Here is a 55,398-nt window from a genome sequence, read left to right as displayed (position 1 = left end):
AAGGAAGAGCATCTCAGAAAGTTCTGAGAACTGTTCTGTCCATTAGAGGTCTAGGTATAGTTGTGGAAGTTTTTAGAAAGAAGGCTGTACATCAAATGACATATTTATTGACAGTGTACATAATCCATATCTAAGCATCATCGTGCTGGGTCATGGAACCCCTAACAAGGTCAAGATAGAATGCTCTCTTTTAAGGAACTGTCTTACTGATGCTGGGAGAATGTTGCTTTTTATGGTTGAGCAGGTCTTCCCTCTGATGGGGGAGGTCTGATCCATGCGTCATACAGACACATAACTCACAGTGAGGAGAGAGGAGTGCAAAGGGCAGAGAAGAATTTTTTGTTGCTGAAGTTTATCTTCTTTTCACAAAATATGTAATTTATTTCACACTTTCGTAATTTTCCTTTCCAACTGTGTGTGCATTCGTGCTAAGTCACTTTAGTCGCGTCTGACTCTTGGTCACCTTATGGACTAAAGCCTGTGAGGCTCTTCTGTCCATGGCATTGTCCAGGCAAGAATACTGGAATGGGTTGCCATGCCCTCTTCCAGGGGTCCTTCCCAATCAAGAAATTGAACCTGCGTCTCCTGCATTGGCAGGCAGGTTCTTTACCACTGGTCCCACCTTGTGTATTTATTTATAAATTGAAATAATATTCAGCACACAGATTGCATACTTATTTTTTACTTGGCTTAAGTATCTTGGTAAGCTATGACATAGTATTTTAAAATTCCAGTATTATATTTTGCCTATTGTAAAGCAGTGCATCATATCAAATTATCCAATTTTAAGTCATCTGCCCATGCTCAGCATTTTTTTAAATTAATTAATTTTTTTATTGAAGGATAATTGCTTTACAGAATTTTGCTGTTTTCCGTCAAACCTCAACATGAATCAGCCATGACAGTGAAAGTGAAGTTGCTCAGTCATGTCCGACTCTTTGTGACCCCGTGGACTGTAGCCCACCAGGCTCCTCCATCCATGGGATTCTCCAGGCAAGAATACTGGAGTGGGTTGCCATTTCCTTCTCCAGGGGATCTTTCCGACCCAGGGATCGAACCCAGGTCTCCTGCATTGCAGGCAGACACTTTAACCTCTGAGCCACCAGGAAGCCCAAAAAATATACATATATCCCCTCCCTTTTGAAACTACCTCCCATCTTCTTCCCCATCCCACCCCTCTAGGTTGATACAGAGCCCCTGTTTGAGTTTTCTGAACCATACAGCAAATTCCCATTGGCTATCTACTTTACATATGGTAATGTAAGTTTCTATGTTACTCTTTCCATACATCTCACCCTCTCCTCCCCTCTCCCCATGTCCATAAGTCTATTCTGTATGTCTGTTTCTCCATTGTTGCCCTGTAAATAAATTCTTCAGTACCATTTTTCTAGATTTTGTACATATGTGTTAGATTATGGTATTTATCTTTCTCTTTCTGACTCTCTTCACTCTGTATAATAGGTTCTAGGTTCATCTACCTCATTAGAACTGACTCAAATGTGTTCCTTTTTATGGCTGAGTAATATTCCATTGTGTGTATATACCACAACTTCTTTATCCATTCATCTGTCGATGGACATCTAGGTTGCTTCCATGTTCTAGCTATTGTAAATAGTGCTGCAGTGAACAATGGGATATATGTGTCTCTTCCAATTTTCGATTCCTCAGGGTATATGACTAGGAGTAGGATTGCTGGGTCATATGGTGCTTTTATTCCTAGTTTTTTAAGGAATTTCCATACCATCTTCCATAGTGGCTGTAACAGTGCAAGAGTGTTCCCTTTTCTCCACACCCTTTCCAGCATTTATTGTTTCTAGACTTTTTGAGGGGGCTATTCTGACTGGTGTGAGGTGGTATTTCATTGTAGTTTTGATTTGCATTTCTCTAATAATGAGCAATGTTGAGCATCTTTTCATATGTTTGTTAACCACCTATATGTCTTCTTTGGAGAAATGAATGTTTAGGTCTTTTTCCCACTTTTTAATTGGGTTGTTTGTTTTTCTGGTATTCAGTTGTATGAGTTGCTTGTATATTTTGGAAATTAATCCTTTATCAGTTGTTTCATTTGCTATTATTTTCTCCCATTCTGAAGGTTGTGTTTTCACCTTGCTTATAGTTTCCTTTGCTGTGAAAAAGCTTTTAAGTTTAATCAGGTCCCACTTGTTTACTTTTTTTTTTAATTTCCATTACTCTAGGAGATGGGTCATAGAGGATCTTGCTTTGATTTATGTCACTGAGTGTTCTGCCTATGTTTTCCTCTAAGAGTCTTAGAGTTTCTGATCTTACATTTAGGTCTTTCATCCATTTTGAGTTTATCTTTGTATATGGTATTAGGAAGTATTCTAATTTCATTTGTTTACATGTAGCTGTCCAGTTTTCCCAGCACCATTTATTGAAGAAGCTGTCTTTGCCCCATTGTATATTCTTGCCTCCTTTGTAAAAAATAAGGTACCCATAGGTGCATGGGTTTACTTCTGGACTTTCTATCTTGTTTCATTAGTACCATACTGTCTTGATGACTATAGCTTTGTAGTATAACCTGAAGTCAGGAAGCTTGATTCCTCCAGCTCCATTCTTCTTTCTCACTGCTTTGGCTATTCGGGGTCTTTTGTGTTTCCATATGAATTCTGAAATTTTTGTTCTAGTTCTGTGAAAAATGCCATTGGTAATTTGATAAGGATTGTACTAAATCTGTAGATTGCATTTGGTAATACAGTCATTTTCACAATATTGATTCTTCCTACCCAGGAACATGGAATATCTCTCCATCTGTTTATGTCATCTTTGATTTCTTTTATTAGTGTCTTATAATTTTCTGTGTACAGTTCTTTCATCTCCTTAGGTAAATTTATTCCTAGATATTTAATTTTTTTTTGTTGCAATCATGAATAGGATTGATTCCATAATTGCTCTTTCAGAGTTTTCATTGCTAGTATATAGAAATGCAAGTGATTTCTGTGTATTGATTTTGTATCCTGCAACTTTGCTAAATTCACTGATTCACTTCAGTTCAGTTCAGTCACTTAGTCACGTCCGACTCTTTGTGACTCCATGAACTGCAGCACATCAGGCCTCCCTGTCCATCACCAACTCCTGGAGTTTACCCAAACTCATGTCCATTGAGTTGGTGATCCCATCCAACCATCTCATACTCTTGTCATCCCCTTATCCTCCTGCCCTCAATCTTTCCCAGCATCAGAGTCTTTTCAAATGAGTCAGCTCTTTGCATCAGGTGGCCAAAGTATTGGAGTTTCAGCTTCAACATCAGTCTTTCCAATGAACACTGAGGACTGATCTCCTTTAGGATGGACTGGTTGGATCTCCTTGCAGTCCAAGGGACTCTCAAGAATCTTCTCCAATACCACAGTTCAAAAGCATCAATTCTTCAGCGCTTAGCTTTCTTTATATTCCAACTCTCACATCCATACATGATTACTGGAAAAAGTATAGCCTTAGCTCTAGTAATTTTCTGATATCTTTAGGGTTTTCTATGTACAGTATCATGTCATCTGCAAACAGTGAGAGCTGTACTTCTTTTCTGATCTGGATTCCTTTTATTTCTTTTTCTTCTCTGATTACTGTAGGTAGGACTTCCAGAACTATGCTGAATAATAGTTGAGGAAGTGGACACCCTTGTCTTGGGCATCTTAGAATCAGGGATCTTAGGGGGAATTCTTTCAGTTTTTCACCATTGAGAATAATATTTGCTGTAAGCTTATCATATATGGCCTTTACTATGTTGAGGTAGGTTCCTTCTGTGCCCATTTTTTGAAGAGTTTTAATCATAGACAGGTGCTGAATTTTGTCAAAGTTTTTTTCTGCATCTATTGAGATTACCGTATGGTTTTTATCTTTCAATTTGTTAATATGGTGTATCACACTGATTGTTTTCCATATATTGAAGAATCCTTCCATCCCTGGAATAAACCTAACTTGATCACGGTGTATGAGCTGTTTGATGTGTTGCTGAATTCTGTTTGTTAAAATTTTGTTGAAGATTTTTGCATCTATGATCAGCAGTGACATTGGCTTATAGTTTTGTTTTTCTGTGTTGTCTTTGTCTAGTTTCAGTATTAGGGTGATGGTGGCCATGTAGAACGAGTTTGGAAGTGTTCATTCCTCCGAAATTTTTTGAGAGTTTTAGAAGGATAGGCATTAGCTCTTCTCTAAATGTTTGATAGAATTCTCCCGTGAAACCGTCAGGTTCTGGGCTTTTGTATTTTGGGAGATTTTTGATCACACCTTCAATTTCAGTGCTTGTATTTGGGTTGTTTATAATTTCTATTTCTTCCTGGTTCAGTCTTAGAAGATTGAATTTTTCTAAGAATCTGTCCATTTCTTCCAGGTTATCTATTTTATTGCCATATAGCGTTCATAATAGTCTCTTATAATCCTTTGTATTTCTACAGTGTCTGTTGTAACCTCTCCTTTTCCATTTCCAGTTTTGTTGATTTGATTCTTCTCTCTTTTTTCCTTGATGAGTCTGGCTAAGGGGTTGTCAATTTTGTTTATCTTCTCAAAGAACCAGCTTTTAATTTTATTAATCTTCAATATTGTTTCTTTCATTTCTTTTCCATTTATTTCTGCTCAGATCTTTATGATTTTTTTCCTTCTACTAATTTTGGTTTTTTTCTTCTTCTTTTTCCAATTGCTTTAGGTATAAAGTTAGGTTGTCTATTCAATATTTTTCTTGTTTCTTGAGGTAGGATTGTATTGCTATAAACTTTCATCTTAGAACTGCTTTTGTTGCATCCCATAAATTTTGAGTTGTCATGTTTTCACTGTCATTTGTTTCTAGAAATCTTTTTATTTCCCTTTTGATTTCTTCAGTAACCTGTTGGTTATTTAGAGATGTGTTGTTTAATCTCCATGTGTTTGTGTTTCTTACAGTTTTTTTCTTGTACTTGATATTTAATCTAATAGAATTGTGGTTGGAGAAGATGCTTGATACAATTTCAGTTTTCTTAAATTTACTGAGGTTTGATTTGTGACCCAAGATGTGGTCTATCCTGGAGAACGTTCCATGTGCACTTGAGAAGGTGTATTCTTCTGTGTTTGTATGGAAAGTCCTGAAGATATCAATGAGATTCATCTCATCTAATGTATCACTTAAGACTTGTGTTTCCTTATTAATTTTCTATTTTGATGATCTGTCCATTGGTGTGAGTGGGTGGTAAAGTCTCCTACTGTTATTGTGTTACTGTCAATTTCTCCTTTTGTGTCTGTTACTGTTTGTCTTATGTATTGAGGTGCTCCCATGTTGGGTGCATAGATATTTACAAGTGTTATATCTTCCTCTTGGATTGACCCCTTAATCATTATGTAGTGTCCTTGCTTATCTCTTAGAATCTTCTTTATTTTAAGGTCTATTTTGTTTGATATGGGAATTGCTACTTCAGCTTTCTTTTGCTTCCCATTTGCATGGAATATATTTTTCCATCCTCTCAATTTCAGTCTACATGTGTCTTGAGGTCTGAAGTGGGTTTTCTGTAGACAGCATATATATATGGGTCTTGTTTTTGTATCCCTTTAGCCAGTCTGTTTCTTTCAGTTGGAGCATTTGATCCACTTACATTTAAAGTAATTTTATATATATATATATATATATATATATATATATATATATATATATATATTCCTATTGGCATTTTCTAATTGCTTGGGGTTGATTTTGTATATCTTTTATCTTCTGTTATATTTCTTGACTATATAAGTCCATTTAACATTTGTTGTATGGCTGGCTTGGTGGTACTGAATTCTCTTAACTTTTGCTTGTCTGAAAAACTTTTGATTTCCCCATCAATTTTGAGTGAGATCCCTGCTGGGTACAGTAATCTTTGTTGTAGATTTTTCCCTTTCAGTACTTTAAATATGTCCTGCCATTCCCTTCTGGCCTGAAGAGTTTCTGCTGAAATACAAGCTGTTAAGCATATGCGGTTTCCTTTGTATGTCACTTGTTGTTCTCCCTTGCTTCTTTTAATATTCTTTCTTTGTGTTTAGTGTTTGTTAGTTTGGTTAGTATGTGTCTTGGATGTTTCCCCTTGGGTTTGTCCTATATGGGACTCTTTGTACCTCTTGGACTTGATTGGCTCTTTCCTTTTCCATGTTGGGGAAATTTTCAACTATAATCTCTTCAAAAATTTTCTCATATCCTTTCTTTTTCTCTTCTTCTGGGACCCCTATAATTCGAATGTTGGTGTGTTTGATATGGTCCCAGAAGTCTATGAGAATGTCCTCAGCTCTTTTCATTCTTTTTATTTTATTCTGCTCTTCAAAAATTATTTCCACAATTTTATCTTCCAGCTCACTGTTTTGTTCTTCTGATTCATATATTCTGCTATTGATTCCTTCTAGAGTATTTTTAATTTCAGTAATTGTGTTGTTTGTATGCTTATTCTTTAGTTCTTCTAGGTCTTTGTTAATTGATTCTGGCATTTTCTCCATTTTGTTTTCAAGGTTTTTGATCATCCTTACTATCATTATTCTGAATTCTTTTTCAGGTAATTTTCCTATTTCCTCTTGATTTATTTTGAACTCCTGTGTTTCTAGTGTGTTCCCTCATTTGTGCAGTAATTCTCCACCTTTTCTTTTTTTTTTTAAGGTATTGTGTTTGAAGTCTCCTTTTCCCAGGCTTCAAGGAAAGTTGAATTCTTTCTTTGAAGAAGGTTGAATTCTTTCTTCCTTTTGGTTTCTGACCTGCTAAAGTTGGCCTAGTGGTTTGTGTGAGCTTTATATACAGTGAGATATGTGCTGAATTTTTGTTTATTTGGTTGGTTTTCCTCTGATGGGCAAGGCTGAGTGAAGTGGTACTCCTGTCTGCTGATGATCAGGTTTCTATTTTTGTTTTGTTTGTTGTTTAGATGAGGTGTGTTGCACAGGGTGCTACTGGTGGGTGGTTGATGCCGGGTCTTGTATTCAAGTGCTTTCCTTTGTGTGAATTCTCACTATTTGATACTCCCTAGGGTTAGCTCTCTGGTAGTCTAGGGTGTTGGAGTCAGTGCTCCCACTCCAAAGGCTCAGGTTTTGATCTCTGGTCAGGAATGAAGATTCCACAGGTGGTTTGTTATGGCATTAAGGGAGAGTAAAATATCCAAAAGCAAGAAACCAAAGATGAACCCCAGACAAATGGCAGTTACAAAATCAGGAAAATAATAATTAAAATAATGGAATATATACATATATACCCATGAGCAAAGTGAAAACAGTCCAGCAAAAATAAAGTACAGCAGATTAATCCAGCAAACAAAGGAAATAAAAAATTGTATTTACCTATTAAGAACAAAGCTAACTTAAGCACAAACTGGAAAACAAAACTAAAGCAAGGTGCCAAGTAGGGAATAAAGCAATGAAAACAAAACTAACAAATATGTTGAGAGGAAAGGAAAGAAAGAAAAGAAAGAATATGCAAAGTTAAATAGATATAGATGAAGAAGATGTATATACATTAAAGATTACCTGTAAGGGGAAAAGAACGGTAGGAAAGAAAAATGCTGAATAAATGTAGAAAAAATATAATCAGTTCAAAAAATTAAAAATTAAAATTATAAAAAAGGGAAAGAGAAAAAATGGAAGAAGAAAGAAAAAAGGGAAAAAAAGGAAAACTCCACAGAACTGCAAAAGCCTAATGTAGAGGCAGAGGTTTCATAACAACAATAGAAGATGTGATTGAATATACACATATACATATACACCCATAAACAAAATCAAAGCAGTCCAACAAAAATTAAGTACAACAGATTGACTTGGTGAACAAAGGAAACCAAAATTTATATCTACCAGAACAAAACTAATTAAAGCACAAACTGGAAAACAAACTAAAGCAAGGTGCCAATTGGGGAATAAAGCAATGAAAATAAAACTAACAAATATGTTGAGAGGAAAGGAGAGAAAGAAAAGAAAGAAAGAATAGATATGCAAAGTTAAGTAGAGGTAGATAAAGAAGAGTTATATACATTAAAGATTAACTGCAACGGGGAAAAAAGTAGGAAAAGCAAACAAAGGAATAAATATAGAAAAAATAGTGGTCAGTTTAAAAAATTAAGCATTAAAATTAAAAAAAGAGAAAAGAAAATAAAAGAGGAAAACTCCATAGAACTGCAAAAGCCCAATGTAGAGGCAGAGGTTTATGATAACAATAAAAAATAAAATGTAACTGAGGAAAAAGAAAAAGCTCAAAACTTTAGTTGAATTTCTTAGTGCCAATAAAATCGACAACTACAATGGAGGGGGCAAAAAAAGAAAATCCAAAGAATCTACAGAACAAGTAAAAAAAAAAAAAAAAGAATAATAAATGCTTTTCTTGAGTCACTGTTGTCAGAATCCTTTCCCACGCTGGAAATCACAGTCTACCTCACCTCCCTAGGATGCCCTCCAACACTGTACTTATCTCTGGACCTGCTGTGGGGGCTGCTCAGATTCTAACCTGGTCCTACTCCTGTGTGTTCTTGCCTCCAATATCCCCAGCTATCAGAGCTAGTGCATTTTCTTTTGTGGGAGCTCTCAATGGCCTTTTATATATTCCATAGGCACAAACTCTGCTTAGTTGATCATGTGGGTTTAATCTGCTGCCTTGTACAGCTGGTGGGCAGGTTTTGAGTCTTCTTCCTTAGCCACACTGCCCCTGGGTTTCAATTGTGGTTTTATTTCCACCCCTACATATGGGTTGTCCACTGGGGTTTAGCTCCTGAGGCTGCCCTGGAGGGCTTGGATTTGTCCCTGTGAGGGCCAGGTGTGGAGGTGGTGCAGCTGCTTGGGTCACAGGTGTTCTGGCAGCACCAGGTACTCAGGGGAGTTCACCGCTAGGGTAGTAGAAAATAAAGTGCTCTAGAAGGTGTGGCAACCATTATTGCCCAATACGCTCCAGTATTTGTTGGGAAGCATAGTGCAAAATAGCCATAAAAGGAGAAAGTCCTTGGGAAAATGGCGAAGGGCCAGAAGTACGCGGCTTTGCACTACGGACAGAAAGACATCTCCTGCCTTTGGTTATGCTCGGCGCCAAGAGTTAATAATAAATAGGGATGTTACTTGTGAGAGCGGGTTGTGGGAGAAGCCCTAGAGTCATTTAGAGAGCGCTGTCCTTGAAATGTTTCTACTGATTATGTGTTAACTCCGTATGCGCTCTGCTGGCCGCATACTTTGAGCTCTTTGTTCCTGTTTCTATAAAAAAGCTTGACTGCAGAAATAAACTTGTCAGTCCTTGCAAGAGACTGTCCAAGTGTCCTTCATTCAGGTTTGTTGCTTCCAAGTCCCGGGGAGAAAATCCCCAACAAGTGGCTCCATGAAGAGGGACTTGAGAGAAAGTTTGAACAAAGCGACAAGCCCCTGCAGAAAGAGATAAGCAGGAAGGGACAACATAGCAGGTAAAATTCCTTTCATTTCTATAATGCATCATTTTTTGAAACAAAACGGTGTTAATGTTTCAAGAGATCAGTTGAATGACTGCTATCATATACTAGTGGAACATAATCTATGGTTCCCGGAGGAGGGGACGCTTGATCTTGATGTATGGAAAAGGGTTAAAAATAATATTTTGCGAGCATATCGGCAGGGAGTTCGCATTCCGCCTCAATGGTGGGTTACCTGGTCACTCATATGGGCTGTCATAGAACAAATTGAAGGACATAATATTGATTTGGAGGTAGAGACTGTTCAGTCTTTGCATGAATATGAGCTTGATGAACAAGACATGCAAGGTACTTTGAAATGCAAGAATGTCATGCTCAATCAAACACAAACCCTGGAAAAACAACTTGAGGATGTATCTATTAAGGATGTGCCAAAACCGAAACCGCTTAAGGTGGAAGTCATTTCGTTCAGTGGACAGCCCAAATCTAAGGTTTTTCCTTCTGCTCCGCCTGTAACAGCAATTGCTAACTTTGCTCGTACCAATCATTTCACTCCTCCTCGGGAGATGCCTGCTTGCACTTTCGCTTTCCCAATGCAATTTAATCAACCTGCCCAAGACCAAAATACTTGGGCTAATCTAGATTTTGGCATGTTGTCTAGCTTTAAGAAAGCATGTACTCTGTATGGACCTACTTCTCCTTACTGTATAGAATTTCTCAGAGGATGGGCTGACCATTGGATGCCATATGATTTTTTCCAAGTAGCAAAGATGGTTTTAAATCCTCAACAATTACTGCAGTGGCAAATGTGGGTTGGTGATGAGGCCCAACAGCTGATGATTGACCAGCAATCTCGTGATAACCCTGCCAATTTAACCTATGATATACTGACTGGAACAGGGACTGTGGCCAATGTAATGGCGCAATTAGCTAATGTTACCCTTGAGATGTTACATTTCATTAAAGAAACTGCCTGCAGGGCATGGGCAAAGGTTGATAGCGCTAACTCTGATGGTTCATTTGTTAAGATTATTCAAGGACATGAGAAGGAATATTCTCAATTTATAGGAAAATTAAAGGATGCAATTGAAAAATCTATTAAGGATGTGACTTTACAAAATATTATTTTAAAACAACTTGCTTTTGAAAATGTTAATGAGGAATGTCGATCCGTGCTCAGACCTATTCGAGAGACTGGCTCTCTTATGGAATATTTGAAAGCATGTAGGGACATCGGGTCTATGTCCCATAGAGCAACATTGGCAGCATTGGAAACCTTTAATGTACAAAAGGCTGCTAATACCAAATGTTTTAACTGTGGGAAGCCCGGCCATATGAAAAAACAATGTAGCCTGCCAACACAGGCTGGAAAAAATAATACTACTTCTAATAGGAAGAGACCCCCAGGAGTATGTCCAAGATGTAAAAGGGGGTTTCATTGGCTGAATGAATGTCATTCTAAATTTGATAAGGATAGAAACACTTTGAACCCCGGTGCACAGCAAAAACAACAGGGAAACTGATAAAGGGGCCATCCTCTAGCCCCACTACAAAAGGAGGACCTAGCGTTATGACGCTACAAGCAGCTACATCTAAGAGTGCTTGCATTGATACACCTAGTCCTTATGGCATGGAACTAATAGAATTATACAACCCCCACAAAATTCCCACTGGATATTATGGCCCGATTCCACCCGGGACAATGGGACTGATTTTGGGACGTAATAGCTGCACAATGAGAGGTTTAATGGTATTGACTGGTGTTGTGGACAAAGATTATGAAGGGGAAATACATGTTATGGTAAATGTTATGAAAATGGGAAATGCATACTTACAAAAAGGGGAACATTTTGCACGATGATTACTTTTGCCATATGTTAAACCAGTGAAGGCACCTGATAAAGTTCGGCAGGAAGGCTTTGGTAGTATCAACCTTATTGCTGCACTATCCACCTTATTAAAGGAACATCAGAAACCCATGCTTACTTTACGCATACGGGGAAAGAATTTCACAGGCATGTTAGATACTGGAGCTGACATTTCAATCATTAGAGCTGCAGAATGGCCCCTCAATTGGGGTAAGGTTGTGACTCCTTCTAGACTATTAGGAGTGGGTGAAGCTGATGCCACATAAACTTTTGTCAGTGCATCCTATTTACAAGTGTATGGCCCTGATCAAATTGTAGCTTATCTTAAACCATATATTACTGATATCCCTATCAATTTATGGGGACATGATTTTCTTGAACAAACGAAAGCCACAATTTCTTTAAATGAACCTTTTTAATGGGGGCCATTGAGTTAACACCGCTGCCCCTCGATTGGGAATCTGATACCCCAGTATGGACACCTCAATGGCCCCTAACTAAAGAAAAATTGGCAGCTCTTATGCAATTAGTTAATGAACAATTACAAAAAGCTCATATAGAACCTTCATTTTCCCCATGGAATTCCCCTATTTTTGTAATAAAAAAGAAATCAGGAAAATGGCGAATGTTGATAGATTTAAGAAATGTTAATAATACCACGTCACCTATGGGGCCCTTACAACCCGGATTGCCCTCCCCTTCTATGGTACCAAAAGGATGGTCTGTAGTTATTACTGACTTACAAGACTGCTTTTTTACTATACCTTTGCAGCCTAAAGATAGAAAACATTTTGCCTTTTCAGTTCCTTCTATAAATCACATGGCTCCTGTTAAAAGATTCCAATGGAAGATGCTACCTCAGGGAATGATGAATTCCCCTACCATTTGCCAATATCTCATATCTGTTTTATTACAACCCATTAGAGACAAGTATCCTACTGCGTTTATAATTCATTATATGGATGATATACTTCTCTTTATGGAATCTGAACTCTGTTTACAACAGTTATATAATGAAGTTACTATTACTCTTCAAAATCATGGCCTGCTTGTTGCGCCAGATAAAATTCAGTGGAAAGCACCCTTTAATTATTTAGGACATGTTATGGAAGAATCTAAAATCAAACCTCAAAAAACTCAAATTTCTGTGCAATCTCTACGCACACTGAATGATTTTCAAAAATTGCTAGGAGATATTAATTGGCTATGGCCATCTGTCGGCATCCCCACCTATGCCTTACAAACAGCCCTAGGTAGCTAACAAAAGAGGCCAAAGAAGAACTGGACTTAATGGAGAAACGCATTCAACAATCTTTTTCAACTCAGCTAGATTATGATAAACCAGTTTCTTTATATATATTCCCTACTGAACATTAGCCCACTGCAATTATAGCTCAGCATAGCCCAATATAATGGGTATATTTACACACTAAACAGTCTAAAAAAATTGCATCATATATTGAGAAAATAGGGCACTTAATTGTGTCAGGAAGAAGCCATGTACAAACTTTGACTGGATTTGATCCATATGCAATACATGTTCCCTTGACAAAACAGGAATTGCAAATTGCCTTACAGTATAACCTGATCATGCAAATAGCATTAAGTGATTTTCAGAATGTTATCTCATTTCATCTGCCGAAAGGATAATTGTGGGACTTTCTACAATGTACTAAATTCATTGTAACTAATATCATTGCATCCCAGCCTATTATCAATGCACCCACCTATTTCATTGATGGCAACAAGAAAGGCCTAGCAGGGTTTGTCGGCCCTGATATCAAAGAGAAATTACCCACTACCTATTCTTCAGTACAAAGAGTGGAGCTGTATGCTTTATATGCTGCCGGGAGCCGGCATATTGAGTGCATATTGCATATTGAGTGCAGCACTTTCCACAGCATCATCTTTCAGGATCTGGAATAGCTCAACTGGAATTCTATCACTGCTGGGAGCCAGCGTGAGGAACCCCGCCCATGACAAAGGTCATGAGGAAGGAGGCTCGGCATACGCCAAGGCGGGATCGAGCTTCAGGAGTCCCCCTGGAAATTCTCGAGCATCTAGCCCCAAAACCAGAGTCTGCCTACTTTCTGCTTTGTGCTTTCACCTACACCTCTGACTTTACGGAGGGCTGTCCCCCACTACCTCTCTCTGAAAAAAGTTAGCTTACAGTTCCAGTTAATAATTCCTGGGTGTGACCCTGTTTAACCTACAAACTCCTTTGGAAATCCTCTAGCCTGCCTGAATAGATTTTTCCGGCCACATGTAATTGTTCAGAGCCTCCCAACTGTGAGAGGCAGGAGATGTTCTAAACTGTCTAAACACAGATTCTTTCGAGTAGTTAAAAGATTGATTAGAAATTGTATTGGTGAAGGGATTTTCACTTGTTGGGCCAATGTTTGCTGCTGAGTTTCCATATCCCTTACCTGCTGTGTCCCTGACAGTGTATTGATTAATATAATTGGTGTAAGTAGTAGCTTTAATGTTTGTAACCTGGGACCCTTGAGTTAATTCTTTTTCTTGTTATAGCCCACCACACCTTTGCTCTGTAGGAATGCAACTTTATTTAACGCTTTTGGAGGGTGGCACTTGACTTATCACCTTTAGAGAAAAATAAGTTTTCTGAAGAAAGGATCTTAAAATGTTAACAGGCCTCTGGGCCAGAAGATGATGCAAATCACCTAAGCTTTTGCATATGATAAGTTTGCAGGAAGAAAGCCTGGCTTGCTGCGTGACTCTACCCCTTCCCCCATTATCCTCTATGCATAACTTAAGGTATAAAAACTACTTTGGAAAATAAAGTGTGGGCCTTGTTCACCGAAACTTGGTCTCACCATGTCGTTCTTTCTCTTACCTTCTGGCTGAATTATTCAGCCTCTTTTCTCCACTGAATTTCCTCACTGAGCTATCCTTATTTCAGCCTCTTTTCTTCACTGAATTTTCCTACTGAGCTATCCTCATCCTATTACTCTTTATATCTTTGATAAAATATTTAAATAAATAGGTCGCCGACGCCGTCCCCGCTTCGAATACCCTGGTTCAGCCGGGGCTGGTCCCCAGCAATATGCTCTTTTGTCGCTTCAACCATAATCATTCAACGTATATACTGATTCCAAATACCTTGCTTCCCTTTTTCCTGATTTTGTTACCGCCTTTCTATATAACCTAGATGAAGAATTATATACTCTCTTTTCACAGGCTCAAGCTTTAATTCGCTCACGTACGGAACCTTTCTTTATTGCACATATACGTGCTCATTCAGGTTTACCTGGCCCTCTGGTCGCAGGAAATGATGCTGTTGACAGGCTCATAGCTCCCATTTTTACATCTGCCAGTGATGAACATGCTAATCTTCATACCAATGCTAACAGATTGCACTCTAAATACCATATTCCTCTCACTGAAACACGACATATTATTAAAATCTGTGATGTCTGCGCCCCGCTGCACGTGCGTACTAGGATTTCAGGAGTTAATCCCCGAGGGCAACAGCCTAACTCCCTTTGGCAATCTGATTTCACTCACTGCTCCTTAAGAAAATTTTCTTTACTTTTTGTCTCAATAGATACATTTTCCAACTCTATCTGGGCAGTACCTGTCTCTTCAGAATCCAGCAAACACGCCATTTCTGCACTCTTACTCACCTTCCCCGTTATGGGGATTCCTTCTGTCTTGAAAACAGACAATGGACCTGCATTCACCTCGCATTCATTTCGTTCATTTTTATCAGAATGGAACATAACATACACTACAGGAATACCCTATAATCCTCAAGGTCAAGCCATTATGGAAAGAGCCCACCGCACCCTAAAAACTCATTTACTAAAACAGAAAGGGGGAATATGGAAGAGGAGATACACTTCTTATCCTATGAACCCTCAATTACTATTATCTTTAATTCTTTATTCCCTGAAATTTTTAAATTTAACAAAAAATAATTCTGTCTATCTGTGCAGATAGACATTTTGCAGAAGACAAAAACAGCAAATTAGAAATCAATACACCAGTATGGTATAAGCAATTTAAACAGTGGCTGCCAGGAATCTTACGACTCCTAGGCAAGGGTTATGGTCTTGTCATTGCAGATGGAGAGGAAATCTGGGTTCCCCTTCGCCATGTCCACTACCGAGAAGGACCCCAAGACCGGACTCTCTCGGGAAGTGACAAAGTTGACGCAAAGGGGCTCGCAAAAGATCTTCCCATCAGGTGGCCTAAGTATTGGTTCAGCTTTAGCATAAGTCCTTCCAATGAATATCAGGACTGATTTCCTTTAGGATGGACTGGTTTGATCTCCTTGCAGTCCAAGGGACTCTTCAACAGTCTTCTCCAACCCAGTAGTTCGAAAGCATCAATTCTTTAGAGCTCAACTTTCTTTATGGTCCAACTCTCACATCCACACATGACTACTGGAGAAAACACAACTTTGACTAGATGAAACTTTGTCAGCAAAGTAATGTGTCTGCTTTTTAATATGATGTCTAGGTTGGTCCTAGCTTTTCTTCCAAGGAGCAAGTGTCTTTTAATTTATGGTTGCAGTCACCATCTGCAGGGTTTTGGAGCCCTAGAAAATAAAGTCTGTCATTATTTCCATTGCTTCCCCATCTATTTGCCATGAAGTGATGGGACTGGATGCCATCACTTATTGGTACCATCACTTATGGATGCCATAATATATCGGTGACATATCCAAATCTAATGCCATGAAGTTTTCCCTCTAGTTTCTCTTATAAGAGTTCCGTTTTTGTGTCTTGTATGTGTCAGTCTTTGATGCATATTGAGTTTTGTGTGTATGGGGTGTGAATGTGTTCACAACTGGGCACTTGAAACAAACACAAAATACCTACTCTTTGTAGACTTGTGCCATGTCCTGACTGGCCTTCACTAGTTAACTTGACTTTAGTCCTGGGATTAGCCCAATAGTTAAGCTATGGGCACTGAGTTCATTTATGAGTCAGCATCTTGCCTGGAGTAGGTGTGCCTCTTTGATTCTCCTGAATATATGGCTGTTTTTGAATGCCTTCCGTCCCCTAAATCCACACCTTGTTCCATTTAAGGTTTTATATGCTCTAGTCTATGTCTCCACCCTTAATTCCTTGTCCCTGGCCCCATATATATATATATATAGTCTCCCTGCAATAGTAATAAGCCACTCCAGCTGCTCTTTAGTTTAAGCTTAGGTTTATGAAAAACAGACACCAGTCTCCAGGCAACACCCAAATAGGTTGGAACATTGCATTAAGGTTTTTGTGATCAATCTGGTTTGCTGGAGGCAACTGGGAGCTGAACTGCCGCCCTTTACAGATCAAGACTGCTGTGTACAAGTCAGGGAAGCGGTAAGTGGGAGTAAATGAAATGACCTTCTGCTCTCTTCTGGAATTTTCCTGATAGTGTGTTTAATGTATTCCCGTAGTTTTGTTCGTTTCTAGAGCTCCTGTGAGGTTTTTCATCTGGTTTCTGATTGTTTTCTCACATTTCTAAGGGAGAATTCAATACTTCCAGCTTCACAACATCCCATTGTATCAATACTTCTTGATTTCCCTGACTCTTCCCATATTTGTAACAATTTAACTTGTGTACAGATTCTTCTTTTATGAGTAACCATTGAGCAAGATAGTAAAGTAAATAAAATCGTTATCATTTCCATTATGATATCTTAGCTGTGGTATATATACACAATGGAGTATTACCCAGCCATTAAAAAGAATGCATTTGAGTCAGTTCTAGTGAGGTGGATGAAACTGGAGCCTATTATACAGAGTGAAGTAAGCCAGAAAGAAAAACACCAATACAGTATACTAATGCATATATATGGAATTTAGAAAGATGGTAACAATAACCCTGTATAGGAGACAGCAAAAGAGACACTGATGTATAGAACAGTCTTTTGGACTCTGTGGGAGAGGGAGAGGGTGGGATGATTTGAGAGAATGGCATTGAAACATGTATAATATCATATATGAAATGAGTCACCGGTCCAGGTTCGATGCATGATACTGGATGCTTGGGGCTGGTGCACTGGGACGACCCAGAGGGATGGTATGGGGAAGGAGGTGGGAGGAGGGTTCAGGATGGGGAACACATGTATACCTGTGGCGGATTCATTTTGATATATAACAAAACCAATACAATATTGTAAAGTTAAAAAATAAAATAAAATAAATAAATAAAATAAAATAAAAAGTTATACAACTAAGTCCAAGGATTAACCCTTGTAAGGGTCTGTTTGCACACTACACATGGTATCCTGAAACTGTTAATAATTAATCTCAAAAAAACACTCTGTTAGAATGTGTGGTTTTGGGATTCTTTTCAGGATATCACCACTGTCAGGTCTGGATAGCAACATAATTATGGTGGTGGGGAAAGTAAAAAGGCAAATTTATCTTCATTTGAAGTTTTCTTTATTAAGAAATAATATTTTGAAAAATGCTTATTAATCACTCCCTTAAATTGTGTGATTCTCTATATGTGTGTATGTGTATCAGCAGCTTCCCTGATAGCTCAGTGGGTGAACAATCTGCCTACAATGTGGGAGACCTGGGTTTGATCCCTGAGTTAGGAAGATCCCCTGGAGAAGGGAAAGGCTACCCACTCTAGTGTTCTGGCCTGAAGAATTCCATGGCCTATATAGGACTATATCCATGGGGTCGCAAAGAGTCAGACATGACTGAGCGAGTTTCACTTCACTGTATGTGTGTATGTGTATACTGTAAGATAGTTAATTATTTCAACTGATGTTTGATCAAAATCAAGCTTCATATTAGAAAAATGAAAAAAAAAATTGTGTGGAAGTTTCTAGTCTTCCCTGGTGCCTCAGATGATAAAGAATGGTAACAATAACCCTGTATACGAGACAGCAGAAGAGACACTGATGTATAGAACAGTCTTTTGGACTCTGTGGGAGAGGGAGAGGGAGAGGGTGGGATGATTTGGGAGAATGGCATTGAAATATGTATAATATCATATATGAAATGAGTCGCCAGTCCAGGTTCGATGCACGATACTGGATGCTTGGGGCTGGTGCACTGGGACGACCCAGAGGGATGGTATGGGGAGGGAGGAGGGAGGAGGGTTCAGGATGGGGAACACATGTATGCCTGCGGTGGATTCATTTCTATATATGGCAGAACCAATACAATATTGTAAAGTTTAAAAATAAAATAAAATTAAAAAAAAAAAAGAATCTGCCTGTAATGCGGGAGACCTGGGTTCAATCCCTGGGTTGGAAAGATCCCCTGGAGAAAGGACATGGCAATCCACTCCAGTTTTCTTGCCTAGGGAATCCCATGGACTAGGAGCCTGCAGAATACAGTCCATGAGATCAAAAGAGTGGTACATGACTGAGCAACTAAGCACAGCACAAGCTTCATATTAGACAATGAAAAAAAAGTTATGTGGAGGTTTCTAGTCTAATATATGGTCAATAATTGTTCATTCAATCTCAACATTATATAATTAATGATTCAGTTCAGTTCAGTTCAGTTGCTCAGTTGTGTCTGACTTTTTGCAACCCCATAGACTGCAGCATGCCAGGCCTCCCTGTACATCGCCAACTCCCGGAGTTTACTCAAACTCATGTCCATTGAGTTGGTGATGTCATCCAACCATCTCATTCTCCGTCATCCCCTTCTCCTCCTGACTTCAATCTTTCCTAGCATCAGAGTCTTTTTAAATGAGTCAGTTCTTCCCATCAGGTGGCCAAAGGATTGGCGCTTCAGCTTTAGCATCAGTTTTTTCAATGAATATTCAGGACTGATCTCCTTTAGGATGGACTGGTTGTATCTCCTTGAAGCCCAAGGGACTCTCAAGAGTCTTCCCCAACACCACAGTTCAAAAGCATCAATTCTTTGGCACTCAGCTTTCCTCATACTCCAACTCTCACATTGATGCATGAACTGGAAAAACCATAGCTTTGACTAGACAGACCTTTGTTGGCAAAGTAATGTCTCTGCATTTTAATATGCTATCTAGATTGGTCATAGCTTTCCTTCCAAAGAGCAATTATCTTTTAATTTCATGGGTGCAGTCACCATCTGCAGTGATTTTGGAGCTAAAGAAAATAAAATCTGTCACTGTTTCCACTGTTTCCCCATCTATTTGCCATGAAGTGATGGGACAGATGCCATGATCTTATGTTTCTGAATGTTGAGTTTTAAGCCAACTTTTTCATTCTCCTCTTTCACTTTCATAAAGAGGCTCTTTAGCTCTTCTTTGCTTTCTGCCATAAAGGTGGTATTTTCTGCATACCTGTGGTTAATGATTTAACCTCAGGTCAATGATTTAATCAGTGTAATTAATGATTACACTGATAAAAATGCAAACGAGTTAATTGACTTCAATCCTTTTCTTATGCCCAGGGTACTGTTTTCACCTTGCCCCTCCTACAATGTATCTGCTAACACTAGAGAGTGCAGCTAGGGCATTACCTCACTGGCATTTATAACCTGTGAAGGCAGAAGAGAAAAATCGGAGTCTGCTTAGTCGGAGGAGCAAAACAGACAATGGATCCCAAAAGTCAGAGAGTGAAGCTTAATGACGGCCACTTCATTCCTGCCCTGGGATTTGGCACCGGTGCACCTCCAGAGGTAAGTGTGGTGGTTTGGGGTTGAGATATAAATAGTAAGTGGATGCAACATGAGTGGAAGGAGGTTAAGGTTCTTAAGCATTGAGTTCCTGGGTGACTCTAGGAGGATCATGTGGTTCCATTAATCAGGCCAGAACCATGTCCTGTGAAAGGGGAGCGAGCATCCAGTCTTCACTCTGCATCACGGTCTGAGGCTGTGCTCACCTGCAGATTACTCTGGGTTCCCCTCCAGTTTCTATCTCTTTCCCAGCTTGGCAGAAGAGTGAGACTCAACTGTCAAGATCACTGACTGTCAGCAGACTGGCTTTGAGGGTGATTGCAATGGCGGTGTTTTCTGTATATATCATTTCAGAACTCTTTCCTCCTTCAGAAACACATGACTCAGTGAAATAATTGAGGTCGGAGGGCCTAAAGATAAGGTGACAGAAATCTAGTGGGAGAGAATTGCTTTTCTCCTGTGGTATACCTGCTCAGTGCCAGGCAAGACACACTCCAGCTGTGTTTGGCCTTGTACTTCTGCTTGGAAACTTTTTCTGATGGGAACTATACTATCATTTGAAGGCATAATGCCAGGCTTTTTACTATATCCTTGGATTTTGTAGTGCCTTTTTATTAAAGTATCATTTTCAGTCCTTGGGTATAAGAGGGACTAGTAGACAAGTCTCTAGACTGGAAGCCAGAAACTTTGCTGTCCATCTTGCCTTTAGAATATGTAGTTGCGACAATTGACTGTTCTTCAAACTTTGAATCTCACTTTTCTAATTTACAGAACAGAAGACATTTTGCAGGTAAAAGATGGGGTTGTTCACTTTGCAAAATGTGATGAGCGAAGGGAATGGGTCCAGGCTAGTACAGAGCTCACTGGTTCACTCCTCAGTACACCCCACAAGGCACATGATCATAAAGAAATGGAGACTAGATCCAACAGGGGGAACTTGGACCAAGCATCTACCTGCCTGAAACATGAAAAATCCTGGATTACAGAAACATATTGCAATATTATTTGGCTTGAAAAAGGAAGTTAATCTCACCATTTGCAACCACACAGATGAACCTGGAGAACATTAAGCTAAGTGAAATAAGCCAGAAATAGAAAGACAAATACTACATGTTCTCTTCATAAGTAGAATCTGAAAAAGTGAACTCACAGAAGTAGAGTGTAGAGGAATGGTGACCAGAAGCTGGGGACAAGGTTAGGAAAAATGGAAAGATGTTGGTCAAAGGTCCAGACCTTCTGTAATGAGATAAATGTACCTGATGTACAGTTTGGTGACTATAGTTAATAGATATTAAGTATCCTCATGAAAACACCCCAAAAGTTAGCTATGTGAGATGATGGGTCTGCTAACTAGCTTGAATGTGGTAATCGGTAACAATGAATAGTTACATGAGAACATCACTTTTTACACCTTGAATAGATACAGCTTTTATTTGGTGTTTTCTGTGTGGTAACACTGGTAGACAGAGGTCTTAGAAGCTTTCACCTGGTTTCTTGATGTATTTACCATCCCCTTGTAGTTTTATTGATTTTGCTTCAAACATCTCACTGTATAAATCATATCCATGACTACAATTTTATTCTGAGTCCTTTGGGTTTTACCACCAGATCACTGAACCTAGAGGGTATTTGGGTCCTCTGATGCCTGTGATCAACCAGTGATAGCCTGGGGTTGAAGGGTTCCTGGGTGTCCATTTAATCACTGACCAGGAACATGCAGGGAAAGTGTTATGGGTTCCTCACCACACATGCAGAATGAATCAAATGCATGAAGAAATGTTGGTTCTTGATAAGATTAAGCTTGTGCCTTAGGAATCTGTTAATCATCTGGCTATTCAATTACTATTTTTGTTGCTTATGTAGGTTCCTAAGAGTGAAGCTGTGGAGGTCACCAAATTTGCTATAGAGGCTGGGTTCCGGCATATTGACAGTGCTTATACATACCAAAATGAAGAGCAGGTTGGCCAGGCCATTCGAAGCAAGATTGCCGATGGCACTGTGAAAAGAGAAGACATATTCTACACTTCAAAGGTGCTGTGTGTGTTGTGTTTGTGCACATGTGTGCAAGTGACTGGGGTAGATGACAATTTGGTAATAGAAGCAGTAGTTTAGTGAAGGTGCTTATTGGTACCACTGTTTTCACACTTATTTGTATCTTAAATCTAGTATCCTTTTTCTCTCACTGTGTCCTCCTCTCCCAAAAGAGTGCAACTATAGCTTTATCATCATGGTGTGTTCAAATTTTAATTTTACATGAAAGTCACTTTATTTCTTTGAGCCCAGGCCAGAGCAGTGTAATTTATTATGGGCTAATGAATCAGATAGACCTGGGAGCAGATTATAGCTTTTCTTATCATCTGGGTGAGTTTCTCAAATTTCTTCACATTCTGAATCTCAGTTCTCAGCTCCAAGAGTAAGAGAGCATTGGGAGAGACACTTTGTGTATTATACAAGATCTAGCCAAAGTGTCTTGAATTATGTTCTGCTCATATTAAAGTGTTCAAAGCATTTCCCCTTATAGTTATGTAAACAAGATAGTAATTAATTTTGAGAAGATGGATTGTTTGGTCAAAGTAGACTAAGGTTCTGCTTTTATACTCTATCAAGCATAGGTCAGTTGATGGGTATGGTAATTATTTGATAAAGTTATTTATATCTTGATTCATTTCATTCCATTGTGAAAGATGTACGGGTGATAAATTCAATCAAATAATGATGTTTACATGGGTAGGTTAGATAAAGAATGGAACTCAGGAAGAAATGAAACTTTTTTCCCATGGTCATCTCTTTCTAACCAATAACAATGTCTAGTTATTAAGTGAAACAAGTCAAACAAAATCACATGAAGCAATCATTTCCCACAGCTTCCTTTGTTTAATCTCTGCAGGTTTGGTCCACTTTCCTTCGTCCAGAGTTGGTCCGACCAGCATTGGAAAAGTCACTGAAAGATCTTCAACTGGACTATGTCGATCTCTATATTATTCATCAACCAGTGGCTTTGATGGTAGGTGATTTATGTGATCACCTTTGTTCTATTTCTTGGGTCAGAATGTCTATAACTTCCATGGATGGCTGACAAGAGTTTTCTTAGTTAGGTTGAAGGAATGATTACACTAGAGTAGATCTCTTAATCATTTGTGATCATCTTTTGGGGGAGGTTCTTTGAATTTCTTACCTGTCTCCAGAGAAACAAATTAAATAATCCAAGACTCTGTCTCAAAATCTTGAGGAAGTAGAAATAGGTGAGTTCTGTGCATGGCGCTGATTAGGCCTGGGAGTTGGGATTTCACATCCAGAGTTTAGTGCAGAATGCTGAGCGCTGACACGGCCTCATACCTGAACAGGATGAGGTCTTCTCATCTCTCACCCTTTCATGTTTCGTGGATTTGGTGATGTCCTTCTGGGTGGGCCTAAACCTCACAGTCTTCTCAGGACTCGGGAGACCTGGCCTCCGCTGTCGCCTGGATTCATAGTGAGGTTTGCAGACTGCACTTAGCCATTAAGAACTGCATTATATAGAGGGGAATTTTCCAGTTATTCCAGTGGTTAGAATTATGTGCTTTCAGTGCTGAGTCAGGGTATTTTGAGGGAATGGGTTCAATTCCTGTTCAGGGAACTAAGATACAGCAAACCCATGGCACAGCCAAAACAAAACAGCAAGAACAACATCTATTATGCAGAACAATTTTTTAGAATACAGAATTCTGCTCAAGCCATCCTTTGCCAAAGAGTTTATTGGACTATGTAGATGGCAATTCCCATCTACATAGATTTAAGGATTCCTAATACTTGACAGAAATGTCTCTGTTTTTGTATTCCTTATAATGACATCACTCTTAGTTTTATTTTTATCTCAGCATTTTCCATGGGTGGCAGAATGACCGTGATCTGTTCAAGCCTCATTCTCCAGAATATTTGAGAGTATGTCTGCTTCTTCCACAAAGCTTATCAACCTAAAGAGAACCTTGCTGGTTCATGTATATGTCCTGAAGCTATCAGATGTTTAGAGTGAAAAGGAATTTTTATATGTAGTCCAAGTCAAGATTGCAATTTTTATGCAGGCAGTAAAATAGAGGCATTTTGCAAGAGGAAAGGCATAAGGGGCAGAAAAAATTTCACTTAAGGCACTGACAGTTCCCATGAGAATGTAGGAAAATTATATCTATGAAAACATATAGTATGTAAAAGAGATTACTGGAAAACTGCCTTCTAAAGACATTGCTGATAACTCCATTTGCAAACCTCTTTGCAAATATTAGTATGCAGAAAGTAAATGAACCTCATGGAGGTTTAGCATCCACATTTAGTACCAGATGTGCCTGGCAAGCTGGCTAAAAGTGGAGAAATTATTTGGTGATATCTCTGAAATGACTGCTTCTATTCCAGCCAGGGGAGACACTTTTCCCAACAGATGAAAATGGAAAACCGATGTTTGACTCAGTGGATCTCTGTCGCACATGGGAGGTGAGTCTGGGGAGGAGAGAACCAGGGGAGGAGCCAGGAGAGGGGGAACCTCCTTCCTCTCTTCCATTTGTGAGAATGGGCTGTGGACCATCACACTCAGCAGTTCATGAATCCAAGGGCTGGGATGCTGGGGTTGAGGGGAGGGAACCATTGCTGAAATGTCCACAGAGAGGAAAAAATTGGAGAATTTGGGACAGTGTAGATAGACATCTCTTTCGTTCCATGTGATTGTCTTCTCCAGGTTTTTTCTAAGGAAGAGATGATACTTCTTCTTGTTTCATGACCTTCTTCCCCTTTATCTTCTTGATAAGCAATGCTTATTCTTGACAAGAGACCCTCTTAATGATTTTTCAGCATTTCTTATTGCTATATTGCCCACTCCAAGTGACTGTTCACCACCCCTCCCTCCCAGGCCCTGGAGAAGTGTAAGGACGCAGGGCTGACCAAGTCCATTGGGGTGTCCAACTTCAACCACAAGCAGCTGGAGAAGATCCTGAACAAGCCGGGGCTCAAGTACAAGCCCGTCTGCAATCAGGTGAGCAGCTCGGCTCCTCTCCCTCCTGTTCTTCAGAACCTCCTTCTTACACTGGAGCCTGATGTCTGTCTGTCCTTCCCTCCTGTTCATCTGACCTTTGTGAAGAGGGGATTCTACAGAACTAAGCTTGTGTCTGGACTGTGTAAATAGAATCTATAACAGTATCTTTGATCAACTCTGGGTGGAAAAGATGGGGATGGCTTCCTGCTCAATTGTAGTGGGGACTGAGGGAAGGCAACAGAGATGAAATTCCTCCAGAACTTAGAGGAAGGAGGTGTTTCACTGAGCTGAACACATGACCAGATATCAGGTGTGAAAGTGCTCAGATGAAACTGTGTACAGGAAGGAAGACCATGAAAACACGGAATGGGAAGTAAATAAAGAGAAAACCAAGTGAGACAGGTGTTAAGGGTTTGTGTGGAGTTTGGATGCCTGAATCCTTAGTCTTGGTGTCCCAGCTTCAACAGGGAGCACAGTACAGAGAAATGTGCTGGAGACTATGAAAGTCACCCAGGTTAGAGGATGAAGTTAAACGCTTATGTTGATCCTAACAGTTTATGGAAGAGTTGCTCAGGATTTAGAGCAGATCTTGTGATTTCAGATCAGTTCAGTTCAGTCGCTTAGTTATGTCTGACTCTTTGCAACCCCGTGGACTGCAGCACACCAAGCCTCCCAGTCCATCACCAACTGCCAGAGCTTATTCAAACTCAAGTCCACCGAGTCATTGAGGCCATCAAACAATCTCATCCTCTGTTGTCCCCTTTTTCTTCTGCCTTCAATCTCTCCCAGCATCAGGGTCTTTTCCAATGACTCAGTTCTTTGCATCAGGTGGCCAAAGTATTGGAGTTTCAGCCTCAGCATCAGCCCTTACAATGATCATTCAGGAAGGATTTCCTCTAAGATTGACTGGTTGGATCTCTTTGCAGTCCAAAGGATTCTCAAGAGTCTTCCCCAACATCACAGTTCAAAAGCATCAATTCTTTGGCACTCTGCTTTCTTTATGGTCCAACTCTCACATCCATACGTGACTACTAGAAAAAGGATAGCTTTGACTAGATGGTCCTTTGTTGACAAAGTAACGTGTTTGCTTTTTAATACGCTGTCTATGTTGATCACAGTTTTTCTTCCAAGGAGCAATCATCTTTTAATTTCATGGCTGAAGTCACCATCTGCAGTGATTTTGGAGCCCCCATAAATAAAATCTCTCATTGTTTCCATTGTTTCCCATCTATTTGTCATGAAGTGATGGGACTGGATGCCATCATCTTTATTTTATGAATGTAGAATTTTTAAGCCAACTTTTTCATTCTGTTTCACTTTCATCAAGAGGCTTTTAGTTTATCTTCACTTTCTGCCATAAGGGTTGTGTCATCTGCATATCTGAGGCTATTGATATTTCTCCCAGCAATCTTGATTCCAGTATGTGTTTCATCCATCCAGGCATTTTGCAAGATGTACTCTGCATATAAGTTAAATAAGCAGGGTGAAAAACATACAGCCTTGACTTATTCCATTCCCACTTGGAACTTGTCTGTTGTTCCACGCTTCCCTGGTGGCTCAGATGGTAAAGCATCTGCCTGCAATGTGGGAGACCTGGGTTCGATTCCTGGGTTGGGAAGATCCCCTGGAGAAGGAAATGGCAACCCACTCCAGTACCATTGCCTGGAAAAACCCATGGACGGAGGAGGCTGGTAGGCCACAGTCCATGGGGTCACAAAGAATTGGACATGACTGAGCAGCTTCACTTTCCTTTCCTGTTGTTCCATATCCAGTTCTAACTGTTGCTTCTTGACCTGCATACAGATTTCTCAGGAGGCAGGTAAGGTGGTCTCGTATTCCCATTTCTTGAAGAATTTTCCAGTTTGTTGTGATCCAGTCAAAGACTTTGGAATAGTTAATAAAGCAGAAGTAGATGTTTTTCTGGAACTCTCTTACTTTTTTAATGATCCAGCAGATGTTGCCAATTTCATCTCTGTTTCCTCTGCCTTTTCTAAATCTAACTTGAGTATCTGGAAGTTCACAGTTCACATACTGCTAAAGCCTGGCTTGGAGAATTTTGAGCATTACTTTAGTGTGTGAGATGAGTGCAATTATATGGTGGTTTGAGCATTCTTTGGCATTGCCTTTCTTTGGGACTGGAATGAAAACCGACCGTTGCCAATCTTGTGGTCAATGCTTAGTTTTCCCAGTTTGCTGGCATATTGAGTGCAGCACTTTCACAGCACCATCTTTCAGGATTTGAAATAGCTCAACTGGAATTCCATCACTTCCACTAGCTTTGTTCCTAGTGATACTTCCTAAGACCCATTTGACTTCCCATTCCAGGATGTCTGGCTCTAGGTGAGTGATCACACCATTGTGATTATCTGGGTTGTGAAGATTTTTTTTTTGTATAATTCTTCTGTGCATCCTTGCCACTTCTTCTTAATATCTTCTTCTATTATGTCCATACCATTTCTGTCCTTTATTGAGCCCATCTTTACAGGAAATGTTCCCTTGGTGTCTCTAATTTTCTTGAAGAGGTCTCTAGTCTTTCCCATTCTATGGTTTTCCTCTATTTCTTTGCATTGATCACTGAAGAAGGTTTTCTTATCTCTCCTTGCTATTCTTTGGAACTCTGCGTACAAATAAGTATGTCTTTCCTTTTCTCCTTTGCCTTTCAGTATTATTCTTTTCATAGCTATTCATAAGGCCTCCTCAGACAACCATTTTGCCTTTTTGCATTTCTTTGTCTTAGGGATGGTCTTGATCACTGCCTCTTGTACAATGTCAAGAACCTCTGTCCATAGTTCTTCAGGCACTCTGTCTATCAGATCTAATTCCTTCAATCTATTTCTCACTTCCACTGTATAATCGTAAGGGATTTGATTTAGGTCATATCTAAATGGTCTAGTGGTTTTTCCCTACTTTCTTCAATTTATGTCTGAATTTGGCAATAAGGACTTCATGATCTGAGTCATAGTCAGCTCCCAGTCTTGTTTTTGCTGACTGTATAGAGCTTCTCCATCTTTGGCTGCAAAGAATATAATCAATCTGATTTTGGTGTTGACCATCTGGTGATGTCCATGTGTAGAGTCTTCTCTTGCATTGTTGGAAGAGGGTGTTTGCTATGACCATTGTGATTTCTTGGCAAAACTCTGTTAGCCTTTGCCCTGCTTCATTTTGTACTCCAAAGCCAAAGTTGCCTGTTACTCCAGGTGTCTCTTGACTTCCTACTTTTGCATTCCAGTCCCCTATAATGAAAAGGACATATTTTTTTGGGTGTTAGTTCTAGAAGGTCTTGTTGGTCTTCATAGAACCATTCAACTTCAGCTTCTTCAGCATTACTGGTCGTGGCACAGAGTTGGATTACTGTGAGATTGAATGGTTTAACTTCTAAACAAACAGAGATCATTCTGTTGTTATGGAGATTGCATCCAAGTACTGCATTTTGGACTCTTTTGGTGACTATGATGGCTACTCTATTTCTTCTAAGGGATTCTTGCCCACATATAATTAATGCTTATCTGAGTTAAATTCACCCATTCCAGTCCACCCAGCCCACCCATCCGGTCCAGTCATGATTCCTGAAATGTTGATGTTCACTATTGCCATCTCCTGTTTGACCACTTCCAATGTGCCTTGATTCATGGACCTAACAATCCAGGTTCCTATGCAATATTGTTCTTTACAACAACGGACTTTGCCTCCATCACCAGTCACATCCACACCTGGGCATTGTTTTTGCTTTGGCTCTGTCTTTTCATTTTTTCTGGAGTTATTTCTCCACTGATCTCCAGTAGCATACTGGGCACCTATCGACCTGGGGAATTCATCTTTCAGTATCCTATCTTTTTGCCTTTACATGGGGTTCTCAAGGCAAGAATACTGAAGTGCTTTGCCATTCCCTTCTCCAGTGGATCATGTTTGTCAGAACTCCACCATGACCCGTCCGTCTTGGGTGGCCCTACATGGCATGGCTCATAGTTCATTGAGTTAGACAAGTCTATGGTCAAATGTGATCAGTTTGGTTAGTTTTCTGTTACTGTGGTTTCCATCTGTCTGTCCTCTGATGGATAAGGATAAGAGGCTTATGGAAACTTCCTAATGGGAGAGACTGACTGAAGGGTACGGCAGGCCACTGCTGACACTTACCTCTGCTTGAGAGACTCAAACACAGTTCTGGCTCAGTCTCAGTGTGGTCTCTGTGTCCTGGTGCACACAAGGTTTTTTTGAGCCCTCCGAGGTCCCTGGCGGGTACAAGTTTTGATTCTAAACGTGATTTTGCCCCTTCTACTCTCTTGCTGGGGCTTCTCCTTTGCCCTTGGATGTGGGGTTCTTTTTTTGGTGGGATACAGCATTCTCCTATTGACAATGTTCAGCAGCGAGTTGTAATTTTGGAGTTCTCACAGCAGAAGATGAGCACATGTCCTTCTACTTCGCCATCTTGAAGACTTGTAGACTCATCATCCCCAGAGGCAACATTTTTCATTGGTACTGTTTCATGGGGGTTTGTTGGTTAATATTGGGTACCAAAAATGCAAATTTTCCTTTGTCTTGTGTGGCTAAGGGGATTGTATAAAAACAATCTTTAAGATCCAGAACTATAATTGGCCAATTCTGACGTAAGGCTGAAGGGGATGGGAGTCCAGGCTGCAAGGTCCCCATGGGTTGCATTACTGCATTAATCAAAGCTCATGAAGCAGCCTCCATTTGCCTGATTTTTTATGGGCTGTGAAAACTGGAGTATTCCAAGGACTAGCATTCTCCTCTATGTGTCCTGCTTGAAACTGTTCTTCTACCAAGGCTTGTAAATGTATAAGTTTCTCCCTTGCTAGAGGCCACTGATATACCCAAGCAGGTTTAGAGGTAAGTCATGTTAGAGCTGTGGCGTGTGGTGGCAGAGAAACTTTAATGGCCCCTCAATTAGCCCTTTTCTGTCCAGTTTCGGGTGAATAGGTAAAGAAGAAGGATCTCCCTGTAAATCTTTCCTAGCTCTTTTGCTGGTTGGTATCCCATTCTTGCCATTGTATGATCTGCCTTTTCCTTATTGGAGAGAACTAGGTGCCAATGGGCAAGCAGATCTCTGCCCCATAAATTACAGGGAATTTCTGCAATAAAAGGTTGGAAGTGAGCAAGCTGTTTGTCGGGCCCTAGGCAAGGAAGAATTGCTGCACTTTGAGCAAATTGTTGAGGTTTCCCCAAGCCTGATTATCTTTTCCTGGGGTTCAGTCAGGGGCCAATCAGCTCACCATTGAGGAGAAGTAATGATGGAAATAGCCCTAGAATCTAAGATTTCAGAGAACGTTTTTGCTTGGATTTTAGCCTGACATGTGGGCCGATCTGAGAGTATTTGTTGAATAAAGCACACTACTTGATCACCTGTGCTCCCAAATCCTTGTTCTCCTCTGGTGACAGGATTATAGTTGTTAGGGGCATGGTAAGGCAAGAGAAGGAGTTGAGCAATTTGTTGAGCTTGAGGAATGACACGGAATTAAAGGGAGAGAGCCATTACTTTAATTTCTCCTGAATAGTCTGGGTCAGTAAGGCCAGGAAGAATTTGGAGGCCCTTAAGGGTAAGGCCACTTCTGCCCAGAATGAGTCTTATGGTCCCTGGTGGCATGGGACCTTGGATCCCAGTAGGGATTGCTATTGGGTGGTGGTGGGGGGTGGGAATCCAATTCATTAATTGAGACAGTTACTCAGGGTGGGAGGTCCAACCCAGCACTTCCACTGGTAGAGACTGAGAGGCTGGAGATAGACTGAAGGGTGTGCTGGAGGTCCTCACAGTGTATGCCCCCACTGTTTGTGGGGCCTAGGGCTGGCCCTGATGGCAATTTCCGGGCTGCAAAGGGGACCCATTCCTATGGAATTTTGATCTGCATTGATTAGCCCAGTGATTGCCTTTTTGGTACCTAGGATACAGTCCTGATGTTTTATTTTCACCAGTAGACGGAGGTATTGTAACATCTGTTTTGGGCCCAGAACAGCAAGCCTTTTTCATATGTCTGGGTTTTCCACATTGAAAGCATTTGACATGGGAAGAGCTAAAATTATTTTTAAAGGCAGCACAAATTGCTTGGGCTAGCTTGGCTTGTTTGTGAGCCTGTGTACCAACATTTTGACACCTTCGAACAAAATCACCAAGGCTGCCATTTTGACAAATAGTGTTAAGGGCAGCCTTGCAATCTTTATTGGCATTTTCATAGGATAATTGTTTTAATAAAATGTCCTCCACTGTAGGACTATTAATTTGATGGTGGAGAGCAGAGGAGATCCAGTCTACAAATTCAGTGAAGTCTTTTTTGGGTCTCTGTAATATTTTAACAAATGAACCAGTAGGCTTGCTGAGTTCTCATACTGTCTGCCCCTGCTTCAGCAGCATTTTGCAATCTGTACATATGCTCCCACCAGTATATCTTCATAAGTCAATTGCGCTATTAAACTGGTATATTGCCCTGTGCCTATGAACATTTCAAAAGTAAGATTATCTCCATTGGCCAAATTAATACAGGCTAGCTATTGACACAATTCAGTATAAGAGGCAAAAATCTGTAAATTTGGGGGACCACTTAAAGCTGTTTTGGCTAGCATTTTAACATTGTAAGGAGAGCATCTCCCATGCAAGCAAATTTCCAACAGCTCCCATGTATGTATATGGAGAATTGACCCCAATCAGTCTAACACTAGAATTAGTTCCTTTAAAACCTGATGTCAAAAGTTTCATGGGTTACAATAACCCGAGTGGGATTATTGGGGTTGGGCCTGTAATCATTGGGAAAGGGAGATGGTCCCTAATGTCTAAAGCACCCATAGGAAGGGCAGAGGCCATGCCCGCTGAAACCAGGTCAGCGGCTTATCCTCCCGAGACATTTCTGGACCCAGTGGAGGTGGCGGTGGTGGAAAATTGTCCTTGAGCTTGGGTGGCAAAGGGGTGGAAGGGTTAACAAGACGTTTGAGGACACCGTCTTCTCACATTATTTCTGTCTGTATAGGGTATAGGACCAATTGCACTAGCCCCCAGGTGACAAATACCATCACAGGTATGCAATCCCCTCTCCTGTGTGCTGTTTTCAAATTTTCTCCCACTGGATCCCAATTTTCAATATCTAGAGTGCCTTCCTCCGGAAACCAAAGATTATATTTAACCACCTCTCTTGGCAATTGTGTCAATGGCTCCTCTTTCACCTGTGCCCCTGCAGTCTGGGGAAGGTGCCTCAAAAGCTGGAGATGATGTTTCTCAGCTTTACTCAAATCCTTCCCCATTGACACCATGTCTTGGACAACAAGGGACTTCCCACCCTTACAGTTTGAGGGCCTGGTCACGATCCATGTGTCTCACCTACAGCTCAATGTCTTCACTTTCAGTTTCTTCCCTCGGAGGAATCCTTCCTGACTTCAGGTCTCTGTTCAGGGGCCACCTGCCATGTCCAGCACAGAGGGTGAGAAAGACCTGAACCAGGGGCGAGTGCCTAATGAAAAGACAGACACATCTAATTTGCAAGTGGGGGATCAGTAGGCCCTCCTGCTCTCCATGGCAGGAAGCCAAGACATCTCCTTTCAGCCCGCACTTTTATGGGCAGAAGTCATGAGATCACTAGGAAAGAGCTATACTGGGGAGTTTGATCAGCGCTCCATAAAGAGGAAGTAAAGTTGAGGCTCTGCTGTTGATCAGGAACATTTGTTTTGTTTCCACAGGGATGGACGCAGGGGCCAGGAGTGAAGCAGAGCAGAGAGCATGCCCAGCCCCAAGTCTGTCCATTCATCATGCTTACTAGCACAATCATGAGGGCACAGTTTGCCACACCCTTGAGCCATGGGGCAGGTTCTGGTTTCTGCTCTGCCAGGCTGCAACAATATTTTGCTGACCTGGGTCTGATTGTGGTTCACATGTAATTTTGAGTCATTTTAAGCTCTTTTAATGTAAAATGGTCACTCAGTCTTTGTGTTACCAAGATATCCAGGCAAGGTTTGGACAAATACACTGTCTTTATCATTGTTATTTTGTGATGCTAATTAACTTGTTCCTGTAATCCTAGATTATGTAAATTAGTACTTAAATCTGAACTCCTTGCTACATTAAGGTTAAATATTTTGACAAGAAAATGATAGTTGCATGCTTTGTCCCTAAATGAACCCCGGTAGGAAGTGCAAGGTGACAAGTTGTCCCACTGTGAGTGACAGTACTTTTGTTCTTCTGGTAAAGCTATTAGTAGCTGGATATTTTATTTGGAAATGTGTATTTTCCCTCTTGAAATTATCTAGTCATCTGTTGAATGATAACCATCATCAGGGGAAGTTTGATTTCCCCCAAGTTTTCATGTAATGGTTGAGAATCCATTGATGACTTTCCATTGAATTAATTATTTCATTGGAACGTTTTTCATTATTTTCCATTTTAAATGCTCTTTTTAATCTTCTGACCTGACATTTTATTGTAAAAGTAAAATTCCCTCATTATTCAGGGTAAAATACATCTATTCTTATAAGACAGGGGAAAACACTGCACTCTTTCACATTAACTGTCAGTTTCTGAGAAAAGATTTAGTATTCCTGCCTGGAAAATCCCATGGACGGAGAAGCCTGGTAGGCTACAATCCACGGGGTCGCAAAGAGTCGTACACGACTGAGCAACTTCACTTACTTACTTACTTGTGGAGAGAAGCATTTTTGCTCTTTCTTCCTCTCTCAGGGATTTTTATTGTTTCTGTTTGGTACATTTGCTTTCACTGGAGGTTTCCTTTGATGCTCAAATCTACTGAAATGTCACCAATGGGAATTCATCAAACTGGTTCTTTTGTCCTTCAGACATTTCTTCATAAGACTGCAATTTCTTTCTTTCTGGCATAGTTTGGTGTCCAAAGCTTAGACAGCTCTTTTCCTGTCCCACATCTGGAATTAGGCACATGTCTTGTTCTGTTCAGTCATGTTCAGCAACCAAGATCTGTTCGGTAGAATTACTTATTCTCAGTAATGTCATTATTTTTTACCTTTTCAGGGGACAAAAGTATAATTTAAAAAAATTCTTTCCTTGATATTTCCAGTTGTAATTTGATGTGACACAGTTTTTCTTTAGCATATATAATTCTTACTTTTAAGCTTTCTCTGGTGTATTACCTTTTCATATAATCTGACACTCTTTTCTGTTGGTGTTCTACAGGTGGAATGTCACCCTTATCTCAACCAGAGCAAGCTGCTGGAGTTCTGCAAGTCACACGATATTGTCCTGGTTGCCTATGGTGCTCTGGGAGCCCAGCGGACATTACAATGGTAATGAGCAGTACTGATGGTCACAAGGAGTTTATCTAAAACTCCTTTTTTGATGAAAATATTATTGTTCCATACTCAGTGCTTTGGAGACAACTCTCAAAGGGTAGAGGGGAGAGAAGACAGATGGGAGAAATCCTCTTTTGTCTTTCATCACCCAGCTAGATATCTTACATTGCATGTGTCTTGTATATACATTTTAACACATGTTTCTGCATTAAAATCTCTATATAATCCCCCAGTTGATAACTAAGACATAAGCTTTGTCATAATTTACTTATTTATGGACTAATGAGCACATTACTATAATAGACTTACCAAGCCTCCCTCACTGTATGTCTAAAATCAGGATAATAATACATAATTTCCAGGTTTATCATGATTGAAAAATAAGTACAAGTTGAATCATTTTTGTAAACATTTGTAGAGGAACTACACAATGTAAATAATTATGAAATACATTGTCTTCATTTTCAGACTACTCTGCTTTTATCAACAGCTGAGACAAGTGAAAATTAGAAAAGAATGAAAAACAAAATATTTCCCAATATTTCGCATCATATTCTCCTTTCATACCATTGTCTTTACTTTTGAGCATTGATTGGAAAAGAAAAATAACCACAGAGAAGTAATAAAGAAACAAACTCCATGAGTTCGGCAGTCCTGGTCTCAACTCAATAATGCATCTGAATCACCCACAGAGATCTGTAATCACAGAATAGGAGGTGACATATTTGAGGTTCTGTATCAGTTTGTCTTCAGTGAAGCCATGGAATTTTGTGTTTCTAACAAGATCCCAGGTGATGCTGATGATGCTGGTTCATGGACCACACTTTGAGAAGCCCTGGTCTAGAGGTGACATACCTGATATGTTTGGGAAGCCTCTTCATAAACTGAGCACTTAGTCTTAGCTACTCGCCATTTCTGAATTTCCTTTCAGGGTGAACCCAAACCTCCCCTTTCTCTTGGAGGACCCAGTTCTCTCTGCCATTGCCAAAAAGCACAAGCAAACCCCAGCTCTGGTTGCCCTTCGCTACCAGATACAACGTGGGGTTGTGGTTCTGGCCAAGAGTTACAACAAAAAGCGGATCAAAGAGAACATACAGGTGATGAGTGGGGCTGTGGTCAGAGGGCTTCTAAAGAATATGCTTCACGAGGGGCATTCTTTGTCTAACTGAGGACAGACATGGCTTCCCTTTCCCCTCTTGTTGTCCCCATCCAGCTGGAAATTCCTCCAGTCCCCAGGGGGAGACTGGCTCCTTGGGGGAAAGATTAATGTGATTCTTCCTTCTTTTCAGGTGTTTGACTTTGAACTGACTCTGGAAGACATGAAAGCAATTGATGGCCTCAACAGCAATATAAGATACTATGATTTTCAACAGTAAGTGACTTGTATACGTTCCACATATGCTGTTTTCTCTAGCATATAGATCAGCAGAGGAATAAGCTTTCTTAAAGCTTAATTTCAGGGAGACAGCCCTGGTTTCCAGTGTAGGAGTATACCAGGGGCTTCCTTCAGACCTCAGATCAGAGGTTTCCTCTAGGGTTCTGTCTCTGATCAACAGAAATGTGACTGGGACCCAGGACAGACAATCAGTAAAATCCCCAGTGTTGACATTGTGGTGAATTCACTACGTTGTGCCTAATCCCTGTGCTTGGTGTTCCTCCTCTCAGGGCCCAGAGACCCAGAAAACACAGAGGGCACAGTGCCTGTAGCCCATTCTTCTTTCAGAAAGTGATAGTGTTAGTTGCTCAGTCTTGTCTGACTCTATGGACCCCATCAACTGTAGCCTACCAGGCTCCTTCTTTCAAGGACTGATGCAAATCTTTCATCTTTAACTCTTTGTAGAATCAGGAGGAAATGATACATAATGACTATATAGTAAGGAATCCATCCTGAATTACATTTCTGCTTATCCTAACACAATTGTAAATGCATTGTTGATATTTCTGGAGGAGGGGCCTATGAAGGCCAACATGCTTCAGTGTGAGAAGTCACAGTGAGCCTGGCTCCACTTCTTCTCCTAAGTGTCTGGTGGATTTTCTCCCTGATGGACTTTTCTTTACCAAGACACCATCTATTTATTCCAAATTTATCTCTTTATTGATCTTTTCCCTAACACATCTCCCATTTCCTCACCCTTAAAATGTCACCTAATGAATTTTGAGTATATCATGGACTGACCTTCCAGAGAGAGACTTCTGTCCTTAGCTGGACACACCTGATAAGATCATCTGGGTCTCTCTGGTTTCTTGAGTCAAGACTCATCCTAGTGTAGACTTTGACCATCAGGGATCCATCCACTGGGAGCTCCTACCTTCTTGACTTTACTTAGTTAGTACCATGGAATTCCAGCTGCTTAATTACTGCAGGAGGATGTCAGGACTGAAGAGACAGAAGAGTAATCAAACAGAGAGATGTTTGGAGAGAGTTTAGAGAAAAGGGAACACAAATTAGTGATAAAATGAAGATTTAGTTTCAAATGAAAGATCTCAAAACTCCCCTTGTTTGTAGTGTTCAGTCACTTCAGTTGTGTCTGACTTTGCAACCCTATGGACTATAGCCCGCAAGGCTCCTCTGCCCATGAGATTCTCCAGGCAAGAATACTTGAGTGGTTTGCCATGACCATCTTGAGGGGGTTGTCCTAACCTGGGGATTGAATCCATGTCTCCTGTGTCTCCTGCATTTCAGGCAGATTCTTTACCCACTGAGACACTGGGAAGCCTCCTTGTTTGTAAAGAAGATATATATATTTATATGTACATTTACATATGGGCTTTCTAGTTGGCACTAATGGTGAGAAAGTCATCTGCCAATGCAGGAGACCTAAGAGGTGCAGGATGGATCTATGGGTTGCAAAGATCCCCTGGAGAAGGAAATGGCAACCCACTCCAGTATTTGCCTGGAGAATCCCATGGACAGAGGAACCTGGTGGGCTACAGCCCATGGAGATGCAAAGAGTCAGACACAACTGAAGCGACTTAGCACACAGTACACATGCACATATATATGGACTCCCTAGGGGGCGGTAGTGGTAAAGAAGCCACCTGCCAATGCAGGAGACATAAGAGATGCAGGTTTGAACCCTGTGTGGGAAGATCCCCTAGAGGAATGCAGGCAACTCACTCCAGTATTCTTGCCTAGAGAATCCATGGACAGAGAAGCCTGTGGGCTATAGTCCACAGGGTCTTTAAGACTTGGACACAGCTGAGCGACTTAGTATGCCTGCATACTTATGTATATGTATATTATGATTCTGAAAAAAGACATGATGAAAAATGAGAAAAGATAGCAAGTTACTTTTCTGTCCTCAAAAGCGTTATGTATATTCTGTGCTCTCCTTCATTATTCTGTGAATGCCTAGACTTACTCATCCTTGTAGGTTTATGTTGATAGCACAGCTCCTGGCACATGGAATGGCTCAGGATGCACTCTTTAATGAATTGAGTTGAAAACAACAAATTTAGAAAGAAAAATCAGGCTATAAAGAAGGAAAACAACAGTAATATTAATTAATAATGAGTGTAGTTATATAATACAAATTAAGAAAGCAGTAATCACCTTTTATAAGTAAGACTGTTTAGGTGTATGTGGTATTTCTTCAATTTAATAGTAATACCTTAATGAAAGCACCCTGCATTTGAGGGGTGTTCAATATTTTTTTTTTTCTGTTGAATGGATTTATGAAAAACAGCAAAGAATTCCTTGACTGTGATCCTTCTCACCAGTTAGGGTCAAAAGTTCCACCTGTGTCTGAAATGACCTCCACAGTTACCCCTAGGTCTGTGCCCTCTTATAAATTGTAACCTGAGTCAAACTACCTGTCATTATGGGGTGAATATTACACGTGAAGGTTGGGATTGGATATGCAGGTGCCGTGTGTACATGGAGCAGACACCTGATGTGTGCTTGTTGGGGGAGAAAATGGATGTGTTTATAGATTTAGAGTTTTAGCCCATCCTGACTGCATCCACAGACTAATGATCTCTGTGACAATATGACAGATTTAATAAATTATTTCCCCTCTTTCTCTTTTAGGGCAGTTGATCACCCTGAGTATCCATATTCTGAAGAATATTGACTGTGAGCTGTCCACCATGCATTCTACCAGAGCTTCTTTTCCAGGGTTGTGAAGAGCATTTCTGTCCTTGGTGGAGATGTTTAAAAGAAGTGTATGAACCTTTGAAGCTTGTTTATCATTAAAAAATTTTTTATGAAATAAAGAAGACTTAAAATATGAATTCTAGTTTTTTGTGATAACAAAATAATTTGGAAAGCAAAAGAGAAAGGATAGAAAATAACGATAACCTCCTGGTGCCTTTTCCTTTGTCAAAAATGAATTAGTTGATCTATCGAGAACCCTGTATGTAAGACCACAAAAGAGACACAGATGTATAGAACAGTCTTTTGGACTCTGTGGGAGAAGGTGAGGGTGGGATGATTTGGGAGAATGGCATTGAGAAATGTATAATATCATATGTGAAACAGAAAAAGAAGAAAAAGAAAAAAATAAAAGAAAGAAATGGAAAATTGTATTCGAGTCAGATTTGAGAACTATAACCCAGGAAGAGCATCTCAGAAAGCCTGAGAACTGTTATGTCCTCTAGAAGTCAAGGCACGGGGATGTAAGTTTTGGAGACAGAGGGCTCTGCGTGAAAAGACATATTATTGACAGTGTACATAATCCAGATCTAAGCATCATCATGGTGGGTCATGTGACCCCTTACAAGGTTAAGAAGGAATTTATCTTTTAAGGAGCTGTCTTACTGATGCTAGGAGTCTGTTGCTCTTCAATGTCGAGCAGGTCTTCCCTCTGATGTGGGAGGTCTGGTCCATGCATGTGTCATGCACACAACTTACAGTGAGGAAGAGGAGTACAAAGGTAGAGAAAAGTTTTTCATGTTTAAATTTTTCTTGCCATAAAATATAAATTTAATTTCATACTTTCATGACTCTCCTATATAAACGTATTTGCATGTTTATTTACAATTTGAAATGATCTTCAATATACAGGTTTTACACTTTTTTTTAAACTTGGTGTAAGTATTTTTGTAAGCTATCAATTATTATCTGATGGTTTCCAAGGAGGAAGGGCTTGGGAAAGAGTTGGACTGGGAGGTTGTGGTTAGCAGATGCATACTATTATATACAAATTGGATTAACACAAAATCCAACTGTACAGCACAGGGGACTATATTCAATATTTTATGACAAACCATAATAGAAGAGCATATGAAAAAGTATATATATATATAACTGAGTCATTTTGCTGTACTGCAGTAATTAACACAACATTGTAATTCAACTATATCTCAATACAAATGAAATAAAATAGTTCCAGTGTTATATTTTGTTTCTTACAATGATTCCCAGGTGGCTCAGTGGTAGGAATTCTAAAGAATGAAAGAGACTCCGGTTCAATCCCTGGATTGGGGACATCTCTTGGAGAAGGGACTGGCAAACTACTCCAGTATTTTTGCCTGGGAAGTCCCATGGATGGAGGCACCTGGTAGAGTGCAGTCCATGGGGTCGCGAAGAGTCGGACACGACTGAGCGACTTCACTTTCCCTTTTCACTTTCATGCATTGGAGAAGGAAATGGCAACCCACTCCAGTGTTCTTACCTGGAGAATCCCAAGGACGGTGGAGCCTACAGTCCATGGTCACGAGAGTTGGACACAACTTAGACACTGAACATGCATGCATATTACAAAGCAGTGCATCTTACCGATTTAATTTTTTAAAACTGTTAGATCAGATCAGATCAGATGAGATTAGTCACTCAGTCGTGTCCGACTCTTTGCAACCCCATGAATTGCAGCACGCCAGGCCTCCCTGTCCATCACCATCTCCCAGAGTTCCCCCAGACTCACGTCCATCGAGTCAGTGATGCCATCCAGCCATCTAATCCTCTGTCGTCCCCTTCTCCTCCTGCCCCCAATCCCTCCCAGCATCAGAGTCTTTTCCAATGAGTCAGCTCTTCGCATGAGGTGGCCAAAGTACTGGAGTTTCAGCTTTACTATCATTCCTTCCAAAGAACACACAGGGCTGATCTCCTTTAGAATGGACTGGTTGGATCTCCTTGCAATCCAAGGGACTCTCAAGAGTCTTCTCCAACACCACAGTTCAAAAGCATCAATTCTTCGGCACTCAGCTTTCTTCACAGTCCAACTCTCACATCCATACATGACCACTGGAAAAACCATAGCCTTGACTAGATGGACCGTTTTTGGCAAAGTAATGTCTCTGCTTTTCAATGGGCTATCTAGGTTGGTCATAACTTTTCTTCCAAGGAGTTAACTATTGAAATGGATAAGTGCCAGTAGGAGATATTTCTACAAAATCTCTCCCATTTCTGTACATCTGTTAGGCAGAGGCACCAACTACCATCCCTCCCACACAAGTATTTGTCTGTACAAAAAACACCCTTGCAACACAGAGACAGTGGCTCCTTGCAGAGACATGGAGGGCATGTTTGCTGTGCAGTAAAGAAAACATCTCCCTCCTGAGAAAGTGACCCTACTGACATTGATCCGGGATCCTTAGACTCAAGGTTTTTCTCCTATTACTCTACCCCCTGAATATTCATGGGTTGATATGAGTTCAAATCTTATCAATTAAGAAAATGTTACTATAGTTTGGGGCTGTAGAGGTTGAATAAGTGTGCTTTGCTTAATAGGTGCAGGCTTTGTGTCTTTGACTTTGGAACCCAACAAGTGTTGCAAAATCAGCTTTCTATTAGTTTGCTCAAAGCCGAGTCTGTGTATATGTGACAGTAAATCTGGTGTTTGCTGGTTGGTGAAGAAGGAATGAGCTGTCTCACTGAGATCCTGCTAGAGGGGTTGTGTACCTTAGATGTGCTGTGTATCCAAGAGGTCAGGGTTCTTCCCCAAAAGGGAGACCTAAAGATGTTTTAGAGATGAGGAAGACAGTCTTGATTGAAAACAACTTCAAAAGTTTGGGACGAGTTGAGGAGGAAGCATTGACATATATACACTATCTATTATACATGTGTAAAGCAGATAGATAGTGGGAAGCTGCTGTATAGCACAGGGAGCTCAGCTCTGTGCTCTGTGAGGACCTAGAGGCGTGGGTGGGGGAGAGGGTGGGAGAGAGGCTCAAGGGGGAGGGGGACTATATATAATTATGGCTGATTCTCAATGTTGTACAGCAGAAACCAACACAACATTGTAAAGTAATTATCCTCCAATTGAAACAAAATAAAACCCCAAAAAAGTTTGTGATTAAATAATAAGATAGTTCAGTTCAGTTCAGTCGCTCAGTCATGCCTGACTCTTTGCGACCCCATGAATTGCAGCACGCCAGGCCTCCCTGTCCATCACCAGCTCCCAGAGTTCACCCAGACTCACGTCCATCGAGTCAGTGATGCCATCCAGCCATCTCATCCTCTGTCATCCCCTTCTCCTCCTGCCCCCAATCCCTCCCAGCATCAGAGTCTTTTCCAATGAGTCAACTCTTCACATGAGGTGGCCAAAGTACTGGAGTTTCAGCTTTAGCATCATTCCTTCCAAAGAAACCCCAGGGCTGATCTCCTTCAGAATGGACTGGTTGGACCTCCTTCCAGTCCAAGTGACTCTCAAGAGTCTTCTCCAACACCACAGTTCAAAAGCATCAATTCTTTGGCGCTCAGCTTTCTTCACAGTCCAACTCTCACATCCATACATGACCACAGGAAAAACCATAGCCTTGACTAGACAGACCTTTGTTGGCAAAGTAATGTCTCTGCTTTTGAATATGCTATCTAGGTTGGTCATAACTTTCCTTCCAAGGAGTAAGCGTCTTTTAATTTCATGGCTGCAGTCACCATCTGTAGTGATTTTGGAGCCCCCCAAAATAAAGTCTGACACTGTTTCCACTGTTTCCCCATCTATTTCCCATAAAGTGATGGGATCAGATGGCATGATCTTCGTTTTCTGAATGTTGAGCTTTAAGCCAACTTTTTCACTCTCCACTTTCACTTTCAGCAAGAGGCTTTTGAGTTCCTCTTCACTTTCTGCCATAAGGGTGGTGTCATCTGCATATCTGAGGTTATTGATATTTCTCCTGGCAATCTTGATTCCAGCTTGTGCTTCTTCCAGTCCAGCGTTTCTCATGATGTACTCTGCATATAAGTTAAATAAGCAGGGTGACAATATACAGCCTTGACGTACTCCTTTTCTTATTTAGAACCAGTCTGTTGTTCCATGTCCAGTTCTAACTATTGCTTCCTGACCTGCATAAAGATTTCTCAAGAGGCAGGTCAGGTGGTCTGGTATTCCCATCTCTTTCAGAATTTTCCACAGTTTATTGTGATCCAGATGAAAGGTTGTTGTTGAATCACACGAAGACACTGGGATTCTTGGCCCCCGGAGGAGAAGAATTCAATCCGGAGCCAGAAACGAGGCTTGATAGCTCAGAGCTGTTGTGTAATAAAGTTTTATTAAAGTATAAAGGAGATAGAGAAAGCTTCTGACATAGGCATCAGAAGGGGGCAGAAAGAGTACCCTCTTGCTAGTGTTAACAATGAAGTTATATAATCCAAAGAATGTCTGGAGGTTGTAAAGACCTCATCAAACCTACTCTCATAATTTCCATTTTAAGATAACACTGTCCTCAGGCAGGATACATCCTTGTAAAGACCAGGTCTACTCCCATAATTTACATTTTAAAATAACAGAAGGTTTAATCCAGAGACTGTCCTTAGGCAGGATACATTATTGTTATATAATCTTAAGGAATGTAGAGAAGGAAAAAGTTTGTCCTTTCTTCCTCCTTGAGAATTCCAGACCCCTCTCTCCTTGGGGACCCCTAGACTCCTTATCAACCTGCCTAGGAAATGACTCTCTCACACTCAGTCAAAAGCTTTGGCGTAGTCAATAAAGCAGAAATAGATGTTTTTCTGGAACTCTCTTGATTTTTCCATGATCCAGCAGATGCTGGCAATTTGATCTCTGGTTCCTCTGCCTTTTCTAAAACCAGCTTGAACATCTGGAAGTTCACGGTTCACATATTGCTGAAGCCTGGCTTGGAGAATTTTGACCATTACTTTACTAGCATGTGAGATGAGTGCAATTGTGCAGTAGTTTGAGCATTCTTTGGCATTGCCTTTCTTTGGGATTGGAAGGAAAACTGACTTTTTCCAGTCCTGTGGCCACTGCTGAGTTTTCCAAATTTCCTGGCATATTGAGTGCAGCACTTTCACAGCATCATCTTTCAGAATTTCAAATAGCTCAACTGGAATTCCACCACCTCCGTTAGCTTTGTTCATAGTGATGCTTTCTAAGGCCCACTTGACTTCACATTCCAGGATGTCTGGCTCTAGGTCAGTGGTCACATCATCGTGATTATCTTGGTCATGAAGCTCTTTTTTGTCCAGTTCTTCTGTGTATTTTTGCCACCTCTTCTTTATATCTTGTGCTTCTGTTAGGTCCATACCATTTCTGACCTTTATTGAGCCCATCTTTGCATGAAGTGTTCCCTTGGTATCTCTCATCTTCTTGAAGAGATCGCTAGTCTTTCCCATTCTGTTGTTTTCCTCTATTTCTTTGCACTGATCGCTGAAGAAGGCTTTCTTATCTCTCCTTGCTATTCTTTGGAACTCTGCATTCAGATGCTTATATCTTTCCTTTTCTCCTTTGCTTTTCACTTCTCTTCTTTTCATAGCTATTTGTAAGGCCTCCTCAGACAGTCATTTTGCTTTTTTGCATTTCTTTTCCATGGGGATGGTCTTGATCCCTGTCTCCTGTATGTCACGAACCTCATTCCATAGTTCATCAGGCACTCTATCTATCAGATCTAGGCCCTTAAATCTATTTCTTACTTCCACTGTAAAATCATAAAGGATTTGATTTAGGTCATACCTGAACGGTCTAGTGGTTTTCCCTATTTTCTTCAATTTAAGTCTGCATTTGGTAATAAGGAGTTCATGATCTGCTCCTGGTCTTGTTTTTGTAGACTGTATAGAGCTTCTCCATCTTTGGCTGCAAAGAACATAATCAATCTGATTTCAGTGTTGATCATCTGGTAATGTCCATGTGTAGAGTCTTCTCTTGTGTTGTTGGAACAGGGTGTTTGCTATGACCAGTGCATTTTCTTGGCAAAACTCTATTAGTCTTTGCCCTACTTCATTCCATATTCCAAGGCCAAATTTGCCTGTTACTCCAGGTGTTTCTTGACTTCCTGCTTTTGCATTCCAGTTCCCTATAATGAAAAGGAAATCTTTTTTGGGTGTTAGTTCTAAAAGGTCTTGTTGGTCTTCATAGAACCATTCAACTTCAGCTTCTTCAATGCTAACACTGAATTTCTACACATTTGAGCAGATAGTCATTGAAAGCTTTTACTGTGATTGCCAAAATTCACATGAAACCTTCTAGATACTGTCTGAGTGAGATTCTCTGTGGTCTGGAGAGTAATAAAAAGCTTTTCTGATATGGGGTCTTTTCTCCCAGCACGGTTCCAGCTGTCCTCCATCCTCACACTCATATAGGCAATTATGTAAAGACTTTTTGCTTGTTTCTCTCTTATATCAACATTGAGATGTTGAGACTTTGAAGCCGCAGCCCTGTGTATTTCCTTTGGAGTTGGGCTGACCACCTTTCAGGCAGCTGTACCTGAATGGGACCATGACTTGGGACGAAGCATGTCTCTGTGCAGCTGTTACCAAAATTCTGCCCTTCTTCACTGGTGTCAAATAGAAACACAGAGACAGAATATTGGGTGAAGTAGCAAAGAGTTGCTTTACAGGCAAAGGGAGCCACAGAGGACTAATGCCCTCAAGATCGTGTGACTCTCCCTGGAGCAGTTAGTGAGGAGTTTCATGGTGTTTAAGGATCCGGGCAATACCAGCTCATGCACAGTACTTCGAATGGTTGGCTTCAAGGTGAAGTTTCAAGCATTATCAGCCTCCTGCTTTCAACAAGTCTAGGGTCTACATTCTTAGACCCTACAGTTCTCATTTGGTGGGGGCTGTTTGCTGTAAAAATAACTTAAGAATGTATGTCAGACCTTTGTCTATAAATTTCAGGAAACTGAGAGTTTGGTGATTCTGCAATGTGGCAGAATTATACTCTAAATTGTTACCAGTTCCCTATACTATAGCTATTCTTTGTTTCTGCATCTTCACATTTCTCAGTCATTAACTCCTGAGTCAGCATTTTACTTCAAAGAACAAAGACACAAAAGCTTGTGCCTGGTTTCAGAGGTAGTCCCCAATGATCAGGGTCACCCTCAAGTATTGACTCCTTACCTAGAATGCAGTATGTTCTTCAGCTATGTTTTCCAAGAATTATCAATTTAAAACAGTCCAAACAAAATCAATTCCAAGAAAAATTTAAAACTCCGATTTCTTCTTGCTTATTAAATTTGTGAATGGAAGTCATGAACATCATGATGAAAGATGTTTCTAGTTATCAGATCAAGAATACTAGCTGTACTTGTGCCAAGACGTGAAAAAACTGTTCTCATTGAAGTTGAGATTAGACTAGCACCCAGCTCATCTAATGCATGTTACATTAGAAGAACTCCTTGAACACTTGTTTGAGAATCGACCTTTTCTCATATATTATTATCAACTCCTTCTATAATAAAGATGCTTATTGATGTAACACTTTATTCCTGTTGTGATATGATCACAATTATTCTGTGACTGTGACTGGTCTTCAAGTTCCCCCAAACTCTGAGATCCAGAGAGTGCAAAAATACAAAGATGAAGAACAGGTGGTGGCTCTGAGATGTGGAGAGGATGGAATAGAAGTAGGACCAGGGGACATGACCTGGGCCACTGTCACCAGGAGCTTAGCATCATCTTGTTCACACAGTTGCTTTGGTTTGGGATGCACTGCGTAGAAAACTGGAATCAAAAGAAGAACAGAAGAGAATCAGAGGTGACTACTGGAGGTATGGAAAGAATACACCAGAGTGCTTGTGTGATGATTGTGGAACAATGTGCTTCCATTCCTGAGTGTCAGCTGTTCACATAGAGAATGCAAAAATTTCTACCATATGCATTTCTGGTAGTTTGGAAACACTAGTCCTAGTTCATGGTTAAATCCAAATTCTCTTAGAAAATGCTTTAAATCAGTAAGGAAGACAAATGGTGGTAGTCAAGACAAACTCAGAAGGAGTGAGGAAATATAGAACTGTAAATTTTGCATCAACAGGCAAGGAAAATCAGAAGATTAATTGTGGAAATATTAGCCAAAATAAAGAGTAAAAGTCACCAATTGACCTTGGCAATTGAACCAAGCAATTTCAGATAAAGTTTTAGGATGTTTCCAAGAAGTTCCAGTCAATTTAGCTTTATCAGAAATATTATTTGCAAAGGTTTTTCTTCCTGTTCTGTGGATTGATTTTCACTCTCTTGTAGCTTATTTGATGCAAAAGTATTTTGAGTTTTGAAGAATACTGATTTACCTATTTTTCTTCTGTTCCTTGTGCTTTGGTCACACTAGTGGCTTCACAGGTGGCATTAGTGGTAAAGAACCCACATGCCAATGCAGGAGCATTAAGAGATGCAGATTCGATCCCTGGGTCAGGAAGAACCCCTGGAGAAGGGCATGGCAATCTACTCCAGTATTCTTGCCTGGAGAATCCCATGGACAGAGGAGCCATGGGTCGCACAGACTCTGACATGACTGAAACATGAAAATTACCACACATGCACGCCTGTACTTTGGTGACATATCCAAATCTAAAGTCATGGAGCTTTCCCTCTAGTTTTTCTTCTGAGAGTTCCATATTTGTATCTATATATGAAGGCCTTTGATGCATTTGTTGGTATGTGTGCATGTTCATAATTCCGTACTTAAAACAACAGCAAATACCCACTCTTTGCAGGTTTTGCCATGTCACTGACTGGCCTTCACTGGTTAACTTGGCATATTCCTAGTCCTGGGGTCAGTCCAACAGTTCAGCTAAGGGCAACTCAGTTCATTTCTGAGTCAGCATCTCACCTGGCATACGTGTACCTATTTGATTCTCCAGAACATGTGGCTATTTTTGAATGCCCGGTGTCCACTAAATCTACACCCCTGTTTTACTCAGGGTGTTACAAGTTCTAGTCTATGTCTCCACCCTTAGTCCCTTAGTCCCCTTCTCCTCCTGCATTCAATGTTTCCCAGCATCGGAGTCTTTTCAAATGCATCAGCTCTTTGCATCAGGTGGCCAAAGTATTGGAGCTTCAGCCTCAGCATCAGTCCTTCCAATGAACACCCAGGACTGATCTTTTTTAGAATTGACTGCTTGCATCTCCTTTCAGTCCAAGGGACTCTCAAGAGTCTTCTCCAGCACCACAGTTCAAAAGCATCAATTCTTCAGCACTCAGCTTTCTTTATACTCCAACTCTCACATCCATACATGACTACTGGAAAAACCATAACCCTAGCTCTAGTAATTTTCTGATACTATCTTTAGGGTTTTCTATGTACAGTATCATGTCATCTGCAAACAGTGAGAGCTGTACTTCTTTTCTGATCTGGATTCCTTTTATATCTTTTTCTTCTCTGATTGTTGTAGGCAGGACTTCCAGAAGTATGCTGAGTAATAGTTGAGGAAGTGGACACCCTTGTCTTGGGGATCTTAGAATCAGGGGATCTTAGGGGGAATTCTTTCAGTTTTTCACCACTGAGAATAATGTTTGCTGTAGGCTTATCATTTATGGCCTTTACTATGTTGAGGTAGGTTCCTTCTGTGCCCATTTTTTGAAGAGTTTTAATCATAAATAGGTGCTGAATTTTGCCAAAGGTTTTTTCTGCATCTATTGAGATTATCATATGGTTTTTATCTTTCAACTTGCTAATGTGCTGTTTCACATTGATTTCCATATATTGAAGAATCCTTCCATCCCTGGAATAAACCCAACTTGATCACGGTGTATGAGCTGTTTGATGTGTTGTTGAATTCTGTTTGCTAAAATTTTGTTGAGGATTTTTGCATCTATGTTCATCAGGGATATTGGCTTATAGTTTTCTTTTTCTGTGTTGTCTTTGTCTGGTTTGGGTATTAGGGTGGTGGTGGCCTTGTAGAATGAGTTTGGAAGTGTTCCTTTCTCTGTAATTTTTTGAAAGAATTTTAGAAGGATAGGAATTAGCTCTTCTCTAAATGTTTGGTAGAATTCTCCTGTGAAGCCATCAGATCCTGGGCTTTTGTTTTACAGGAGACTTTTGATCACAGCTTCAATTTCAGTGCTTGTATTTGGGTTGTTTATAATTTCTATTTCTTCCTGGTTCAGTCTTGGAAGATTGAATTTTTCTAAGAATCTGTCCATTTCTTCTAGGTTATCTATTTTATTGCCTTATAGTTGTTTATAATAGTCTCTTATAATCCTTTGTATTTCTGCATTGTCTGTTCTAACCTCTCCTTCTAATTTTGTTGATTTGGTTCTTCTCTCCTTTCCCCTTGATGAGTCTGGCTAAGGGCTTGTCAATTTTCTTTATCTTCTCAAAAAACCAGCTTTTAGTTTTATTAATCTTTACTATTGTTTCTTTCATCTCTTTTTCATTTATTTCTGCTCAGATCTTTATGATTTTTTTCCTTCTACTAATTTTGGGCTTTTTCTTCTTCTTTTTCCAATTGCTTTAGGTATTAAGTTAGGTTGTCTATTCGATGTTTTTGTTGTTTATTGAGGTAGGATTGTATTGCTATAAACTTCCCTCTTAGAACTGCTTTTGTTGCATCCCACAGGTATTGAGTTGTCATGTTTTCATTGTCATTTGTTTCTAGAAAACTTTTGATTTCCCTTTTGATTTCTTCAGTAACCTGTTGGTTATTTAGAGATGTGTTGTTTAATCTCCATGTGTTTGTGTTTCTTGCAGTTTTTTTTTTTTTTGTAATTGATATCTAGTCTCATAGCATTGTGGTTGGAAGAGATGCTTGATACAATTTCAATTTTCTTAAGTTTACTGAGACGTGATTGGTGACCCAAGATGTGGTATATCCTGGAGAATGTTCCATGTGCACTTGAAAAGAAGGTGTATTCTGTTCTTGAAAAGAAGGTGCATTTGGATGGAATGTCCTGAAGATATCAGTGAGATCTATCTCATCTAATGTATCATTTAAGGCTTGTGTTTCCTTGTTAATTTTCCGTCTTGAGGATCTGTCCATTGGTGTGGGTGGGGTGTTAAAGTCTCCTACTATTATTGTGTTATGTTAATATCTCCTTTTATGTCTGTTAGTGTTTGTTTATGTATTGAAGTGCTCCATGTTGGGTGTATATATACTTACAATTGTTATGTCTTTCTCTTGGATTGATTCCTTACTCATTATGTAGAGTCCTTCCTTATCTCTTGTAATCTTTATTTTAAGGTCTATTTTGTCTGATATGAGGATTGCTACTCCAGCTTTCTTTTGCTTCCCATTTGCATGGAATATATTTTTCCATCCTCTCACTTTCAGTCTATATGTGTCTTGAGGTCTGAACTGGATTTCTTGTAGACAGAATATATATGGGTCTTATTTTTGTATCCTTTCAGACAATCTGTATCTTTCGTTTGGAACATTTAATCCATTTACATTTTAAGTAATTTTTGATATATATGTTCCTATTGGCATTTTCTAATTGCTTGAGGTTGATTTTGTAGATCTTTTTTCTTCTTTTATATTCTTTAGTTCTTCTACGTCTTTGTTAATTGATTCTTGCATTTTCTCCATTTTGTTTTCAAGGTTTTTGATCGTCTTTACTATCATTATTCTGAATTCTTTTTCAGGTAATTTTCCTATTTCCTCTTGATTTATTTTGGACTTCTATGTTTCTAGTTTGTTCCCTCATTTGTGCAGCTGTTCTCTGCCTTTTCTTTCTTTTTTTTTTTGGTTCTCTGACTTTTCTTTTTTTTTTTAAGGTATATGTTTGAAGTCTCCTTTTCCCAGGCTTCAAGGAAAGTTGAATTCTTTCTTTGAAGAAGGTTGAATTCATTCTTCCTTTTGGTTTCTTCCCTCCTGAGGTTGGTCCAGTGATTTGTGTGAGCTTCGTATAGGGTGAGATTTGTGCTGAATTTTTGTTTGTTTGGTTGGTCTTCCTCTGATGGGCAAGGCTGAGTGAAGTGGTACTCTTGTCTGCTGATGACTGGGTTTGTTTTTGCTTTGTTTGTTGTTTAGATGAGGCGTCCTGCCCAGGGTGCTACTGCTGGTTGGGTGATGCCAGGTCTTGTATTTAAGTGGTTTCCTTTTTGTGAGTTCTCACTGTTTGATACTCCCTAGGGTTAGTTCTCTGGTAGTCTAGGGCTTGGAGTCAGTGCTCCCACTGCAAGGCTCAGATTTGAGCTCTGGTCAGAACGAAGATTCCACAGGTGGTTTGTTATGGCATTATGGAAGAGTAAAACAAATATCCAAAAGCAAGAAACCAAAGATGAACCCCAGATAAATGGCAGTTACAAAATCATGCAAATAACAATTAAAATAATGGAATATATACATATACACCCATGAGCAAAGTGAAATCAGTCCAGCAAAAATAAAGTACAGTACATTGATCTGGCTAACAAAGGAAATCAAAAATTGTATTTACCCATTAAGAACAAAGCTAACTTAAGCACAAACTGGAAAACAAAACTAAAGCAGGGTGCCAAGTGGGAAATAAGGCAATGATAACAACTATCAGATATGTTGAGAAGAAAAGAAAGAAAGAAAAGAAAGAATATGCAAAGTTAAATAGATACAGATGAAGAAGATTTATATACATTAAAGATTACCTGTAAGGGGAAAAGAACAGTAGGAAAGGCAAACGAAGGAATAAATTTAGAAAAAATATAATAGGTTTAAAAATTTTAAAAGTAAAATAATAAAAAAGAGAAAAGAGAAAAAAATGGAAGAAGAAAGAAAAAAGGGGAAAAAAAGGAAAACTCCACAGAACTGAAAAAGCCTAATGCAGAGGCAGAGGTTTATAACAACAATAGAAGATGTGATTGAATATACACATATACATAGACACTCATAAGCAAAATCAAAGCAGTACAACAAAAATTAAGTACAATAGATTGACCTGGTGAACAAAGGAAACACAAAATTATATCTATCAGAACAAAACTAATTAAAGCACAAACTGGAAAACAAAACTAAAGCAAGGTGCCAGTAGGGGAATAAAGCAATGAAAATAAAACTAATATGTTGAGAGGAAAGGAGAGAAAGAAAAGGAAGAAACAATAGACATGCAAAGTTAAATAGAGGTAGATAAAGAAGATTTTTATACATTAAAGATTAACTGCAAGGGGAAAAGAACAGTAGGAAAAGCAAACAAAGGAATAAATGTAGAAAAAATAGTAGTAGGTTAAAAAAATTAACCTTGGCAAAACCAATACAATATTGTAAAGTTAAAAAATAAAAAATAAATGAATTATTGTAAAAAAAAAAAATTAAACATTAAAATTTAAAAAGGAGAAAAGAAAATAAAAGAGGAAAACTCCACAGAACTGCAAAAGCCCAATGTAGAGGCAGAGGTTTATGACAACAATTAAAAAATGTGACTGAGGAAAAAGGAAAAAAAAGCTCAAAAGTTTAATTAAATTTCTTAGTGCCAATAAAATTGACAAATACAACAGAGGGGGCAAAAAAAGGAAAAAAAAAAAAAAAAAGAAGAAGAAAATCCGAAAGAATCTACAGAACAAGTAAAAAAATAAGAATAATAAATGCTTTTCTTGAGTCACTGTTGTCAGAATCCTTCCCTTGCTGGAAATCACAGTCCACCTCACCTCCCTAAGATGACCTCCAACACTATACTGATCTCTGGACCTGCTGTGGGGGCTGCTCAGATTTTAATCTGGTCCTACTCCTGTGTGTTCTTGCCTCCAATGTCCCCAGCTATCAGAGCTAGTGTGTTTTCTGTTGTGGGAGCTCTCAATGGCCTTTTATGTATTCCATAGACACAGAGTCTGCTTAGTTGATCTTGTGGATTTAATCTGCAGCTTGAACAGCTTGTGGGAAGGTTTTGAGTCTTCTTCCTTAGTCACACTGCCCCTGGGTTTCAATTGTGGTTTTATTTCCCCCCTCTACATATGGGTCTTCCACTGGGGTTTAGCTCCTGAGGCTGCTCTGGAGGGCTTGGATTTGTCCCTGTGAGGGCCAGGTGTGGAGGTGGTGCAGCTGCTTGGGCCGCATGGGTTCTGGCAGCACCAGGTACTCAGGGGAGTTGGTGGCTAGGGTAGCAGAAAATAAAGTGCTCTAGAAGGGTATGACAACTAGTATTGGCCAATACGTTCCATTATTCTTGCCTGGAGAACCCCCTCTCTGACAGAGAAGCCTAGCAGGCCACAGTCCGTGGGGTCACAAAGAGTCAGACAGGACTGAAGCAATCCTACGTGCATAAACACAAAACTTTTTTTTTTTTTTTTTGCCTGTGGCAGCTCTACCACGTGAGGGTTGAGTGTGAAGGTGGTGCAGCTGCTTGGCTTGCGGGGACCCCGGTGGCGCCAAGTGTGCAGGGACACAGACTGCTTCCGTGGCAGGAGTTATGGCCCTATCAGAGTCTTTTTTTTGAGTCTCATATAGCTGGTGATCAGAAGACCTCTTTGGCCAGTCTTTGTCCATAGCTCTGTCTGTTCAGACACTTAGAGGGCTCCCTTGCCTGGGGTCCTTCTTTGTTGTTTGGCACATCAGGCACTTAAAGGGGCATCCTGGGTCCTACTCTGTAGTTCAGTGTCCCAGGGGTTTGATGGGCCAGCCTCTCTGCTGTTCATCTGCCAATGCTGGTGTGTGGGGAGAGAGAGGCTATGGTGATGGCTCCACCCCTTATGCATGACTCAGCAGTACCACCTTGCTTCCACGGCTGCCAGGTTTTCCTCCACAGGCATTTCCCACCACAGTCTCCTCCCTCACATCCCCTCGATCTGTCTGTCCACAGTCAACAGCAGCCCTCTCACTGGGATTGCTCCACAATCCCTAAAGTCCAGCTCCCAGCCACTGTCCCTTCCAGGAGACCCATGTTCCTGCCCTGCATATATATGGCTGTGGCAAGGACTGCCTGATTCTCATTGCATTTAGGCTGCCACAGATCAGCTGTTTCACTCTCAGCCTTAAATGTTTCTCCTCTGAGACAATTGCCCTGCTGTGGGGATCAGACTCCTGCTTCAGTTCCCCCACCCACCAAGGGCAGGTCCAGTCCTACTAACACTCCTGTTTTTCCCCCTAGTTCCTTTGTCCTACTGAGTTTTGCATGTTTCTATATATTCTTTTGAAGAAGGCAATGGCACCCCACTCTGGTACTCTTGCCTGGAAAATCCCATGGACGGAGAAGCCTGGTGGGCTGCGGTCCATGGGATCGCTAAGAGTTGGACACGACTGAGTGACTTCACTTTCACTTTTCACTTGCATGCACTGGAGAAGGCAATGGCAACCCACTCCAGTGTTCTTGCCTTGGAGAATCTCAGGGACGGGTGAGCCTGGTGGGCTGCCGTCTATGGAGTCGCACAGAGTCAGATACGACTGAAGCGACTTAGCAGCAGCATATATTCTTTTCCACTGGTCAGGTCCTCCTGTCCACTCTCAGCTGGTGTTCTGCATGCACATCTGTGTCTGAAGGTGTATTCCTGATGTACCTGTGGAGAGAGATGTACCCCATGTCCACCTACTCCTCTACCATCTTGTTCTCTCAAGGTCAGCGTTTTGATGAGTTCTTCATTCATTCATTGCTTTACTCAACAAAACTTTATCAAACACTTTTAATAAGATAGTGTTTTGTCAATACATAAAGCAGACAAGAATGAAATGAAAGTAAGAAGTGTCTTGAGGTGACAGTCTAGTGGAGGGTGAGGATGGTGAATGAAATCACAAGTCTTTAGCTGTTAGAAATGGATCAATGCCCTTTGGGAGATGACTGTCCACAGAACCTTGCATTTCTGACACCTGAGATGCAGAGGCAGACTAACCTTCCTACCAGCAGCCTTGCAACATAGAAACAATGGCACGCTCCAGAGAGATGGGGGGTGTGCTTACTGTCCAGTAATATGAAGAAAACATCTCCATCCAGAGAAAGGGCAGGCATGCTGAGTGGTTAGTGTAGTTGGTCCAGGGCCCCTAGACTTAAACTTTTCCTCCTATAATCCAATCCATGGCCTGTTTACGTGTCACCTGGTCCCACCACTTCAACCTTTAGAAATAAAGAGTCAAGGATGAGCCTTGCTGTGGTGAACATTTTCACAATATGTATGTACACCAGATCACATGGTAACCTTAAGACTACACACTGAGACATGTCAACTATGTCTCAGAAAAGCTGAAAAACAATATTCTTACATTGGCTATGGCATTTGTTGTGGGTGATAAACATTCTGTCTTTTATCAGCATCCGTGAAACCGGGGCAAGGTGATTTGAAGGCCTGCAAGTTAGGTTAAAATTTTATATTCTTCATGACTTCTAACAGTGATATGGAGAGAAAGAAAGCAGGGAAGGGAATGGGTCATTCTCGGAGGTGGGAGGGTTGGGTGCTCTTACGAGATAGTTAGAAGATATGTCACTGAGATGGATGCACTTGAGCAAAAGTGAAGGCAAACAGTGGACCCGTGGGGCACAGAACAGAAAACCTAAGTCCAGAAAGAGGGCTTCTGTCACATTTAAGGGCCAGCAAGTTGGCTGATGTGGGTGGAGTTTAGTGAGGGAGGGAAAAAGGAGCTGAAGATAAGGTCAGAAAGTCAGAGGGCCTAGGGGGTCTGTGTCCTGTAGGCTTTTGAAATATCTTCAGGCTTAGAGAAACAGACAATGATATTTCAGGTTTCAAGCAGGGTAGTTACATGAGCAGAATTTAAAAAAACAATCACTCCAGCTATTACAGTGCTGCATGCTGCAGTCCATGGGGTTGCAAAGAGTTGGATATGACTGAGCCACTGAAATGAACTGACTGTGCTTCCAAAATCTGTTTTTTTTTTTTTTTTTTTTTCATCATACTACAAGGCCTCCCAGATGATCGGAGTAAGTTCTATAGCAATGAAAGAGAGTATCTCATTAGCTCTGTCATGCAAATATTCGATAACCCTTAGTGGAACTACTATAGATGGGATTGATAACTAAGATGCTGAATCATCTCTTCCAGTTCTTATGTTCTATGATTTCCTGATTCTATGATGAGCTAGGGAACCTAAGTGGAGGGTCAGTATGTGTGTGTGTGTGTGTGTGTGTATCTGTGTATCTGTATGTATATTTCCTTTTCCTTTTTTATGATTCTAAGGCATATCCACTCTATCTGGACCCTGCTCAGAGTATCTCAATTGGTCTTTTTTTTAAAAAAAGAGGTTCTGCTTTTTTTCCAAACAGCCATAAAATTTGGCACCAAGTCACAATAACCTGACTATTGTCTTTAGTCGTAATGACTTCCCTGAGGGAATAAAAGCATTTGCATTTCATTCCATACTATTCTGGCACAGAATACATTCTTGCATGC

General features: G+C 40.3%; 1 protein-coding gene across 8 annotated transcripts; it reads left to right on the top strand.

The window, feature by feature from the left end:
• The first annotated feature begins 8,667 nt into the window (after positions 1–8,667).
• Positions 8,668–38,281, top strand: LOC147360787 (aldo-keto reductase family 1 member C3-like). 8 transcript variants are annotated; one of them, XM_086331112.1, is made up of 10 exons: positions 8,668–9,359; positions 19,570–19,797; positions 21,658–21,825; positions 22,682–22,798; positions 24,181–24,258; positions 24,671–24,793; positions 33,933–34,042; positions 34,980–35,145; positions 35,338–35,420; positions 38,079–38,281. In XM_086331112.1, exons 2-10 carry the CDS (start codon positions 19,714–19,716, stop codon positions 38,119–38,121), a joined length of 972 nt encoding a protein of 323 aa, XP_086187238.1. In that variant the 5' UTR covers positions 8,668–9,359; positions 19,570–19,713; the 3' UTR covers positions 38,122–38,281. The 8 variants fall into 8 exon arrangements, 5 of the variants coding, with proteins under 5 accessions (XP_086187238.1, XP_086187240.1, XP_086187239.1 ...); XM_086331114.1 differs by having other exon boundaries at positions 8,975–9,359; positions 19,665–19,797; XM_086331113.1 differs by lacking the exon at positions 8,668–9,359 and adding an exon at positions 16,356–16,545.
• Positions 38,282–55,398: the final 17,117 nt, after the last annotated feature.

This window comes from Bos grunniens, chromosome 13 (assembly GCF_055505025.1).
Source record: "Bos grunniens cultivar Pamir isolate PY7600 chromosome 13, Bosgru_T2T1.0, whole genome shotgun sequence".
NCBI classification, from domain to species: domain Eukaryota; kingdom Metazoa; phylum Chordata; class Mammalia; order Artiodactyla; family Bovidae; genus Bos; species Bos grunniens.
The sequence above is the reverse complement of the archived record's forward strand: the minus strand, read 5'-3'. Positions and strand labels throughout refer to the sequence as shown.

Excerpts from the sequence above, each read along its gene's own strand:
- LOC147360787 (XM_086331112.1), top strand. The coding sequence starts at position 19,714 with ATGGATCCCAAAAGTCAGAGAGTGAAGCTTAATGACGGCCACTTCATT. Across the intron at positions 19,798-21,657 it reads GCACCGGTGCACCTCCAGAG|GTTCCTAAGAGTGAAGCTGT; the intron begins GTAAGTGTGGTG and ends TTGCTTATGTAG. Across the intron at positions 35,421-38,078 it reads AGATACTATGATTTTCAACA|GGCAGTTGATCACCCTGAGT; the intron begins GTAAGTGACTTG and ends TTTCTCTTTTAG.